Source organism: Phacochoerus africanus, chromosome 7 (genome assembly GCF_016906955.1).
Source record: "Phacochoerus africanus isolate WHEZ1 chromosome 7, ROS_Pafr_v1, whole genome shotgun sequence".
Taxonomy (NCBI): Eukaryota; Metazoa; Chordata; class Mammalia; order Artiodactyla; family Suidae; genus Phacochoerus; species Phacochoerus africanus.
Window position 1 is genome coordinate 71,135,421 of NC_062550.1, and position 53,502 is coordinate 71,188,922.

A 53,502-nucleotide genomic window follows, 5' to 3' on the forward strand; every position below is an offset into this window, starting at 1 on the left:
AATGAGGGTCTCCTTAATGATGTGAGTAATATCTCAGGTCATTATCTTATTTATGGTTTTATATTTAAGCAAGCCTGCTTCTGATGACTTTACTGACCTGTCATTAACTTACAGTCATCTCCCAAAGTTCCCTAGGTTTCCCTCTCTATCCATGGTCCCAGAGAGAGACCAAATCCAATATTTATTTTCACACCGTCACAAATGGGACTTCTACACTACCTGTGTAACTGTTCCACTCTAACCCTATCACAGGGAGGTGAAGGCGATGTACTCTGTTCTCCTGACCAGGTGAGCCACCCACTTGCCACCCAAAGCGGGCAGGTGCCTGGTAGCAACGATCCTAAACTTGGCTTCCAAAATGCTGCCTCTTACCTGGTCTGAGCCCTGCTGTGGTTTTTCCTCCCTTCTAGAGGTAAAATAACCGGTTCACACATACTAAGGTCTGACAGGAGCAGGGACTATGAGACTGAATTTTGGGTCTGCTTGCCCTCCACGCAGCAAAACCAATTTACTAACCCTGTATTGTGGTGAAGCATTTATTGCATTTCCAAGCAAGGAAAACAGCTTGGATCTCAAGCTCAGAAGACCTGAACTCCTTGATGGCATTCAGGGGAGCGTGTTTCGCCTCCCTCCAGCCACACCTGTGGCATATGTAAGTCCCCAGGCCAGGGTTCTAATCTGACGCACAGCTGTGACTTATGCCACAGTGCTGGATCCTTAACCTGCTGCATCACAGCAGGAGTTCCTAGGGGAAGCATTTTTAAAGGCACCAGTGGGATGAGGGCTGCAGGGTGCATGCTTTCTTCTGATTGGTTGGTGGTGAGGTAACAGGGTGATGTTTCTGTACTCTCAGTCATAAACTTTCTGGTTCCCACGAGTCTGGGGTCTAGTCCACGTGCTCAGCTAGTAGTCACCATCCCCAACGTGGGACGGGTGTGGGGGTAGGTGTCTTAGTTCCTGCAGAACAACTCAAGGATAAGTGTCAGATTGTTGTGTACATCACTCGAGGATGCACTAGGACTGATTTATCACTGAACTCTTATTCTCTAGCCACTTTTCTTCCTTTTCTTTGTATTCCCTTCCTTACCTACTTAGTAATTACCTGTGCTTTCCCTTTGGAACTCAGGGAAGGCCTCAGAGAGGAAAAGCCTTTTTCTACAACAAGGATCAAGGGCATCGAGGGTTTTCCTGCCAGGAGGGCCCTGCAGGGTTCCACTTGGTTTCAATCACCCCTTTTCTTTGATATTCTTCAATCCTGAGGAAAACAGGTGCAAGACAGGGAAGGGAATAAAGTTTGGGATAGGGAGGTTAATGATAAACTGGGCAGAGGAACCTGGTTTTTACGGGTGTAGAGTTTCAGGACCAGACTACAGGCTTCCAGAGTCAGCTACAGCACCTGCCCCTCAATTTAAACCAAGCAATTGCAGAGCGGCCCTTTGGGCTCCAACTGCCCCAGGCGCTAACATCCTGCGCCTGACACCGACCACGTGAAGAGACTAGTAAGCAACACAGCCTCCCTGGGGCCCCATGGTCAGCCGCCAGCTGAGCCCGCTGGGCAACCGCACTGGCGCAAAAGGGCGTGGTAAAATGTTTCCCGCGAGCCCTGGAGCGCGCACGCGCAGTGGCTCGGGCGTGCAGCGCAGGTCGGTCTTCCGGGATATGCCCATGAGTGGGCGGCCCACGCCCGTTGCGCAAGCGCAGTGGCCAAAAGGGGGGAGGACCCGCCCCGCTGAGCCGAGAGGCGTGCTGCAGGGCGCTTTCACTCGGTACGTTGAAACCGGCGAACCGGGGTTTCAGGTTCAGTGGCGTCCATACGGACTTCTCGCCCGCCTGGCCTCTGCGGAGGAGTCCTGCCGCCGAGAAGGGTAAGCGCGCTTCCGCGTGAAACTGCTCGGGACAAGGAACGAAATGAGGTGGAAACGTGTGGGGGCGGGGCGGACCGGCGGCGGGAAAACGTCCGCGAGCTGGGGCGGGGCCTACGTGTGATCGACAGGCTGGGCACCAGTGAGCGGGCCAGGGAGGCCGTGGGGGCGGGACCTGGTGGTGAGCGAGGCGGCTGCGGGGCTGGATCGCCGGCAGCTTCGGGGACGTGCTTTCGTCTGCTGTTCTAAGCGTGCTTCTTACCTGTGGGCCCTGCAGCCCTACCGTGTACGCCGTTACCTGTTCTCACGCAGGTGAGAAAACAGGGTCAGAGGTGTGGACTTAAGCACGGATACAACTTGGCATCCCAAATTAGGCAGTTTGACCCCAGAACCTTTCCGCCTCTCAGGGACACTGCTCTCGAGGTGGAGCAGTGTCCGGTGTAGAGGACTGTCATGGATGGAATTGACCATGAAAAGCGGAAAATAAGTCTTAACACAGTGTGAGGGCTCTGAGGACAGAGCTGGAGGAGAGACAGAAGTAAGGTGAGGGTGTGGGGTTGGGGTCAGCCGTCAGCTCTCAGCGCCCTGGGGCTCCGGATTAACCGCAGGAGCACTAGGGCTTTGCTTCTCTTGGGGCCAGGCTGTCTCCCACGTGTGTGGCATTTAAGCACTTTAGGAGCATAACAGTAGGGTGGTACCTGGAACGTAGTGTCTCGTCTGCTCAGGCTGCCTTAGCAAAACGCCATGGACTGGGCAGATTAAACTATAGAAACCTCTCACAGGTCGTCTAGAGGCTGGAAAGTTTAGGCCCACCAGTACTTACAAAGACTAGGACCCAACTGTTAGGACTTCATTTAGTTTTAATTACCTCCTTTATTTAGTGTTAATTACCTCCTGAAAGCTCTGTTTCCAAATACAGTCCCACGTTGGTGATTAGGGCCTTAACATGAATTTTGGGGAGGGGAGACAGGATTCAGTCTGTAGTATTTATTTGTACGCAGCTAAGTAAGTGATCATTGACGAATGGAGAGAATGAACCCTTTGAGAACTAATACATACCCGAGATGCTTTCACATACTTTACCCCATTTAATGAACATGAGATTTGCTGTGGTGTGTGTGCCTTAGCACTGGCTGGGAATTCAAGGAACAGCTTGTGTGGGTGTGCCTGTTCTCCATGCAACCTGCCACAAGAGGTAAGAAAAAGTTACACCAAACATTCTTTTTTTTGTTTGTTTTTTTAGGGCCGCACCCACGGCATATGGAGGTTCCCAGGCTGGGGGTATAATCAGAGCTGTAGCCACCAGCCTACACCACAGCCATGCCAGATCCGAGCTGTGTCTGCAGCCTACACCACAGTTCATGGCAATGCCAGATCCATAACCCACTGAGCCAGGCTAGGGATCGAACCCACAACTTCATGGTTCCTAGTCTGATTCCTTTCTGCTGTGCCACGACGGGAACTCCCAACACCAAGCATTCTTAATAGTTCTTAGTGTATCCATCATTCACAGATTTATCCAAACCCTTCTTTAACTTAGAAGCAGCACAAGCTAAACCCTGAAATAATGAGATCCATAATTACCACCCACAGAGAAGTGAAATAATAATTACTTTTGTTCTGTATTGTTCCCTCTTGTCATTCTAAAGTTTGATAACCAAGTCTTTTCACCCTGCTTCCCCCAGGTGGGAGGATGATCAGCGAAGAGATTTACAGCTCAGAGGGTGGGAGGACTAGCAGATGTGCGTTCAAATCTTGGATTCAGGCACTTGCTGAATGATTGAGGGCAAGTAACTTAACTTCTCTGAGCCTCAGTTTATCTGTAGAGCTAACAAAAATCCTGACCACACAATTGTGAGGTTATATAAAAACAGTTTGAAACCATTGAAGAACCAGCCCTTGGACTAGATACTTATGTCCTAGACATCCGCTTCCCACACTTCTAAAGAACAGAAACCCCATACCCACAGCCCCCACCTCAAGCTGGCTGTTCATTTAACAGCATTTGTTTGTTTGTTTGTTTTTAAATGGTTGCATCTGTGGCACAGGGCAGTTCCTGGGCCAGGGATTGAATTTGAGCTGCAGCTGTGACCTATCCCTATGCCACAGCTGTGGGATACTTTAACCCACAGCACCGGGCTGGGGATTGAAACTGTGCCTTCACAGTGACCTGAGCTGCTGCAGTCAGGTTTTTTTTTTTTTTTTGTCGTCTTTAGGGCCGCACCCGAGGCATATGGAGGTTCCCTGGCTAGGGTTCGAATTGGAGCTACAGCTGCTGGCCTGCGCCATAGCCACAGCAATGCCAGATCCTAGCCACCTCTGCGACCTACACCACAGGTCACGACAACGCCGGATCCTTAATCCACTGAGTGAGGCCAGGGATTGAACCCCTGTCCTCACAGTTACTAGTCGGGTTCGTTAACCACCGAGCCACAACGGGAACTCCTCCCATCAAATTCTTATTGATTGCTCACTCAATGCCAAAGCACCTGTCCTGAGTGCGAGGGACAGAGAAGAGTAGGACAGATCAGGTTCCTCCTATTTTATTTATATTCTAGTGGGGGAGAACAGTAAATAAAAATAAATTCAAATAGCGCCAAAACCTATGAACAAATGAAATACAGGGTATTTCATGGAGTTCCTGTTGTGGCACAGCAGAAACGAATCCTACTAGGAACCATGAGGTTGCGGGTTTGATCCCTGGCGTCACTCAGTGGGTTAAGGATCTGGTGTTGCCGTGAGCTGTGGTGTAGCTTGCAGATGCGGCTCGGATCTGGCGTTACTGTGGCTGTGGTGTAGGCTGGCAGCTGTAGCACCTATTAGACCCCTAGCCTGGGAACCTCCACATGCGGCAGGCAAAAGACAAAGGGAAATACAGGGTATTTCAGAATAATGAGATAAAAGAATGACTTAAAGCAGGGCAGGGTGAGAGTGTACGTGGGATTATATTTATTTATTCTTTTTGGCTGCATCTGTGGCATGTGAAAGTTCTCAGGCCAGATCAAACCCAAGCTGCTGCAGTCACAATGCTGGGTCCTTAGCCCACTGAGCCACAAGAGAACTCCTCTCTTGGGATTTAGAACTAAGAAACCAGAAAAGACTTTGCTTGTCAGTGGGAGCTGAAGCTAGGAGGTGGAGAGGGTTGCAGAGGCTGCGGGCAGGCTGATGGGGTGGGCAGAAGGAAGTGTCAGATTCCACCTGGCGTGGGCCTGAGCAGGAGAATAGGAATCCTCAAATGTTTACTTGATGGTGGGCTCCCTGGAGCTGCCCTAAAACCTGAACCGCTTTGCAAGTCTAGACTTGAAGAAGTCCTGCCCTGTCCGTGGCTTTTGTTCTTGGTTTCCCAGAACACTGTATTCTTAATCTCTCAACATATATCTTTTCATTAACTCTCCCTTGTACTTACTATGCTCCTTGTCTCTTGCAGCCGCAAGAGTTGGACTGAAAGAGAGCCATGTGGACCTGGGCTTGGATCCCTGAGTTTCTTTCTTTCTTTCTTTTTTTTTTTTTTTGTCTTTTTGTCTTCTCTAAGGCCGCACCCATGGCATGTGGAGGTTCCCAGGCTAGGGGTCTAATCAGAGCTGTAGCCGCCGGCCTATACCAGAGCCACAGCAACGCGGGATCTGAGCCGAGTCTGTGACCCACACCACAGCTCATGGCAACTCCGAATCCTTAACCCACTGAGCGAGGCCAGGGATTGAACCCTCAACCTCATGGTTCCTAGTCGGATTTGTTAACCACTGAGCCACGACGGGAACTCCTGAGTTTCTTTTTTTTTTTTTTTAAATAATTTTTTAATTTTCCCACTGTACAGCAAGGGGGTCAGGTTATTCTTACATGTATACATTACAATTACATTTTTTCCCCCACCCTTTGTTCTGTTGCAACATGAGTATCTAGACAAAGTTCTCAATGCTATTCAGCAGGATCTCCTTGTATATCTATTCTAAGTTGTGTCTGATAAGCCCAAGCTCCCGATCCCTCCCACTCCCTCCCCCTCCCATCAGGCAGCCACAAGTCTTTTCTCCAAGTCTATGATTTTCTTTTCTGAGGAGATGTTCATTTGTGCTGGATATTAGATTCCAGTTATAAGTGATATCATATGGTATTTGTCTTTGTCTTTCTGGCTCATTTCACTCAGTATGAGATTCTCTAGTTCCATCCATGTTGCTGCAAATGGCATTATGCCATTCTTTTTTATGGCTGAGTAGCATTCCATTGTGTATATACCACATCTTCTGAATCCAATCCTCTGTCGCTGGACATTTGGGTTGTTTCCATGTCCTGGCTATTGTGAAGAGTGCTGCAATGAACATGTGGGTGCATGTGTCTCTTTTAAGTAGAGTTTTGTCCGGATAGATGCCCAAGAGTGGGATTGTGGGGTCATATGGAAGTTCTATGTATAGATTTCTAAGGTATCTCCAAACTGTTCTCCGTAGTGGCTGTAGCAGTTTCCATTCCCACCAACAGTGCAGGAGGGTTCCCTTTTCTCCACAGCCCCTCCAGCACTTGTTATTTGTGGATTTATTAATGATGGCCATTCTGACTGGTGTGAGGTGGTATCTCATGGTAGTTTTGATTTGCATTTCTCTTATAATTAGGGATGTTGAGCATTTTTTCATGTGTTGGCTGGCCATCTGTATATCTTCCTTGGAGAACAGTCTATTCAGGTCTTTTGCCCATTTTTCCATTGATTGATTGGCTTTTTTGCTGTTGGGTTGTATAAGTTGTTTATATATTCTAGAGATTAAGCCCTTGTCAGTTGCATCATTTGAAACTATTTTCTCCCATTCTGTAAGTTGTCTTTTTGTTTTCTTTTTGGTTGAGTTTCTTTTTTAAGCTGAGTCCTTGAACAGTTATTTCATTTCTGTAAGTGTCAGGATCCAGTGGTTGTATCCTTACAGTGTTGTAGGATATTTGGTCATTAAACAAGATGACTGGAGTTCCTGTCGTGGCTCAGTGGTTAACAAATACGACTAGGAACCATGAGGTTGCAGGTTCTATCCCTGGCCTCGCTCAGTGGGTTAAGGTTCCGGCGTTGCCGTGAGCTGTGGTGTGGGTCGCAGACTCGGCTCGGATCCCGCGTTGCTGTGGCTGTGGTGTAGGCCGGCAGCTACAGCTCCGATTAGACCCCTAGCCTGGGAACCTCCATATGCTGAGGGTGCAGCCCTAGAGAAGACAAAAAACAAAACAAGATGACCAAGGTAGAAAGGGCCTGTGGAGCATGTAACGCAAGTCTGGTACTAAGAGTTTGTGAGGGCCTTTCTTTGTTCCCTTCATGTTTTAGTGGGTTTTCTTTCTTTAAATTTTTTTTCTTTTTCTTTTTTCTCAGGCTGCTCCCGTGACATATAGAGGTTCCCAGGCTAGGGGTCTAATCGGAGCTGTAGCTGCCGGCCTATACCAGAGCCACAGCAACGCGGGATCTGAGCCGAGTCTGTGACCCACACCACAGCTCGTGGCAACACCAGATCCTCAACCCACTGAGCAAGGCCAGGGATCGAACCCGCAACCTCATGGTTCCTAGTCACATTCGTTAACCACTGAGCCACGACGGGAACTCCCTAAATTTTATTACAGTTGATTTACAGTGTTCTGTCAATTTCTACTCTAGTGCAATCAGTGGGTTTTCGATTACATGCGTCCCTCTTGAATTGTCCTAGATTTAAGTCATCCTTCCTATAGTTATCCCTCTGCCTCTTTTGTTGGGTTAACTGCCCCTAAACTGTCGTTGTGTTAACTGTTCTTCCCTGAACTGTCACTGGAAGAACATCATGCAGCTTTCTTCTTCCTAAATGAATTGACACGGTCCCTAGTCTTAATGGAGCAAAGGTGTGAATGGCATTTAGATTTATTCCTATGTGTACTGAGGTGAGATGGGTCTGCTTAAATAGCTTGGAGCAGTGACTTCCAGAGAGAGTGGGGCTAGGATGGAAGATGGTGATGAAAGCAGGAAAGGCTGTGTAGAGGATGTCTCCGAGCGATTAGGGCCAGAGGAGGAGGAGAGAAGTTTTTCTTAGACCTTGGCCTTCGGGGGAAGAGAGGTACTATGGCCTGAGTTCTGGGAAGCCCTTCCAGCTGGGGTTCAGCCTCTGGGAAGAACCCTCCCCGTCGGGGACCACCCAGAAAGCTCTTATCCTAGGCTCTGGTTTGTACTGGAAGTGGAGGCTAGGGTGAACTGGAAGCAGGCTGGGGTGCCTGTCGGTGGGGGTGGGAGTGTTCGCTGCAGAAAAGCTGTGCTCACGACTCCCTGTCTGTTGGACTTGACCTCTCAGGGCTGCGAGGCAGGGGGGAGAGAAGCAGTTAGGCACGGGCGCCCCAGAGGAATCTCCAGGCCGATGGAAGGTGTGCAGGCAGGTGAAACGGCAGGGGTTTCTGTGAGGCCTTCCTGGGTTGAGCTCCCCCACAGCCAGTTTGTGCAAACATTGCTGGATTGGCTGTGCCATCCTGGTGAGGCTTTCTGGAAAGATGCACATGAAGCAGAGAGGTTGGCCCCTGCTTGTGACAAAATGTGCCGCCTGAGGAGAAACTCCGTAACTAGAATCGAGACCCCTCTTAGGAACCATTCTCAATTTCAGGCCAGTACTTCCTGGTCCATTAGAGAGCTAGCAGGTTCTTTTACCCCCGCAGGACCATGGCTGACAAAACCCAGGAGCCTGGTGGCATCCACTTCCCTTTTCCCTTCACACCCTATGCCATCCAGAAGGACTTCATGGCAGCTCTCTACCAGGTGTTGGAGGCTGGCAAGATTGGGATATTTGAGAGTCCAACTGGCACCGTGAGTATGACTGGTTGGGGCCCAAGAAGGGTCTGGGAGGTGGAGGGGACGGTCTGGGACAACCAGCGTGCTCGTCTGCCTGCGGAGGGTGGCATGGTTTGAAGCTGAGCCAAGTAGTTCTCTCTCCATTTGTCTTTCTGAGTGGTAGTCACATCTCTCTTTTGGGTTGTTCAACGCAGCCCCGGGAGCTGAGAAAAGGTAGACTGAAGGCAATTGAGAAGTTGAATGCCAGTGAACACCTTGACCTGGAGCTCGGAAACCTTCCACATTGCTCTGGGTGCATGACTGCTTTGATGCTGATGAACCCAGCCTTTACTCTGGCTTATTCACAAGTCAGACGCACTGGTTCAGTCTCCAGGAACCAGGCCACTGAGTGCCGGAGGGATCCAGCCAGAGCCCCTAAGCCTGCCTTTGGCCTGGGACAAGGGGGCTATTAAAGGTTGGCTGCTGAGGATGTTAGGGTGGTGGGGATGGGTTCCCACTTTTTCTTACACTTTGTTACCTTTGGGAGCAAGGTATTACCTACTGAGTGAGAATGCAGTCCCTGTGTTGATGTTGCTGGAACTTCCCGGAGGACCAGGACCTCATCTCGGCATCCCCTGCATCCAGCAAAGCTTGGCACGCTGGCCCCCTGGAGGCCCTGTGTGTGTGCTGATGAATGAACGAAGTAGACTCATTCTCTCTCATCTGCTGACAGAGTGCATCACCCCTCCTGGGATGACACGGTCTTCCGGGGCAGGCAGAGGGCAGGCGGGCTCTCCTGGTCCCCTTTGTTCCTTTCGATAGAGTGAGTGGGAGATCATCCATCCTGCCCGTTAACGAAATGTGGGTCGAGCAGACACTGTGCAGAGTGAGGCGTTTTAAGTAGGATTCCACCAGCATCCAGCCTTCCACTTATCCCAGTGCCTATGACTTCTTTCCTCCCGACCACTGAAAGACTGCTTAGGATCAGCAGTGGCTTCCTGACAATAGATCACAATATGTCAGACCCTCGTCCAACCACCTGCCACATTCCGCATTGTTAGGCACATCTTTCTCCTCCCTTGAAAGTCATGGAAAACGGTTAAGCAAAGGGTAGTGCATGTCGTTTCTCAAGTTGAATTTATCCAACATGGTTTTTTGGCCAAGTACTCTTCTTTCAATTGTTTCTTAAGAAATATACATGAGGAGCTCCCTGGTGGCTCAGTGGGTTAAGGACATGGCATTGTCGCTGATGTGGTGCAGGTTTGATCCCTGGCCTGGGAACTTCCACATCCCTTGGGGCATGGCCATAAAGAAAGAAAAGAAAAATATATTTGGATGGTGTATGTTGAAATTTAAAGCTTATGCTGCTGTTTCTTGATTTATTGATTTTTGTCATTGGGACCTTCTTGTGATAAGAGGTAGTAAGTAGCTTTCTTACCACATTTCCCTTTCTCCCCTCCCTTCCCTCTCAGTATAGTAATATAGCTTAGTCTTTTTTAGTAATATATTTTAGTCTTTTTTTTTCCTTGAATACTTTTTTGGTTTTTTTAGAGTTAATAGTTGTATTTTAAAGGTTTGTTTAGGTTTTGGTGTTTTTTTTTTTTTTTTGGTCTTTTTGCTATTTCTTTGGGCCGCTCCCGTGGCATGTGGAGGTTCCCAGGCTAGGGGTCGAATCGGAGCTGTAGCCACCGGCCTACACCAGAGCCACAGCAACGCGGGATCCGAGCCACGTCTGCAACCCACACCACAGCTCACGGCAACGCCGGATCGTTAACCCACTGAGCAAGGGCAGGGACCGAACTCGCAACCTCATGGTTCCCAGTCGGATTCGTTAACCACCGCGCCATGACGGGAACTCCTGTCTTCTGTCTTTTTAGGGCCTCACCTGCAGCATTTGGAGGTTCTCAGGCTAGGGACCGAGTCAGAGCTCCAGCTGCCAGCCTCTGCCACAGCAACACAGGATCTGAGCCATATCTGTGACCTACATACACCACAGCTCACAGCAACACTGGATTCTTAACCCACTGAGTGAGGCCAGTGATTGAACCCCTGTCCTCATGGATAGTAGTCGCGTTCATTAACCACTGAGCCACAATGGGAACTCCTGTTTAGTTTTAAATATGCTCAGGCCACTTCCTCTCACACCATTCAGTGGTCTCTCAATATGATATTTCATCATAAAATTATCTGCCTGGGCTGCCATAACAAAATGGCACAGACAGAGTTGCTTATATGATGGGAATTTATTCTCTCACAGTGTAGAGGCAGAATCGAGGTGTGGTGGGGTTGGTTTCTGCTGAGGCTGTGGGGGAGGGTCTATTCCACCCCACCCCGACCCCCCAGATGGCAGACTTCTTCACAACTCTGCACATCATCTGTTCTCCTGGCCTCTGTGTCCAAATTTCTCCTTTTTATTTTAATTAATTATTTATTTTCTTTTTGCCTTTTCTAGGGTCGTTCCTGTGGCATATGGAGGGTCCCAGGCTAGGGGTCTAATCGGAGCTGTAGCTGCTGGCCTACACCACAGCCACAGCAACACAGGATCCGAGCCGAGTCTGCAACCCACACCACAGCTCACGGCAATGCCGGATTCTTAACCCACTGAGGAAGGCCAGGGATCAAACCCGCAACCTCATGGTTCCTAGTCAGATTCGTTAACCACTGCGCCAGGACAGGAACTCCTCTCCGTTTTATAGGGATACCAGTCCTGCTGGATTAGGGCCCCTTCATCGTAACAGAGTACGCCTACGGTGACCTTATTTCCCCGTAAGGTCATGTTCTGAGACACTGGGGGTTAGGGCTTTAACATCTGCATTTGGGGGAGGGGGATACAGTTCAGCCCATAACATGGACCTACAGGGAGGGTTCTAGTCTTTAAATCGGGGTTGGGTTTTCCAGAACAGTTGATGTGCTCTAAAAAGTATCTGAGCACTGGGACTCCTGGGCTGATCAGGTTCTGTCTGCACGTTGGCTGCATCAAGGCTTAGAGCCAAATGCATTCCCTCCCTCAGCGCACCTCCTGGTATGTGTTTTTTTTTTGGCCTTAATTTATTTTCCAGGCTATTTATTCATTTTCTCCCATTCTAATTATGCCAGCTTGTAGCACTTACATGCAACTTGATAAGCCGCTTCCATTCTTTGGGGAAGAGTGAGCCTTATAATTAAGGAATTTCATCTTCATTTCTCCCTTTCCCCATTTTTCCCAGCTGTTCTCTTGCTGGTTCCCTTCCTTCCTTTCCGAGGCTGGTCCGAGAGCACCCTCTGGTATTTGAAGTCAGATCTCCCTTGCAGGCTTTATTAAGATGGGAAAGGTCATTTGGGAAGCATTGTTTCTCGTTCTCTGAGCGTGTTTTCCTTTCTGCAGGGAAAGTCCCTGAGTCTGATTTGTGGGGCCCTCTCCTGGCTCCGCGACTTTGAACAAAAGAAGCGTCAGGAGGAGGCGCGTCTCCTTGAGGCCGAAGCCAGAGCTGCCCCCTTGAGCAATGGGAAGGACTCGCTCCTGCTTCCCCTGGCCTCCCAGGGGACCTTAGGCCCCCAAAAGACCCTGCAGAGCCCGACTGGGTCACTCAGTTTGTGCAGAAGAAAGAAGAGAGGGACCTGGTGGACCGCCTGAAGGTGAGAGCAGGCTATGGGAGGGGGACATCCAGGTGGGGCTTCTTTTTTTTTTTTTTTTTTGGTACCTTTTTAGGGTTGCACCTGTGACATACAGAAGTTGCCAGGCTAGGGTCAAATCCGAGATGCAGCTGTTGGCCTACACCACAGCAGTCTGGGATCTGAGCCTGTCTTCCACCTACACCACAGCTCAACGGTAACGCCAGATCCTTAATCCACTGAGTGAGGTCAGGGATCCAACTCATGTCCTCATCAGTCCTAGTCGGATTTGTTACCGTTGAGCCACAATGGAAATCCCCCCAGGTGGGGCTTCCTGATTGCTTGGGGGGGATTCTGAGGCTGGATGGTGCCTTCCTTGCCATGGCCATGCCTCCTCTCAGCTCTGCCATCAGCCTCCTGGGTCGATGGTGCTCTTCTGTCTTTAAGCTGATGTCAACAGCCTTCTCCAGGTTGGTGTTCCCATCCATCCCCCACCTGGGAAGGAACTGTGCTGTAGCTCGAGGTAGCATGCTTCAGAGACTACCAGTTGGGTTAAGGGCTGCATTTGAGAGCCTGAGGCTAAGGGAGGCAATGCATGCCCTGTAGTGCATAGCAAGGCTGGGCCTAGGGCTCCAGGTCTGTGGGGGTGCTGGGGGAGTTCCTGTCATGGCTCAGTGGTTACCAAATCCAACTAGGAACCATGAGGATGAGGGTTTGATCCCTGGCCTTGCTCAGTGGGGTAAGGATCCGGCGTTGCTGTGAGTTGTGCTGTAGGTCGAAGATGTGGCTTGGATCCTGTGTTGCTATGGCCGTGGTGTAGGCTGACTTCTACAGCTCCGATTCGACCCCTAGCCTGGGAACTTCCATATGCTGAGGGAAGCGGCCCTAGAAAAGGCAAAAAGACAAAAAATAAAAATAAAAAATAAAAGATGCTGCTGGGGCCTGAAGGGACCCTGGGCTGAGACACCCCGGACTCTTGAGAAAGGCCTGGCCTGGGGCTTCCTGTGGGAGTTTGCTTATGGACCCCTCACTTTTTAGGAGGAGCAGGTCAGGAGGAGGAAGCGAGAAGAGCGCCTACAGCAGATCCGCCACAATGCACAGCTCAAGTATGCAGCCAAGCGTATGGTGAGTGTTGTCCCACCAGTGTCACGCCGAGGGGGCCCTCTTGACATCAGGGTGAGTGGCCGGGACCTCCGTCTCCTTCCTGTCCCCCTCTGGCTAAGCTCTCATCACCTGGAAGCTGGGCAGCTTGAGCTGAGATGCTTATCCGGGGCGGTTGAGACCAGGCAATGGTAGGGCCCGTGTTGGTGGCGTGTGTGAGGTCCTTGGCGATGGCTTCAGAGGCTGCCCCCATGAAAGGCATGGGGGCACTGGTACTGAGGTTTCTTTCTCTTCTCCCACCGGTCACAATCCTGCACAGAGACAGGAAGATGAGGAAACCGAGCGTCTCCTCGACCTCAGCAGGGAGATGCTGGCGGCGGGCTCAGAGCCTGAGCAACTGGCCTCAGAGGAGGAGGAGCTGGTCCTCGCCGAGTACGAGAGTGACGAGGAGAAAAGAAAGGCTAGTGGGTAAGAGCGCTGCTCCTCCGCCCACCGTCCTGCACGGGGTTCTGTTTTCACAGGGCACTGACAGGGAGAATGCCAGCCACCTGCCATTTTCCCCCAGCCAGGCTGCTCCTCAGGGCACAGGCAGCGATGGCAGCTGGCCCTGTCTCAGCACAGGCAGGGGTTACTTCCAGACCCTCGGTGGTATTTGCATCTCCACTCTGCACGCAGAACGCCATGGCCCAGCTGTGCCCGGGCCGAGGCCGCCAGCCAGGATTTGAACCCAGTGGTCCACCTCTGAGTCTCAGGCTCTTAATCCCAAACTCAGCCATGTAAGGCTTGTGATGTAAGCCATAGAGCCAGCGTCAGCCCGAGTTTTTCTTCTCACCCAAGGCTTCTGTTGGTCCAGGTTCATAGGGTTCCAGTTTGTCAATTATAAGCTCCTGGGTGAAGTAGAAATGCTGAAGATAATAACTGGGCTGCTCCTAGACCTTGCTGCCCTTGAGAGCCTCCCTTTCCATTCATGCTTTAATTTCACAAATGCCCTTTGAGTGGGCCTTGCTTACTTGGCCTAGATGTGGGTGACTGCAGACCAATCAGGGTGGTGGTTGCTGAAGGCTTGGGTGGTCATGGCAGTTTCTTGCTTTTCTTTTTCCTTTTTTCTTTTTCGGGCTGAATCCACAGCATATGGAAGTTCCCAGGCGAGGGGTCTAATCGAAGCTGCAGCTCCTGGCCTGCACCACAGCCATAGCTGTGTCTGCGACCTACACCACAGCTCACAGCACACTGGATCCTTAACCCACTGAGTAAGACCAGAGATCAAACCTGTGTCCTCATGGATGCTAGTCAGATTTGTTTCCACTGAGCCACGAAGGGAACTCGTGGCAAGTTCTTAAAATAAGACAACAATGAAGTGTTCCCTGTCAATTGATTCTTCCTTTTACAGTTTCTCTTGATAACATTTTACCCAGAGTAGAACTTACTTCAAAATTGAAGTCAATCTGGAGTTCGCATCAGTGGCTCAGTGGTTAATGAATCCGACTAGGAACCATGAGGTTGCGGGTTTGATCCTTGGCCTTGCTCAGTGGGTTAAGGATCTGGCATTGCTGTGGCTGTGGTGTAGGCCGGTAGCTACAGCTCCGATTAGACACCTAGCCTGGGAACCTCCATATGCTGCGGGAGCGGCCCTAGAAAAGGCAAAAAGACAAAACAGACAAACCAAAACAAAACAAAACAAAATTGGAGTCAATCCCCTCAAACCCTGCTGTTGCTTTGTCAACTAAGTTTATGCAACTCCCTAATTCCTTTGTCATTTTAATAATTTTCACAGCATTTTGACCAGGGCGAGATCCTGTCTCAAGGATCCATTTACTTTGCTCATCCCTAAGAAGCAACTCCCATCTGTTCAGGTTTTAATCATGAGAATGCAGCAGTCCTGTCCCATCTTCAGGCTCCACTTCTAATTCTGGTTCTCTTGCTGTTTCCACCACATCTGCAGTTACTTCCTCCAGTGACATTTTGAACCCCTCAAAGTCATCCATGAGTGCTGGAATCAGCTTCTTCTAAACTCTTGTTAAAAATGTTCTTTTTTTATTTTATTTATTTATTTTTTGTCTTTTTGCCATTTCTTGGGCCGCTCCCGCGGCATGTAGAGGTTCCCAGGCTAGGGGTCGAATCGGAGCTGTAGCCACCAGCCTACGCCAGAGCCACAGCAACGGGGGATCCGAGCCACGTCTGCAACCTACACGACAGCTCAGGGCAACGCTGGATCCTTAACCCACTGAGCAAGGCTAGGGCCTGAACCTGCAACCTCATGGTTCCTAGTTGGATTCGTTTACCACTGCGCCATGACGGAAACTCCTTTTTTTATTTTTTTTGTTAATGATTTTTATTTTTTCCATTATAGTTGGTTTACAGTGTTCTGTCAATTTCTACTATACAGCAAAGTGACCCAGTCTCATATATATATGTATATATATATGTACATTTTTCCCTCACATTATCCTCCATCATGTTCTATCATAAGTGACTGATACAGTTCCCAGTGCTATATAGTAGGATCTCAGTGCTTATCCATTCCAAAGGCAATAGCTTTCATCTATTAACCCCAGATTCCCAGTCCATTGCATTCCCTCCTCCTCCTCCTCCTCCTCCTCCTCCTTGGCAACCACAAGTCTGTTCTCACAAGTCCTTGAGTTTCTTTTCTGTGGAAAGGTTCATTTGCTCTGTATATTAGATTCCAGATGTAAGTGATATCACATGGTATTTCTTTCTCTTTCTGACTTCCTTCACTTAGTATGAGAGTCTCTGGTTCCATCCATGTTGCTGCAAATGGCATTATTTCGTTCTTTTTCATGGCTGAGTAGCATTCCTTTTTGTATATATATATATATCACATCTTCTAAATCCATTCATCTGTCAGTGGACATTTGGGTTGTTTCCATGTCTTCACTATTGTGAATAGTGCTACAGTGAACATAGGGGTGCACGTATCTTTTTCAAGAAAAGTTTTGTCTGGATATATGCCCAAGAGTGGGATTGCTAGGTCATATGATAGTTCTATATTTAGTTTTCTGAGGTACCTCCATCCTGTTTTCTGTAGTGGTTGTACCAATTGATAATCCCACCAACAGTGTAGGGGGGGACCCTTTTCTCTACACCCTCTTCAGCATTTGTTATTTGTTGACTTAATGATAGCCATTCTGACAGGTGCGAGGTGTAGTTTTGATTTGCATTTCTCTGATAATTGGTGATGTTGAGCATTTTTTCATGTGCCTGTTGGCCACACGAATGTTCTTAATGGCATCTAGGGTAGTGAGTCCTTTCAAGAAGATTTTCAGTTTAATTTGCCCAGGTCCATTAGAGGAATCACTATCTATGGCAGCTTATGCCTTACAAAATGCATTTCTTAAGAAGAATTGATAGTTCAAATGACTCTGTGATACTTGGACTACAGAATGAATGTTATGTTAGCAGGCATGAAGCAGCATTCATCTCATTGTTCATTTCCATCAGAGCTCTTGGGTGACCAGGTGCCTTGTCATGAGCAGTCATATTTTAAAAGGAATCTTTTTTTCTGAACAATATTTCTTAACAGTTGGCTTAAAGTACTCCTCAAACTGTGTTGTAAGCATATGTGCTATCATCTAAGCTTTGTTGTCCCATATATAGGGCACAGGTAGGGTCGATTTAGCATCATTCTTAAGGGCTCTAGCATTTTCAGATGGTAAATGAGCACTGGCTTCAACTTAGTCACCAGCTGCATTAGCTCCAACAAGAGTCAGCCTGTCCTTTGATGCTTTGAAACCAGGCATTGCCTTCTCCTCTGCAGATATGAAAGTCCTAGATGGCATCTTCTTCCAATAGAAGGCTGTTTCATTTACACTGAAAATCTGTTGTTTAGTGAATTATCTTGCTAGATCTGGACAACTTGCTGCAGCTTCTGCATCAGAACCTGCTGCTTCATCGTGGACTTTTATGTTGTGGAAACACTTTCCTTAAACCTCATGAACCCACCTCTGCTGGCTCCAGACTTTAGTAGCTTCTTCGCCTGTCTCAGCCTTCATAGAATTGAAGAGAGGACCTTTCTCTAGATTCAGCTTTGATTAGGAGAATGTTTGTGGCTGGTTTGACTTCTATCCAGACCACTAAGACTCTCCATATCAACAATAAAGCTGTTTCACATCCTTATTCATGTGTTAACTGGACTAGCACTTTTAATTTCCTCAAAGAACTATTCCTTTGCATTCTCAACTTGGCTAACTGGTGCAAGAGGCCTTGCTTTCAGTCTGTCTTAGCTTTTAACATATTTTTTTTTTTTTTTTGGTCTTTTTGCCATTTCTTGGGCTGCTCTCCCAGCATATGGAGGTTCCCAGGCTAGGGGTCTAATCGGAGCTTTGGCCACCAGCCTACATCACAGCCACAGCAACGAGAGATCCGAGCTGCGTCTGCGACCTACTCCACAGTTCACGGCAACGCCGGATCGTTAACCCACTGAGCAAGGGCAGGGACCGAACCTGCAACCTCATGGTTCCTAGTCAGATTCGTTAACCACTGCGCCACGACAGGAACTCCTTTAACATCTTTTTTGTTTGTTGTTTGTTTGTTTTAGGGCCATACCCATGGCACATGGAATTTCCCAGGCTAGGGGTCCAATTAGAGCTGTAGCTGCTGGCCTACACCACAGCCACAGCAACTTGGGATCTGAGCCGAGTCTGTAGCCTGCAACATAGCTCAGGGCAACGCCAGATCCTTAACCCACTGAGTGAGGCCAGGGATCAAATCCACGTCCGTATGGATGCTAGTTGGGTTCATTTCCACTGAGCCACAGTGGAAACTCTCCGTATGATTTTTAGAGTTGTTTATTTCTGTAAAAAATGTTGAGGGAGTCTTGGTCAGGAATTCCGTTGAATCTATAGATGGCTTTGGGTAGTAGCATTAATTCTTCTGATTCATTAACATGGGATGGCTTTCTGTTTGTTTCTTCAGTTTCTGTTATCAAAATCTTGTTTTCAGTGTACAGATCTTTCCTTCCTAGTTAAATTTATTGCCAAGTATTTTAGTGTTTTTGATGCTATTCGTAAATGAGATTTTCTTTGTCTTTTTCAGATAGTTTGTTGTTAGTGTTTAGAAATATAGCTTACTTTTTGTATGTTGATTTTCGCATCCTGCAACTTTACTGAATTTGTTTATTCTACCAGGTTTTTGGTTGAGTCTTTAGACTTTTCTACATGTAAAATCATGTCAACTGCAAACAGACAGTTTCACTTCTTCCTTTCTGATTTGGAGGACTTTGTTTCTTTTTCTTGCCTGATTGCTCTGGCTAGGATTTCCAGTACTCTCTTGAGTAGGAGTGCTAAGAGTGAGCACCCTTGTTCCTGATCTTAGAGGAAAAGCTTTCAACCTTTCACCACTGAGTGTGATGTTAGCTGTGGGTTTGTCATACACGGCCTTCATTGTGGTTTTGGTTTTGGGGTGGTTTTTTTTGGTGGGGGGCACTTCTGAATTTGGTCAGATGCTTTTTCAGCATCTATTGAGATAATCATATGATTTTTTAAATCTTTCATTCCATTAATGTGACATAGCACATTCATTGATTTGCTTATGTTGAAACATCCTTGCATCTAGAATAAACCCTACTTGATTATAAAATACCCTTTCTTTTTTTGTCTTTTTTTTTTTTTTTTTTTAGGGCTGAGCATGCTATGTATGAAAGTTCCCAGGCTAGGGGTTGAATCTGAGCTGCAGCTGCCGGCCTACAGCACAGCCATAGCAGTGCCAGATCCGGGCCACATCTGTGACTTACACTGCATCTCATGGCAACACCACATTCTTAACCCACTAAATGAAGCCAGGGATTGGACCTGCATCCTCATGGGTACTAGTCTGGTTCTTAACCCACTGAGCCACAACAGGAATTCCCATGAAACATCCTTTCCTTTTTCTTTCTTTCTTTCTTTTTTTTTCTTTTTTCTTTTTTGGCCTTTTAGGGCTGCCCCCATGGCATGTGGAAGTCCTCAGGCTAGGGGTCAAATCAGAGCTATAGCTGCTGGCCTACACCAGAGCTACACCCCATCTGAGCTGCATCTGCGACCTATACCACAGCTCATAGCAACACCAGATCCCCAGCCCACTGAGTGAGGCCAGGTATTGAACCTGCATCCTCATGGATACTAGTTGGATTCATTTCCTCTGTACCATAACAGGAACTCCTGAGATAGCCTTTTAACGTGCTGTTGAATTTGGTTTGCTGGTATTCCGCTGAGAATTTTTGCATCTGTGTTCAGCAGGGATATTGGACTGTAGTTTTCGTTTCCTGTGTTCTTACTGCTTTGGTTTCAGAGTAATGCTGGTCTCATGAGGTGAGTTTGGGAGCATTCTCTCCTCAGTCTTTTGAAAGAGATGGGAAGGACTGGCATTCATTCTCTAAATATTTGGTAGAATTCCCCGGTGAAACCGTCTGGTCCTGGGCTTAGGTTTCTGGGCCTGGATTAACACTTGTGACCCCTGCCCAAGACTGAGATGCCGACTGCTCTGTGCACCCTGCTGGGGGCAGGATCATCAAATGTCCTGTGGCCCTCCCTGTTCCTCCTCTCGCCCACCTTGGGGCTCCTCTTCTGTTCCCTTGGGGCCCTCGGAGGCAAGGCAGAGAACTTGAGTGGAGTTTATGACCATTGGAGGAAAAAGTTGCTCCTTGGGATCCAGGCCAGGGCACTAATCCTCCAGTTTAGCTTCTGTGGCTTCTGATGCCGTCGGTCCAGGAGATGCCAGCCTCTGGGGATACCCCCCCCAACCCCACCCTGCCCCTGGCTCTGCACACAGGGCTGTTCACTTCCTCCCACATCCAGCCCCTTACAGGGTCTTGCCTGCATTGTCCCCACGTGGTGTGCGATGTAAATCCAGGCTTTTGTAGACCAGGAGGCCGACCCTGTCCCTGACACCTCTCTCAGAGCCCCAGGCAATGTTTGCTTCTCCCTTTCAAAATTTTTTGGATTTCTAGGTGAACATAAAAAAGATCTGAGAAGGCTTTTTTTCTGTGCGTGTTTTTTCCTCTCAGAGCAGATGAGGACGAGGATGACCTGGAGGAGGAGCACGTGACTAAGGTGAGGCACCAGGCGTGGCCCTTCTCCTGTGACTGCACCCAGGGCTTTGGCCCCGGAAGGAGGCTCGAGCTTCCAGCTGCGTCTCCAGCGGCTGACGGGCTGGGCACCTGGGAGCCGCCTCTGGGCCAAGGCCCCTCTGCTGAGGGGCAGGGGAGTGGGGACGGGCTCTGCCCTTGGCTCTCGGGGCTCATCCCCTCCTTTGATGGGCATCTGCATGGAGCGCTGTGGGGGAGGGTGTGGTTCTGACTCTGTGCAGGTATCACTGCACCTAAGACTTGGTTTCCTCTGTTGAAAGTGGATCCCCTCGTGTTCCTTTTCTCCGTATTCTAAGCTGGGGTGGGGTGCAGAGACAGCCAGCTTCTGCTACCTGCTCTTTTACCCCTGCCTGCCTGCCGAGCTCTGGGACACCCCCCGACCCCGGCACACCCCAGACCCTCACGTCCTTCCCATGTTCAGAGTCACCAAGGAGGGGATGCCCCCTTCCTTCCAGGGCGTCTAGTTCCTGGCTGAGGTTTGACCGAGGGGAGGGGCACCTGTCCTGTGGCTGAGGGTGGGTGTGGACGCCCTGGTCACTGACCTGAGTGCTGGCTGAGGTCACTGTCCCTGCCGCCCTCTCTGTTGCCCTGGCCCTCCTTGCGGTGCAGAGAATGTTGGGGGCATGACCACCTCTTGTCTGAGCTCCGCTCTCGCGGGCAGATTTACTACTGCAGCCGGACACACTCCCAGCTGGCCCAGTTTGTGCACGAGGTGCAGAGGAGCCCCTTCGGCAAAGACACGCGGCTTGTCTCCCTGGGCTCTCGGCAGGTAAGCACAGGCAGGTGTCAGGGCCCCGTGCCATCCTGCTGCCTTCACCCTGCAGGGGAAAGACATGGGTCTGAGGCTGGCTGAGCAGGGCAGGACCAGGCCTTGTGCCTGGCTGGTCCTTGGAGGGAAACAGGGCTGTGTGGCAGGCCTGGTGGCTTTTCCGGTGTCACTTAGCCAGCCCTGTGTCTCATGCTGTGTTGCAGAACCTTTGTGTCAATGACGATGTGAGGAAGCTGGGCTCCGTGCAGCTCATCAATGACCGCTGCGTGGACATGCAGAGGAGCAGACGTGGTAGCCACCAGCGCTGGGAGCTGGGGGAGGGGCCTCTGGGGCCAATGAGTGGCTTGGGTGGCCTGGGGGAGAGGGAGTGGATGTGGCCTGGGACCCAGGAAAAGATGAGAACAATGGCCGGGCAGACCCTGGCCTCCTTTCCTGAAGAGCCTCGTGCTCAGAAAAAGGCCTTTGTAGTTCTTAATCCAGATCTAGTCAGAAACCCTGGCTGTGAGGCAGTTTAATAGGCTTTTCCAGAGAAGATGGAGTAAAATGCAGGGCTGCTGAGACCAGAGGAAGCCGTTCTCGGAAGGGTTCTAGGCCCCGTCCATGGAAGCGGGTCTGGATAGGACAAACATGCTCCCAGCCCTGGGCAGTCATGCCCTTTTCTGCCTTTGTCCCCCGGCCTGCACCCACCCCACCCAGAGAAGAGCATCGCCGAGGAAGCGAAGCCCAGGAGGAGGAAGCAGGAACAGCGGACTGCTTGCCCCTTCTACAGCCACGAGCGACTGCAGCTCCTCCGGGACGAGGTCCTGGTCGGGGCAAAGGACATTGAGCAGCTGGTGGCCCTGGGAAAGGAGGCTCGGGCCTGTCCTTATTACGGGAGCAGGTTCGCCATTCCCGCAGCGCAGGTGAAGACCCTGGGGTCGGGCCATGGCTCTTGGCTCTGAGTGGGGCCTAGGAGGGAATTCTCACTCCTCTCAATTCTGGAGGCTGTCACCAGCTGTGAATGGACTGCCCACCACACCGCCACTGAGGACCCATCGCCCACTCTCAGTACAAGGATTGGAGGAGGCCCTGGGTCCCTTGGTGGCTCTGGCTGCAGGGACAGTAGGCATTATGGGGGATGGCACACAGGAGCCAGGTAGGGGTGTGCTTTCCTGGTGAAACCACAGCCAGAAGATGCCAGGGCAGAAACGGGAGTGCCATTGGGGAGCTGCAGGATATAAAGTTCTTCCAAGACGCACTTTGAGGCCGCTGCCTGACCCTGTGCACCTGCCTGCAGCACCTGGGCGCACCCTTCTCTAGGCCTGTCGGGCTGCGTGAGCTAATCTGTGGGTAGGACCTAGCTGTTTTCTTGCTACTTCCTTAACTTGAATGGCTCTTGGAAGTACGTGGAGAACGTCATATAATCGAGAAAAGATTTACATAGATTTTAAAAGGTGCCAGGAACTCTGTTTGTCATCATCTCACCTGGCAGTTACGGGCTTGAGGAAACCAAGGCTCAGAGAGGCTGACTGCCGGAGTCCCACAGCTGGGAAGTGGTGTTAAGCGGCGACTCCAGGACCAGAACCCAGGGCTGCTTTCTGGTGCATCAACCTTGGTGCCTCAGGGGCTCGGAGGGGGCACAAAGCAGGGGTTCCAGGCCCCTGCTCCTTCTTGGTTCTGTTGCTCGGCTCTAGTTTTATCTGTTTTGTACCCAGTGTCCAGGTAAACTTTTAGGGCAAGGTTCTAGGAACAGCTTGGTGTGCTGCAGCTCTCTCCGCAGTGTTCCCACACAGGCTCCGCGCAGGAAATAAACCATTCACACCAGGCTGGTGGGGAGAGCTGGGCAGGCGCCCTGTGGGAGGGGTCCCAGTGCCACTCAGGCCACCTCTCGTCCCCCCAGCTGGTGGTGCTGCCCTACCAGATGGTGCTGCACGCGCCCACGCGGCAGGCCACGGGGATCCGGCTGCAGGGCCAGGTGGTGCTCGTCGACGAGGCCCACAACCTGATGGACACCATCACGGGCATGCACAGCGTGGAAGTCAGCGGTTCCCAGGTGGGTTGGCCTGCCTTGCTGGGCAGGGCTGCCGTGGGCAGAGGGCGGACCAGCTCCCCTGCGGGACTCAGGGCTGGGGCCGGCCCAGCAGCGGACACTGGGCTTGCTCTGCAGCAGTCTGTGTCATCCCCCGTCCTGCCCAGGGCAGGGCCGACTAGATCTGTGACCCAGTAGGGGATGAGAAGCAGAACTCCTCACACCTTTGGATGTTGTTGACACTGCCCTGAAGGATGCTCGAGGTTTCTGAAAGCCACGGTGTACTTACTGCCTGTCACGTGCCCGTACCGCGTGCTGACTGCGTCAGGCCAGTGTCCTGTTTTACTTGGAGAACTCAGAGGTCAAGAGAGGTTGCAGCCCCGAGCCCGGGGTCACACAGCTAATGCTGTGTGGCCTGGGAGTTGACTACTGGTTTCCGACCCTCAACCACATACCACATCCCACTTCCTGGACTGACCAGTGCCGGTCGCCCTGGGCCAGGGTGTGACGGTTGCCTTGAACCCTGTCTTAGTAGACAGCGTTCTTTACCAACTCAGGGAAAACCAGCAGGGACACTTCTGACCTGCAAGAGTCTTTGCCTTGCTTTTTCTCTGACCCACGTGGATGCTGCAGCAGGAGCTGCCTGCCTTCTCCTCTTGGCTCCCACCAGCCTCAGACCTTTAAAACTCACACCTTTGTCTGCAGCAGCCCACCCTTCACCCTGCTCCTGTGCCTGGGCTGGCACCTTGCAGATGTGATCTGGACTGGCACTGGCCCAGCCCCAGGCCGCTCGCCCCAGGCTGGCCCGCCCTCACACCTGTGCTCTCTCCTCCCAGCTCTGCCAGGCCCATTCCCAGCTGCTCCAGTACATGGAACGATATGGGTGAGCACTGCCTCCTGGGGGGTGGGGGCTGCTCAGCTTTGTGCCCCGAGGTCAGCCTGTGAGAGGAGGCACCAGGGTGGTGTTTCTGGCCCGGCCGAGTGCAGTGGTGAGCATGTCTTTACCTCCTGGGTCATTGGGCATGCACCCCCCTAGGCTGAGGGTCTCAGGACGCAGCAGTGGCTGTGGAGGCCATGGCCATAGCCAGCCTTTCTTCTGGGAGAGTGTGTAGCTGGTGACCAGGGGAAAGGCAGCAGACAGGAAGGCATGGGCCGTTGGGGTGCTGTTGGGGTGCTCCCACTGATGCCCGTTGGCCTCTCCGCAGGAAGCGCTTGAAGGCCAAGAACCTGATGTACATCAAACAGATCCTGTATCTGCTGGAGAAGTTTGTGGCCGTGCTGGGCGGTGAGGGGCAGCCGCGGGTGCCTGGCAGGACCCCTGGGTTTTCCATGTCTCAGGAATTGTCGTGGTCATTAATTTAGGAAATCTCATTTGTCTGACCTTAGATCTTTTTCTTGGAAGCCTGGTTTATTTTGCCAGGCCCTATTCCTTAGGTGACAACGATAATCTCTTGTCACATAAGTGTGTATGATGTTCCATGTCACGGTGCTGGGCCTCGGGTGCCCCTGGGAGGAAAGCAGCACAGGCATGTGACCCTCCGAGTGAGTGCAGCCCAGGGCAGGGACGTGTCTGGGCCCCATGCCCTTCCCATTGCTGTGCGGCAGCCCTGCTAAGGGTTTTCAGAGCAGCTGAAGTGCAGAAAAGCAGCAGGGCTCCCGTGGGCTCTGTCTCAAGCTGGCGCCCTTCACTTGGTGTCTGCCACGCTGCTGTCATTGTGCTGCCTGGGCATCACCTGCTGGCTCCTGCGTGGAGTGGGGTGGCTCTGTCCCCACGTCCTAGGAGGAGATGCGAAAAGGATGACAGCTTGGACTGTGCGTGCAAACACAAAGACCTTGAGACTGGGACCTTCTGCCTCTCCTGTAAATAGCAAAAGATTCCTTCAGACAGGAATGTTCTTAACTCAATGACTACGGAGCCAGGGTGAGGAGATGGGACCAGAGCGTCCCCTCCCCCGGCCCCATCTGACCTGTTTGGTTCTCTTTTGTAGGGAACGTTAAGCAAAACCCCAATACCCAGAGCCTCTCGCAGGCAGGTAAGAGTGGGTCTGAGCGATTCTGAGCCTCCCTCTGGGACTGAAGGCCGCAGCCTCCGAAGACTCCGGGCCCTTGGCCTTTTTGCCCCTAGGGACGGAGCTGAAGACCATCAACGACTTCCTCTTCCAGAGCCAGATCGACAACATCAACTTGTTCAAGGTAGAGATTTTCATCCGCATGCCGGCCCGTCCGGGTTCCTTGTTCTGATCACCACCTGTGAGGGCAGGACGCTGCTGAGACCACGGAAGGAATAGAAAGTAAATCCCTCTGTGTCCACGCAGCCTAGAGGCCCACACAGTCACTTAGTCCTTAAACTCAGCACCATGTCAGAGGAGAGGCCAGTCTTCAGTCTAGTGTCAAGGGTCGCAGGGTTGGTGAGAAGGGTGCTTTTTGCAGTTGGTAATCAGGTTGCCCGCAGGTGCCTTCTGCCTTCCTCCGTCTTTCCTCCGCACAGTCTCCCAGGCTCGGGGCAGAGCAGGGATGACTTTGTGAGCCTGGCCTTGCCGGCGGGCTGAGGTGGGCAAGGACATGGCCAGGGCGACTCCCTCGGGAGGGGCCGAGTGACTGACAGCCTTAGAGACTCTGGTTTGCTAACAGTTAAGAGCAATGATGGTGGCTAAGGCTGCGGGCAGGTCCTGTGACTCCAAGCAGGAGGTGTGTCATTTGAAAGCGGTGGAAGCCAGCTTCCTGCCTCAGGAAGATGTCTTAGCAGGCCCCGCCATACACAGTGAGCTGGTGGTGCACGGCGGAGCCACCCGGACTCGGGGCCCGCTCCCCTCCATCCCTTGGCTTCCCTTCACGCCAGCTGCCCCCTGGCCTGGTCACCACCATCACCCGTCAGGCGGGCCACAGGCCAAGTAGCCTTCGATTCCTTTCTGCCCTCGTCTCGCATCCATGCGGCTGTCGGCTCTGGAACTGCTCTTGCGTTAAGGGCCCCCTCATTCGCACGGCTGCTGCTGAGAGCAGGCTCTTGGCTCGCCCTCCTTCTGGCCCCTTGACCCCCTAATCTCCCTTGTGTGTCCTTCACAAATTCCAGCCAGGTGAATCTTAATGGAAGGCAGCCTCCGTTGAGAGGTCTTTAGAGGCTCCAAACACCCAAGCCGCACACATCGTGCACACAGGCAAGCTCCTCCACGTGCCTCCCTGCGTGCGCCCCAGCCTGCCCTCCTTTGCTCATAGGATTTTAAAAAACCACCTCTTAATCCTCAAGGTCTAGCTTTGCTGTCACATTGGAGGAAAGCGTGACCATCAACCAGGCACCTTTAGAGGGGAGCCTGTGCGGGGGGATGTGTGTGCGTGTGCGTGCATGTGCTCAGTGGGGCAAAGTGGTAGAGGGGCCTTCAGAAGGAGGCTTCCAGCCCCTGGGATGTGGCAGTAGACCGTGCTCCGGGATTTGGAAGGTGGCTTTTTCCAGATGGGTCAGCTTTCACAGCACCTAAGGCTGGGTTTGGTTTTACAGGTTCAGCGCTACTGTGAAAAGAGCATGATCAGCAGAAAGGTACCTCCCTCTTTTTGGGCCAGGCCTGGGGGTCCAGCAGCCCCTGCCTTTCTCGGTCTCACCCTGTGGGAAACCCCATGCTTGCTGCAGGCCAGCTGGCCTGGGGTGGGCAGTGGCCATCTGACTCCCTCTCACGCTGGCTGCTCTCGTCCATCCCAGCTCTTCAGCTTCACAGAACGGTATGGAGCAGTCCTGGCGTCCCCCAGGGAACAGCCCAGACTGGCTGGCTTCCAGCACTTCCTACAGAGTCTGCAGTCTGGGGTGTCTGAGGGTGAGTTGGAAAGGGGAGCCTGGGCAGGTCTCCTCCTGCGTGGTCTCCCCTGAGGATGGTGGAGCCTCCACTGTCCAGGGACCCAGGCCCTCTTCTTCCCTCTGCCCTGTGCAGCTCCTGCAGCCCCTGTGGAAGAGGAGGAGGCCGGGGTGCTGCGGCCTGCCTCCCCATTGATGCACATCGAGGGCTTCCTTGCAGCTCTCACCACTGCCAACCAGGACGGCAGGGTCATTCTGAGCCGCCAAGGTAACCCTGGAGGGGCCGGCCTGGAGCGGGCTACTGTACCTCCATTGGGCACCTTGCTGGGTTAGGATGAGGAAATGGGTGGAAACTGCCTGTGACCTGCACTGGTGGTGGTGATGGGGAGGAGGGGCACAGAGGGCCAGGTGCTGGCTTGTCTTCAGGCTAGTAGCCCAGTGGAAAAGCTTGGGTGGGAGAAGCCTCGTGGCCGATGGTGAAGATCGGGCTGCAGTTCTATCACCTATGAGTGTGGGACTTGAGTCATTTTGTTCCTAAACCTCAGTTTAGGAAGAAAAGAGAGATGATTTCTAGTTAGGGTTGCCCTGGGGATGAAATGGGTCTAATTTAAGAGAAAGTGGCATCTCTTAGGTCTCCTGCATGGACCCAACTGGAGCCTGTGCCTCAGAGGGATGCAGGTCTTGTTGGGCCTGTACCCGCCCTTCTCCCTACAGCTGTCTTTTTTCTTTTTTCCAGGCAGCCTCAGTCAGAGCAGCCTCAAATTCTTGCTCCTGAATCCAGCCGTGCACTTTGCCCAGGTGGTGAAGGAATGCCGGGCAGTGGTCATCGCGGGGGGCACCATGCAGCCAGTAAGGACACGGCCTCTTCCCCATCCCGTGGGTGCCCCAACCAGAAGGGGGTTGGTTTGAGCAGGCCAAGCAGCGTCCAGCAGGTGGCACAGCTGTACTGCCTCGTGGCCTGGGCTGGGGCCCAGGGGTGGACGGGCACTGCCCTGCTCTGGTGTTTCTGTAGTTGCTTCTCTAGAGAAAGCAGTTCTGGAGTTTCAGACCCAGGATGGAGTGCTTTTCCCTTCCTGTACCCACCACAGACACAACCCCCTCTATCTTTTAGAAATTTAATATACATACTTAGGGAAATGTGGTATTTTCATTGTGAAAAGCAGAGACAAGCAAAAACAGGAAAAAAAATCATAATTCCAGCAGCAAAAGATTCACTTCAGTACATATCATTATAATTTTTGTATGCATAATTTTTACAAACATACGTATTTTAAAAACAAAAATTGTTTCTCTACATGTTGCTGTTACAAAATTCGCTTTTTTCAATTAGCAAAACGTCTTAAACATTTTTCATTGTCAGCAAATAGGCACTTATTCCGCTCAACTCTGGCTGCATTTTATCCCATGATTATGTTAGATATGGCTGCTCTTCTTTCATTAGGTATCTCGGCCACTTGCAGTTCTTCTGTGTTAAATAGAGTGGTGGATACAACCACGTCTGCACGGCGGTTACCTCCTTAGGGTGCATCTTAGAACAGGACTGACTTGGCTGAAAGGCAGAGGCTCTTCAGCCTTCTCAAGCTCTCAGAGGTTCCCAGCCTGAGCTGCCTGTTAGAATCACCCCTGTAGCTGTATTATTTTTCTCTCTTGTGGGCAGACGTGGGTTTTTATTCGCTTGTGTATTAAGATCAATTATAGTCATTTTTTGCTGCTCAGATCATCTCAGACTTGGCCTGTGGGCACCCCTCGTGCTACTCTGGTCCCTCTGACGTGGCCTCAGCCCTGGATGCTTCCCTGCTTTCGGCACAAAAATGTCCCAGGCTCATTTTACGCTTTTTGCCCTAGACTTGGAACCTTGCGTTTCAGCAAGGGCCGTGGTTTCTTCAAATGGGGACTGGAATTTAGAGACCAACAGCTGGGAGTGGGGGTGTTCAGAGTGCTCCTGGATTATCACTGTTCTCAGCCATTTTGATGGATAGACCTAGGAACTAGAAATCCTGAGTCCACAGTGACATTTCTGTATCAAAACCAGTCATTTTATCTGACCTAACATGGTATCTCTTTTAATCTGCTGTTTGGTTCCTTATTATGTTAACATAATTAACATATTATTTGCTCTATCCTACAATATACATAAGAGGTTCAAAATTATATGAATATTCTACCAGTAAACTAATCGAATACATTTACATGCATTTGTTCTTGCCCTTAGAGTATAAATACCCCACTAAAAATGTGTGGGCCCTGGGGATATAAAGTCACTTGTGGTTACTGTCTGAGTTTGATAGGTAGCTAAGCTTTCTTTGTTTCAGTTTTCAGCTTTACAGTTTTCCTTTTTCCTTTCTTGATTGTATTTTTAAAAATATGTCAACACCCATAAACTATATACAAGACCTATGTAGCATAATCAGTGTTGACTTGTCAGCATGTTCTTTTTTTTTGTTTTTTGCTTTTTAGGGCCGCACCTGCGGCATATGGACGTTCCCAGGCGAGGGGTCGAATCAGAGCTACAGCTGCCAGCCACAGCCACAGCAGCGCTGGATCCAAGCTACGTCTGTGACCTACACCACAGCTCACACCAACGCCAGATCCCTAACCCACTGACCGAGGCCAGGGATTGAACCCTCATCCTCATGGATACTAGGTGGGTTCTTTACTGCTGAGCCACAACAGGAACTCCTTACCAGCATGTTCTGGGGATCCTTAGCTCACAAGGTGGTCTTTGGGCTGCATGGTTCTCTCTTGGGTGGAGGGAGCTTCTTTAGTCTGTCCCTTTCTGAAATGTAGACCATTACAAATAACTTCACAAGAACTGTCCTCGTGCATGTGATACTTGGTTTGTGAAGCTGTTACTTTAGGGGAGACACCTAGATAGGGGATTGTGGGTTAAAAAGTAAAAATGTCTAGTTTTGCTAAATTAAACATTGTCAAATTCCCCAGCCACAGGAGTTGTGCTGTTCTGTATCCCACCAGCAGTGTGGGAATGCCTGTTTCTCCACAGAGTAGTCAGCCTTTGGGACTTGTGCCAGTTTGATGGGTGAAAAACCTGGTGCTCTTAAGAGTAAAAATACGATGCATATGTCTTTGCATAGAGCTTCTTATTCAGTAGTTTGCTGGGGCCTAACCATGTATATGTATTTTTTGTTTTTCCCTTTTTGTCTTTTTAGGGCCCCACCTGTGGATATGGAGGTTCCCAGGCTAGGGGTCGAATCAGAGCTATAGTCGCTAACCTAGGCCAGAGCCACAGCAATGCAGGATCTGAGCTGCGTCTGCGACCTATACCACAGCTCAGGGCAACACCCGATCCTTAACCTACTGAGTGAGGCCAGGGATTGAACTGGCGTCCCCGTGGATGCTAGTCGGGTTCGTTAACCACCGAGCCACGACGGGAACTCCCTATGTGTATTTTTTTAACTCTAAATGGTGATTTTGTTGCCCAGCCAGGGTTGAGAATCACTGTGCCAAATTGCCGAATTTGCTGTTCCCGCAAGTGGTTTAAGTGAGGCTGCTGATGCTGGGCATCATTGATTTTCTCTGCTTTTAGCTAATCTTACCAGCCTTTCCTTTCACCTCTTTCTGCTCTTGTGTGTTTGCTGCCTCCTAGCCCAGACCTCCATCTCCCCCTCCCTGTGGGGGCCCCCATGCCTGGGCCTTGAGGAGGTGACAGAGCTGGCCTTGTGGTCTGCAGGTGTCTGACTTCCGGGAGCAGCTGCTGGCGTGTGCCGGGGTGGAAGCTGAGCGCGTGGTGGAGTTCTCCTGTGGTGAGGATCCATGCCGTCAGGTGGCGGCCTCCTGCCATAGTCCAGCCATATGCTGAGGCCTTGGGTCGGGCGCTCCATCCTCTGCCAGCTCTCTTGCGAGCTCGCTGTCTCCAGGTTCTCATGCTGTTTTCTCTGTCTGTATGGAGAGGCCCGAGCATCGCCCAGTTGGTTCTCTGGAAACGGGGCAGAGGGTGGGTGCTGTGCACAGTTGTTCCTAGTCTAGAAGCCAAGGTTGGGGGTACTCTTTCTGCACAATGCCTGGCGGGACAGTCCAGACTCCAGGTCAGCCTCACTGGGTCTTGCCAGGTCACGTGATCCCTCCAGACAACATCCTGCCCCTCGTCATCTGCAGCGGGCCTGCCAACCAGCAGCTGGAATTCACATACCAGAAGAGGGAGCTGCCGCAGATGGTCAGTACCAGCCTGCCTGCCGTAGCCTTGGGGGCAAGAGAGAGACTTTGGGCTGGGGGCCCTCTGGCCAGTCCTGGGTATACAGGCCTGGGGTCTCCCATTGCAGCTGGCACAGGATGAATAGTATCCAGATGTTTACCAAGGAAGGTCTGAGCCACCGTACCCCTTGCCCCTTCTGCTAAGTACGTTTCTTCAGGGCGAAGCTCGCAAGCGAGCCCATCACTCCTTGTGCTCCTCTCGCTGTTTGATTCCTTTGGCCCCGGCCAGGCAGGGATGCAGGTGTGGGGGCACAGCTCCAGCAGCATGCCTGGGGTTTTCAGTGCCGGATTTGTCCTTGGTGATGCTTGGTCCCCAGCTGCCCGCTGGGATGCTGGGGGTTGGAAAAGGGCAGACTTGGTGGTATGCTAGCTGTGGGTTTCAGCTCTGGTGTGCCAGCATGGTGGCATGCCTGCCAGTCAGACCACCAGTCCCCAGGAGCGTCAGTTGGGTGTGGGAGGGAGGGTGGCATACTGTACCCAGGGGAGCCATCTGGCCGTGGTCCTTCTGACTGCAGTCACCGTGGGGTCTGTACTTGGTTTGAGCGGGGCTTTGGGTGGGGTGTCAGGAGGGCTCCCTGAAGGCTCCTTGCCCCTCCCCCTAGATGGATGAGACGGGACGCATCCTCTGTAACCTGTGCAACGTGGTCCCAGGCGGGGTGGTCTGTTTCTTCCCTTCCTACGAATACCAGCGCCAGGTCCATACCCACTGGGACAGGAGCGGCCTGCTGGCCCGCCTGGCTGTCAGGAAGAAGGTGGGTGACCCTCAGCTGGACTTCCCACTTGTGAGGGTGATGGCGCTGAGTCCCTCCTGGGGTTTCCTGTGTCCGTGGAACCAGATGGTCAGGCCGCTTGTGCTGGGGGCCGCTGGCTCCTTACCCGACTCCGATCCCTGATAACAACCCAGAGGGTTTCCCCACAGCCTGTGGGCTTCTCCAGGCCCTAGTGTAGAAAACGTTAAAGCCAAGAGCAGATCCAAGACCCAGGCATTCTGCACCCCTTTTCTGGGAGACATCACCTGTCTACCTTCAGATATTTCAGGAGCCCAAGAGAGCAAATCAGGTGGAGCAGGTGCTGAAGGAGTATTCCAGGTGCATCAAGGTGAGTGTGCACCTTGGGCCTTGGGTAGCACTGGGGGAGGGTGGGAGGGCAGCTGACGTCTTCAGATGGGCATCCGCACTTTGGCTCTGCAGCACTGTGGCCAGGCCGAGGGCATGGTGACAGGGGCCCTGCTGCTCTCCGTAGTTGGAGGGAAGATGAGTGAAGGCATCAACTTCTCAGACAGCCTTGGCCGGTAAGTGGGGGGGCTTCACGTCTCCTGAGGCTCTGACCCCCACTCCACTTGCTCCAGGTAGCTGTAGTCTCGTGTCTTCTGAGTCTGTGCCAGGGCTGACCCCCGTATGGGGGCATCGATGGGACAACTCTGGGTTTGACCCTTTGGGGCCAGGGGGAAAGCAAGGCAGACCCCAGCTTTACCAGGACTTGAATCTGTGGTCCAGTCAGGATGTCTCAGCCTAAAAAACCCTCTCGAGGTAGCAGGGAACAGGGGACACTGCCGTGAGGGTGAGGCCTTGAGAATCACTCCCGGTGCCAGGGCTCACACGCACCTCCACCCCAGGTGTGTGGTCATGGTGGGCATGCCCTACCCCAACATCAGGTCTGCAGAGCTGCAGGAGAAGATGGCTTACCTGGATCAGACCCTCGTGAGTACCTCCGGCACCCTGGGGCACAAGGAGAGAGGGTGTCTCACGGCTGTGACGTCCCCGCTGCCCCAGAGGGATGCGATGCATCTCCATGCCCCCCACCTGTTCTCTCAGCTGCTGGCATTGTACCCCCGAGGCCCCTGGTCTCGCTCCAAAGCCTGGTGTCACTGTCGCAGAGCACACTAGGCAGGAGGCAAGAAACAGCTGTGACAGGTCATCTCTGCCCTCCCAGCCCAGAGCCCCAGGCCAGGCCGCCCCCGGGAAGGCGCTGGTGGAGAACCTGTGCATGAAGGCCGTCAACCAGTCCATAGGTGAGCCTGGGCTGCCCCTGGCTGGCAGGTGTGTACTTGGGTGGAGGGCCAGAGAGCGAGGTGACAGAAGAAGGGATTCTGCCTGCCGTCTCCCCGCCTGAGGGCCGAGCAGAGGGCAGGGACACAGTAGAGAGGTCCTGAAGGGGGGGCAGGTGCACCTGGGAGCCCCAGCCTGTTCCCACCCAGGCAGGGCCATCAGGCACCAAAAGGATTTTGCCAGCATTGTGCTCCTGGACCAGCGCTACGCCCGCCCACCCATCCTGGCAAAGCTGCCCGCCTGGATCCGGGACCGCGTGGAGGTCAAAGCCACCTTTGGCCCTGCCTTTGCAGCTCTGCGAAAGGTAGTCCTGTCTTTGTGTTCCCTGAGAAGCTCACCAACCCTCTTCCCTACCTCCTCCCACCCCAAGACCTGGTGTCTCCGTCTCTCCCCAGTTTCATCGTGAGAAGTGTGGCTCTTCCTGATAGCTGGCCGCACCACCGCCTGCTGGCCAGGCCCCTCCTTACCCACCTGCGTGAAGTGTCTGCGGAGCTCCTTCCTGAGGAGGAGAGCATGGTACCCTTGGATCAGTGGGCTGCCAGGATCCAGGAGTAGGTGGAAAAGCCAACAGAAACTGAGGCCGGTCCTGAAGCAGCAGTGGGCTCGGCCCTTCCTGGGCAGCTCCCCACACCATGCCTGGTCAGCCTTTGTGGGGCTGTGGGGGCTGCAGCACCTCTGCTCTTGCTCGTTTCTTGTCTCCACATTCTTAGAGGTGACAGGGAGCCAGCCCTTCCTACCTCTCCCTTTCTCACTAGAATGAGCTATTCTAGAGCTTCTACTCTTTCCTGGAAATAAGTGTTCCCCACTCTGCCCCCTGGTGTCCTGGGGCTCTCCTGCCCCTCTCAGCTTGCCTTGCCCCAGGTGGGCAGGAACTGCCTGCTTTGCCTCCCCCCTGCAGCACTGTCCTAACCTGCCCTCACCCCAGCAGCAGCTTCCAGGCACCTCCAGGCCCTCCGAGCCGGTGGCACCTCTCTGCCGCCTGAGCCGACTCCAAGACACCTCGTCCCCTGACATCAGCGAGTCTGCCCAGGGCCATTAGGCTCTCAGTGGGACTATTTTTAGAGACCCTGTGTCTGTCACTGAGACATTTCTTCCTGTGTGGAAGTCTCCTTCCGTCCGGCTGTACTGCTGACTGCACCTCCTCTCCTGCCCCCCCGCCTGAGACCAGGGGCAGCAGGACAGGCCCCGTTGGGAGGGACACCTGCATTCTGCAAACACAGAATAATTAGTTCCTTAATTAAAAGTGTACTGTTGGTTCGTGTTCAGTTGTTGCATCACACTTCTTTATTGATTCTTGTACTCTTTTTCCCTCAGAGTCTCTGTCCCGAGATGCCCCCCTCTCCCCACCAGGAGCCTGCTGGGCTCTTCTGCACATGGGCACAGCAGGGCGGGGGGGAGCCCCTAGGATTCCCAGTCGTCCTCGTCCTCCTCTCCTGGGGGCTGTGGGGGTGGCAGAGGTGGGATGGAGTCTGACATCCGGGCAAAGGCTCCTCCTGGCCCCTCGCTGGCCCCTGGCCCAGGTCCTTTTCCAGAGATACCTGGGAGGGCAAAGGTCAGGTCAGGGGTGAGGGGCTGGATGGGCACTGGGCCATCTTGGCCTTATAGACTTGAAGACAGAAAAAGACATAGCCTCAGCCGGGGCGGCCAGCGTCCTGCCTCCTACCTTTGCGCCTCATGGCCAGCTTGCTGAAGAGATCGGACATCAGGTCCCCGCCTTGGCTGGTGGCTCTCGCTGCAACGGGAAAGCCCCGGGGGGAGATGAAGGGACCAAGGCTGGGCTGAACCTGGTCCTGTGCAACCCCTTAGGACTCACTTTGTCTTCTGTGCTTTTAGCACACCCAGCCCAGTCCCTAAAAAGCCACCAAGTCACCATAGCTCACAACCAGCCCCTCCATGCCCACCAGGTCACCACGGCTGGTCGAGCTTTGGTCAGTGCTAATAAGAAAAGTGCACCTTGAAGCAGCACAGCCACAGTCCCTATGAGGCAGGCACAGATGAGTGGCCCCACGGGGAGGTGAGGAATCTGGCTCAGAGATGAAAGGCAATCGGCTTGGCATCACAGTGCAAACCTCAGAAGCAGAACTGGGACTCAAAGTCAGGACTGTGGACTCCCAGGGTGCTGCTGCTTTGGGCCCAGGTGTGACATTTATGTCAGTGCTGGGGAGTCACAGTTGACGTAATCCGGGGCCTCAAGAGGCTTGGAGAAGCAGGACTGAGCCAGGTCCCTGACCATTTCCTTGGACAACTGGCAGAGTGCAAGAAGTTTCCGGTACTTTGAGCCGGTCAAGGCTCTGGCCCCAACAGGCTTAAGAGGAAAATTCCACTAGGCAGGGTCCGAAACCAAAAGGAGCCCGAGCCCAGGCTGTTAGGGATGGCCACCGGGCTGCCTGCAATGCCCTGAGGACAGCAGGGCGGTGGGCAGAGAGCACCCCACTGGCGCCTGTGGGGTGAGTGCCCTGCAGTGGGTCTGACCCTACCTTGCTCCTGCTCCTTCTGCTTCTTCTTCTCCAGCTTGCGCTCCTTGACACTGCGGAGCTTGGCCTTGCCGATGCCCCCAGCCTGGCGGATGGACTCTAGCAGAGTGGCCCGGCCACTGGAGGGATCAACCACTTCCTTGGGCGCTCCCTGGATGGGGACTAGGGGTGGGAAGGGCACGGGGAAGAAAGGCTGCTCAGGCAGGGCCGCTGGGGGCCAGCCCAGCCTAAGGTTCTGCCATCCAGAGGCAACCGTGGGCCGTGGGCTACTCGGGACGGAGTAGCTGGTAAAGCGGCGCTCAGGGGGGAGACCGCGCAGGGCCTGGGTGCTGACCGCATCCGCCTGTGCGCATGCGCGGAGCCTGGCCCGTCCAGGCTGCACACGTGGACCCTGGTGATACGGATGCACTGAGGCTGAACTTGACTCACAAGCTAACAAAGGGTTTTTGTGCCACTTCTGGGTGGAGCTAGACCGGGAAATACAATTTTCTAGTAACCAACCCCCTTCTCTGGTTTAAGTGGGACTGCGACGCCCCACCCCTGCCCAGGGCCCGCTTGCCCAGGCTCCCTGTACCCTGGAGGTTAGAATTCCGGGGCTCCAGAGGCAAAGTTTGAAAGCGCTCTTTTATGAACCCAGTGGAACAAGATTTTGAAATTAGAACTATTCTGCAAATCTAGAATGTATGACCACTTAACCAACCTACAGAAAACCTGTCAGGGATCCAGAATTTAGAGATGCCCTCTCAGAAAGGCAACCCTCTCCCCACCCTGCACATCCTGGCACTGCTCTTACCTGAAGGAGACCCGCTACCGTTGTCATCCTCCCTGGCGGTCTGTCCTGGAGGAGCCGTGGGCGGGGGAGGGGGCGGGGGAGCACTGACCAGCACTGCCGGGGCTGGGGGGGGCGGCGGCGGTGGTGGGGGTGGGGGTGCCGTCAGCACCCCATCTTCTAGGTCTGGGACAGAGTGTCAAAAGGTGTGAGGAGCCTTGGCAAGAAAGTGGCCAAGCAGGGGGCTCCCACCCAAGTCCATTCCCAGCTCTCAGCTCACCTGGCTTGAAAGGCTCGGCCACCTCCGTGTGGAAGGTGGGCAGCTCTGGAATGGTGCCAGGGGCTGATGGGGCGATGCCGGGGCCTAGGTCTGCGCTGTACATGAGATCATCGGCCACACCCGGCAGGTCAGGCAGGTAGGATGGCACGTCGATCTCAGGCACTTGGCCCAGGTCGGGCACGTAGAAGTAGTTCTCTGGCATCTGTGGGACAGACGGGCTGTTGGGGGCTGTGGGGAAGGGGGCTGCAGTTTGGTCCTGGGCAGGGGCCTCACACATGCCCAGCCAGGCAGGGTAAGGGGCTCATCAGACCCCTGGCCTAGACGGCGCTGGCAGGGTGACGCCTCCGCCCCCCCGGCCGACCCAAGAAGCGTCGACTCTTCACCTGCTGCTCCAGCTGCTCTCTCTTGCTGATGGACAAAGGGGCATCGAACAGCTTCTCCTCCGTCTCTGCCCCCAGCATCACATGTGTCTTTGTGACAGCACCAGCCAGGGGATCCAGGAAGACGTACTTCTTGTACCTACAGAGGTGGGGTGGAAGGCACCTGTTCTCAGCCCATGGTCCTCATCACCTTTCTGGCTCCATCAAGACTGCAATGAGCTGGTACTGGCGTCTCCCAGGCCTTACAAGGCAAACCCAACTGGTCAGGGGCCTCCTGGCTCCCTGGCTTCCACCGCACCCGACATCAGTGCCCTCACTACTCCAGGCCAGCCTCTGCCCACCCCTCCGCAGCCCCCACCCCCGCCGTACAAGTTCTCGGTGGTGTTGAAGAGCAGTAAGGAGCTGACGGAGCTGATGTTGCTGGGTAGGCCCCCCAGCCCCTCCTCGGCCTCATCCTCAGGCTCCGGCTTGGTGCTCACACACACGGGGAAGTACTTCAGCTTCTCCTGGGGGGTGGGGGTGGGTTTCAGTGACCGGCCAAAGGGACCTCTGCCCACTGCAGTCAGAATCCTCTTGGGGGACAGAACCCTGTGATGGGCCTCAGTTCCTCCCCAACATCCAGGCACCCCCATAAAACCTGCAGGGCCCGCTCATCCAGGGGGCGGTGCTTGCTCTGGATCCTGTGGCGGGGGCGCCTCTGCAGGCCAGGGTCCTGGGCACCCATGAAGATGGAACCGTACTCCCGCAGGCGCTCTGGAGCTGGGTACTTGGCACTGGAGAACACCTGTGGACACGGGAAGCTGGACATTAGTTCTTTGGGGGGTCCAGGTTAGGCATGGGGGGACTCTGGGCAGGAGAAAGGCTTGAGGTGTAGCTGGAGTGCACTTAAGACCTGGCAACTCCGGAGGCCTAGGGAGGAGGTAGGGAGTGGGATTTCTGGGACTGCCCACCAGCCACTGGGGCTACCTTAATGGCCTTCTTGCTGCCCTTGATCTTCTCAATCTTGGCCTGGGCTAAGGAGACCCTCTCCCCAATGGCCTGCAGCTGACGCCGGCTGAGCTCCACTCGCTGGGAGATCCTGCCGTGGAAGAGATCGAAGGGGCTGGAGGCTGCTCCCCGAGGCCCAGGGCCTCTTGCGCCCCTCCAGCGGCTGACGGCCGGCCTGCGCAGCCAGGGGCTCGGGCAAGGACTCTTAAAGCCCAGCGACACCTGCTTCTCAGGGCCGGCTTGGAACTGCCCGGGGACCAGCACCATCCAAACTGAAGGCCCTGGGAAGGTTTTCTTCTATTGTATTAAGTTGCTTGGAGGCTGGGCAGGAATGGGCCACCACCCTAGCCCCATGCTGGCACCTGCATGTGCCATCTGAAGGGACGTGGCCCCTGCCTGCTGGAGTTTTCAGTCTCAGGAAGAGGTGAGCAGAGGCAGAACTGTCATGACTCACATGGAGGAAACCAGGGCTCTGTGAGGCAAGTGACAGGCAGGGCTGGGCCTTGATTCAAGTGCTAAGCCGTACACGCGGGACTGTCCCCCACACAATCACTGGCGCTGGGAAAATCAGGTCCTCACCGCCGGCTGCATGTTGAGGTCGGCTGCCCACGGGCTGCCCATGCCTCCTCTCCAAATCGGTGGGTTCCAGCAACATGGTGCCCTGCTGTTCCCTGAATAGCCGATGCAGTCTTGTCCTGAGGCCTCTGCCGTCCTCCCAGACACCCACACGGTGGTCCTTGACTTCACTGACCCCTCCTCACCAAAGCCTGGCCAAGCACGGAATCTAAAATTGCACCTGCCACTGTCCAGCTGACTCCACTGTCGCACAGAGCCACCACACACCTTGCTCTCTGGCCTGTGTGCCCCTAGGCTGGGGTCTGCTCTCTCTGTATTCCCAGCGCCTGGCAGCTGGCACCTGCAGGGCTCACTCTGCAGTTACTGAACTGCTAACACCCCACACCCCAAAGGTGAGCGCACACGAGTCTATGTTGCGCCCTGAGTTATTCAGCAACACACAGTCCTCCTCGTGCAGGGTCCCTCTGGCTCGCACTGCTGGGGTGCCCTCTGGCCGGGTGCTCCCCACCTCCAGGAACACCAGCCCTGCCCGTGGCCACCGCGTTCCATGTACAGAGCGGTCACAGCTCCTCAGGTACAGGGCAGGAGTGAGGACGCAACGGGGGAAGAGAAACGAGGCAGAGCTGAAGGCTCAGTTCCTGGGGAACGGCGGGAGGGCACCGCGGGTGGCAGGCAGGTGGCCCGCGGTCTCCGGGGTCAGAGACCACATGGCCAGTGAACTCCAAGATTTCCTTAAAGGTTTGAACAGTCAAGACTCTGGGTCGACCTTCTCAAACCACCCCGACCAACTGTATAAGGTTTTGGCTCCCAGCAAACCCACCAGATCAGCCAATTTCACAACCCAGAGGTCTCCACCCCCTGATGAAGTTTCCTTTATTACTCCTGGCTCCTCGTGTGTGGGGGCTCAGGGACACAGGGGCTTCAAGCAGGCACCCAAACCAGCTGTTTGCCTTGACAGGCTAGTCTGAGTGGGGCAGCAACACAGAAAGAGGAGAAGAGACAGAGTTTCCTTCCAGGAGAGATGCAGAACCAGAGAGCTGTACAAGCCCTGTGTTTCCAGTGGGGAAAACGGTCTCCCCCCCCCCCCGCCCCCCCCCGTGAATGGGTTCTTGAGCACAAACCGCTTCCTCCATGCCCGGCTCAGCCCCATGCTACCCAGTGCTGAAGCAACCTCATGGTTATGTAACTGCTCCCCCTGAAGTTGGCATGGGGGTGGGGTGGGGGGGCATCAGAACTGGAGATGGACAAAGCCGGCTCCAGGGCCTCCACCTGATTCCTCAAAAGCAACAGACATCGAGCTTAAGAGCCAACCCTGGGCAAATTTTGGGTATGGCTTATTAAATAGAGGGTCCTGAGGACTCAGAAATGGAAGAGGCAGATCCCCCGGGGCTAGCATTGTTCTAAATTCTTGTCTGACAGAGTTATTAGACTGGGGTCCCATGGGAAAACCTTGCACACAGTGCAGCTGGAGTCAGCAAGGATTCTGATGGCCTCTCACAAAATCCCATGGACAAGATGGGGCTGTGGGGGCTGGAGGGGCATATTTAGGAAAATCAGAGCCAGATGAACAACAGCACCCAAAGATGCCGTGGAAGAGTGGACTGATCTCAGCCTGGCACGAAGGTCCTGGCAGGCCCTGTACAGCTCGCTGATGCTGGGGTATCCAACAGTGAGGGCCAAAAATCATCAGCACGATGGAATCAAGGCTCACGTGGGGAGTTCCCGCCGTGGTGCAGCAGTTTATGAATCCGACCAGCATCCATGAGGATGCTGGTTCGAGCCCTGGCCTCGCTCAGTGGATTAGGGATCTGGCGTTACCATGAGCTGTAGTGTAGGCCACAGACACGGCTCAGATCCAGCACTGCTGTGGCTGTGGTGTAGGCTGGCAGCTGTAGCTCTGCTGATTTGACCCCTAGCCTGGGAACATCCATATGCTGTGGGTGCGGCCCTAAAAAGCGGAAAAAAAAAAAAAAAAAAAAGACTCACACGATCTTGAAAGGTCAGGAGGACAGAAAACACAAAACTGATAAGGAATGAATGTGAAGCCCAGCATTCAGGTTTAAAAAGTCAAGTGCGGAGTTCCCATCATGGCGCAGTGGTTAACGAATCCGACTAGGAACCATGAGGTTGCGGGTTCGGTCCCTGCCCTTGCTCAGCGGGTTAACGATCCAGCGTTGCTGTGAGCTGTGGTGTAGGTTGCAGACACGGCTCAGATCCAGCGTTGCTATGGCTCTGGTGTAGGCCGGTGGCTACAGCTCCAATTCAACCCCTAGCCTGGGAACCTCCATATGCCGTGGGAGCGGCCCAAAGAAATAGGAAAAAGACCAAAAAAAAAAAAAAAAAAGTCAAGTGCGCAAACACAGAGGATGGAGGGTTAGCGGCAGCTCAGGGGAAAAAAGAGCCAGAGGCTTCGGTTACCTGTAAGCTCCGTCTGAGCTAAAAGCATGTAAAGCAGCTTGGAGAGGCAATGAAATCTCAGAGCACAGCGCTGCCTGTCCCTCTCTCACCTTCTTCCAATAACAGGGACTGTCCACGCTCTTGCAGGTGCTACAGACACAGAGCTCCGGATTAAGGAGCTCATCTATGCCAGACACCACCTCAGCCACGGCTGTGCCCACGTTTTAAGAGGACTCTGAATTCCCTTCTGGGCTGTCTGATCCCCACTGCATTTCTGGGATTCAGCACCTGGGACAGTGCCTGATATGAACAGACACTGGCTGGATAAAAAGTGACAAGTTAATGAACGTCCAGAGGAGGGTGGCGAGAACCATGGTGAGTGAGAAACTCCCATCAGACAAGATAATTGGAGGATGTTCTCACTGAAGATGAGGTGACTTCGAGAATATGCTAATTCCCTTCAAATATCAAGAAGATCACAAGTGCTGTCAGGTGGAAAAGTGATTACTCTGTCACCCCAGAGAGGGAGCTGTGTTAGAGCCAGTGGGAGGAGTTACAGGAGGCAGGACTCAGTTCTGCATAAGAATTTTTTTTTTTGTCTTTTGTCTTTTGTTGTTGTTGTTGCTATTTCTTGGGCCGCTCCCGCGGCATATGGAGGTTCCCAGGCTAGGGGTTGAATCAGAGCTGTAGCCACCGGCCCAAGCCAGAGCCACAGCAACTCGGGATCCGAGCCGTGTCTGCAACCTACACCACAGCTCATGGCAACGCCGGATCGTTAACCCACTGAGCAAGGGCAGGGACCGAACTCGCAACCTCATGGTTCCTAGTCGGATTCGTTAACCACTGCGCCACGACGGGAACTCCAGAATTTTCTAGTAAATAGATGCACCGCTGTGCAAAGCAACCAGATTCCAGCTGGATGCCCCGCCAGGGGTGCTCCAGGGGAGATTGCTGTGTGGGACAGGCGAACGCAAGACATGATTTCCAGAGCTCTTTTCTTACCCAAGAGTCTGTAAGGCTAAGTAATGGCCTGCTTGTTGACAAAGTCCCCAAGTCGCCTAATCTCAGACCAAGGATGAGAAAGAGGTTTCACTTTGTGTGTCATTACTAAGACTGGCAGTGATGGTTTAGAGGGTGGTTTAGGAAGGCGTGCTGGGCCGGGTTGGGGCTGGGACCAAGAGCCATGACTGATTTGCAAAGTCCACCACGAGGTGGGGATGGTGGCAAGGGGGCGTGGTGTTTGCTGTTCCTGATCTAGACCCCCTGGCTTGGAGGCTGGCTTCAAGGCAGTTCAGTTTCCAGGCTCATCACTGGCGTCACGTCTGTACCACCTGTCACTGGGACACCGGCATGGAGGGACCTGGCTCAGTCAGTCTGCTCAGAGCTGGGACAGAGGAGCATCAGCACACACCTGCCTCCATCAGGGAGGTAAATAACTACAATGTCCCACAGGCCTGGGGACAGTGGCAGTGTGGCCTTGGGCAAGTCACTTAACTAGACTACATCTTATCTTCTTCAGCCAAAAATAAGAATAGTAACTTCTACCCTGCGGGATTGCTGTAAAGGTCAAAATGAGTGACTATGTCTCATGACCTGTGTGTCGACACATCTCAAGAACCTGGTCAACACTTGCCTTTACCACCCAGACTGGGAGGGTGAGGGGCTCCAGGCAGTGCTAAGCAGACAGAGAAGAAAGTTCCAAAGGAAAGAGACTCTGCAAGGAAGCACCACGGAGGGGGGAGTGCAGAGGGCTCCTGGCTGGGGCCTGGAATGTGAGGCCGCCAAGGTCAAGGAGGGGCCTAGGGGACACACTCCCCCTGGCAAGGGAGGGGGAGGATGGCCAGGGCAGCGCCTGGGTCCCTGTCCAAGGCTGACCCCCATTACCTCTGGGAAGATGTCTGATGATGCCAGGTAGGCTCATGGACCCTGCGGGACTGCCCCGACTCCAAGCATCAGGCCCACCAGCCGCTGGGGTGTGGGGGAGGGACCCCCCTCCCTCCTCCCTCCCCCGCCCTAACGGCTGCCTCTCTGCCCTCAGCCCAACCTGAACCGCTCTTGCTCCCCTGTTATCCTCTTCACTCCTGGGGTAATTAAGAATGATCTGCTAATTATGCAGGCAGCTGATTGAGGTCCCCTAACCTCAGAGGCACCAGGTGCCAATCAGCAGGGAGAAGGGGGGAGAAGGGGGAGAAGGGAGGAAGGGCCGATGGGGAGAAAGAGTGGGGAGGAGGAGGAAAGGAAGAAGGGAGGAAGGGAAAGGCTTTGTCGAGGCGGAGTGGTCCGGCGGGGGCTGCCGAGAAGGGCAAGTGACAGCAGCCCCGTCCTCTGCCCGCTCCTCCTGCAGCCCCCCTGCCCATCGTCTAAGTCGTGTGGGCAGATCTCCTGGACTGGCCCTTCCCAGGGGGACACAGCCGGTGAGGGCAGGAGCTCTAAGCAGGAGGAAGGGCCAGGGAGGGGCTGCGGGGAGCGGCTCCAGGCGCCTGCAAGGTGCCCGTCACTCTCTCGGGCTCTGCAGGCTGCGCTGCGGCAGGGCAGGAGGAAGGAAGCGCTCAGAATGCTAATCGCCCAGGAGCTCACCTGCTGCAGAACCGGGCAGAGGCTAAGGGGGGCGAGGGGCCAGGCCTGGGGCAGGGGAGGTGGCGACAGAGAGTGTCTCCCCTCTGCCGGTGGCAGAGCACGTTCAAGGGGAGGGATTCCAAGCTGGGGTCACGTCCCCACCACAGAAGCCCATAACAACAGAAAAACGCCGAGCCTGAGCTGTGGACGGCTGCAGGAGGGGGGCACACCCTGCTCCTCCCTTCCCTTCATCCTCATTCCCAATCTGTCACCATGCCCTGTCATTACTCCCTTTGAAATGTCCCTTATCTGCCCTCCCTGCTGCAGCTCCCTAGGCCGAAGCCTCTTCCCCTCAGCACCGCTCCCCTCCTCGACGGCTCCCTGATGAACCTTCCCCAAACTCTTCTGTCCCAGCACCTCCCGCTCAGGAACCCATCAAGGATCTCGAAACCCCGGGTTCAAGCTCAAGGCAATGTCCAGCTGGGAGAAGCTCCATGGGCCCTACTCCCCTCCCCCACGTCCTCCAGCCCACTCCGTCCTCCCAAGGGCAGAGACACACACAGGGAGGGCTGACTTTCACCCCATCCTGCAGTGAAGGAGCTGCCCGAGAAGGGCAGGCGTACCCTGTGCTGGCAGGACTCAGGCCCCACAGCCCAGGTGGGCCACCCTCCAGTCAGGCCTCAGGCCCTTGGCACCCATTCCTAGGCCCCAGGGGAGGGCTGTGGGCCAGCGTTCCTCACCCCCAATCAGAACCTGTGCTGCGTGTGGCCCTGTTGGTGCCCGTCCGTCAGGAGGTCTCCCCTGACCGGGGAGCAGGCTGGTGCTCTTCCTCTCCAGCATCTGCCTCCTCCTCATTCAAGTAATAGCCCGTTTCCTTTGGGGACACCACTAAGGGGTGCCTGTAGGGCCTCCCACAGGCTCAGCCCCGCACTTCAAATGAGGCTAAACCCAGGGCCAAAGGGCAACCTTGGCAGGTGACCAAGGTCTGAGCCAGCAGTGTGTCACCCAGCGCCCCCTGGCTCCAGGCCAGTGGGAGGGCGGGACTTCCGAGGAGACGCCGCTGAGGAGGGAAGCACTTCTTCCTGTTGGACCTGGACCTGGGCCTGAGCACGAGCTCTGGGCCTCCTGGTTACCTTGCAAGAGAAAGGCCTGTCTGGAGAAGGGACCAACCCAGAGCAGCAAGCAGGGACAGGATGAAAGCAAAACCAGGTCCTGACGACGTCATGTAGCCTGCAGCTCCAGAGCCTATGAGATGGGTGGTTACTTTTGCTTAAATAGGTTTAGGGCTTCTGACTAATAAATATGCTGCCAGTTCTTCCTCACTTCTCTCTCCTCTAGATCCCTTGGAGCCCACGCAGTTCATGCTGTGTGATTCCCAATCAGCCCAGACTGCCGCTTTCCCAACCTAGGCCATGGCGTACCTGAGGACAGGAACCAGGCACTACACACCAGGAGGACCCCTTGGCCTGAATGCTGGGCACGTTGTGGGGGGATCAATGGGCCGTGGGAGAGGGGGGAAGCCGGCTGTGAGAGGAGCCTGCTACATCCCTGGGCGAGGCCTCACCCATGTTCAACTTACTTGCCACTCCCACCTGGGAGATGGCCTTCCTGCCCTCTGCTCGCCACACCCAGGGGCAGGGGGGACATGAAAATGTCTATAGGTGCCAAACACCAGGAAGGGAACGGAAAGCGTGCTACATGGCCGATGCTCCCCCTACCAAAAGGGAGGCAGACAGACATGGAGCGAGTCTTCATTCTGGTGAGGAAACACAGATGTTTCTTTTTCTCTCTCTCTCTCTTTTTTTTTTTTTGATCTTTTGTCTTTTTAGGGCCACACCCGCGGCATATGGAGATTCCCAGGCTAGGGGCTGAATCAGAGCTGTAGCTGCTGGCCTACACCACAGCAGCGCAGGATCCCAGCTGCGTCTGTGACCTACACCACAGCTCAGAGCAATGTCGGATCCTGTGCGAGGCCAGGGATTGAACCCTCATCCTCATGGATAATAGTCGGGTTCATTAACCACTGTGTCACTACAGGAACCCCAAGGAGACACAAACACGTCTGATGGATTGTTTCTGGCAGGGGGCGGCCATAATCTGGGACTAATGGCTCTTCAAGGCCTGTGTCCTCTTGCCTCGTGTTCCCTGGGCATAATTAGCACAAAAATGAGCACAAAGCGGGCATCTAACACTTTCTGTTACCGATGATCGCAGGTTAAGGGAGGCCGGCACAGGCAGCACGTGAGCAGAGATGACATCACCGGACGATAAGACGGAACATCACTGAACGCCTATTACAGACCCGGCACCTCAACTCCTTCCTTCGCATGTTTCAACTCATTTAACCTTAACAACAGTCCTCAGGGGAAGGTACCACCATTATCGCCACTTCATCGACGGGAACCCTGAGGCTTAGACAGGTAAGCAACTTGCCCAAGGTTGCAGAGCAAGCAAATGGGGAAGCCAGACTGGAGCCCAGGAAGCCTGCTCCAGAGTCAACCCCCTTAACCACGGCTGGCACCGCCCTGTCACAGTTACATCCTGATGGGCCTGGGGCACAGGGGCATCAGCGGGCAGCTCAGAGGCAGAGGAGGCAAGAGCATGGATGTCTGGTCTGTGTCCAACTGGAGACAACGATCCCATTTCCTGTCCCCCCCCCCCCCGCCCCCCGGTGGAGTTCCAGCGGGTGGAGGAGGAGACGGTGCTGCAGCGATGGAGGTTCCTGGTCTGGGGTCCAAGCAGGGGAGGCTGCGGGAGACCTGGCCAGGAGAGGGACTGACTCAGGCAATCAAACACTCCAGCCTGGGGGAGGCATGATGTGGGTGCCCGGGAAGCAGAAGGTCTAAGCCCATCTCAGCTCATGGTCAGAGAAAGGTAAGGACCCACATACACAACAAACCGGAGACTTTTGCAAGCAGCAGCAAACACCATGCACTCAGGTTCAACAAACATTGGGGGAAAAACCACAATAGCCTGAGGGCTGTGCTAGATCAGCACGGGCGGAACAAACAGCCACCGCACCCTGCACGAAATCGTTGCTGACCTCTGAGGCCACCTCGCCAGCCTCATGAAGTCTCGTGCTCCAGCCACCCTGGCTTCCACTCAGGCCCCCACCTCGGAGCTGGAACGCATGCCCTTCTTCCTTTCTGGAATGTTCTTCCTCCCATCCTACCCACTCATGATGACTCCCACTCACCGTTCAGGTTTTGCCGTAAATGTTTTTCCTCACAGATGCCTGACCTGACCGGGCAGATCGCGTCGGGCCTCCTGTCAGCACAGAGACAGTGGTAATTCTAGAGCCCTTCAGCCCCAGGCCCCAGGGTGACCCCTGGCTCTGCCACTCAGGTAAGTCTCCTGGCCTTTCTGATTCAGTTTCCTTATCTACGACAAATGGAAACAACCACAGGCCCTCTTCCCAAAACTGCTGGGAAGGCTGGATGAGTGGCACATGGTTAATGTCCTGCAAATATTAGTTGCTGTAAAAATAGCAAAAGTAAGTCTTATCACAACTACAATTAACTCATCCGCAATGGATCCAGGAGAGCCTGTCTCTGCTGCTGGAGTGTATCTTCCAGTCAGGCAGGGAGGCTGCCTTATTCGTTGCTGTAACTGAAGAGAGTAGCACACCCAAAGCAATAGAAATAAAAACAAAGATAAACCAATGGGACCTAATCAAACTGACAAGCTTGTGCACAGCAAAGGAAACCATAAAAAAACCAAAAAGACCACCTACGGAATGGGAGAAAATAGTCTCAAACAAGGCAACAGACAAGGGCTTAATCTCCAAAATACACAAACAACCCATACAACTCAACGGCAAAAAACAAACAACCCAATTGAAAAAAGGGCGGAAGACCTAAATAGACATTTCTCCAAAGACATATGGATGGCCAACAGGCACATGAAAAAAGGCTCAACATCACTAATTAGTAGAGAAATGCAAATCAAAACTACACTGAGGTCCCACCTCACACCTGTCAGAATGGCCATCATTAACAAGCCCACAAATAACAAATGCTGGAGGGGGTGTGGAGAAAAGGGAACCCTCCTACACAGTTGGTGGGAATGTCAGTTGGTACAACCACCATGGAAAACAGTATGTTCAGGAAACTAAACACAGAACTACCATATGATCCAGCAATCCCACTCCTGGGCATATATGCAGACAAAGCTTTCACTGAAAAAGATACATGCACCCCTATGTTCACTGCAGCACTATTCACAATAGCCAAGACATGAAATCAACCTAAATGTCTAATGACAGATGAAGGGGTTAAGAAGTGGCACATACACACAATGGAACACTACTCAGCCATAAAAAAGAACAAAATAATGCCATTTGCAGCAACATGGATGGAACTAGAGTCTCATACTAAGTGAAGTAAGTCAGAAGGAGAAAGACAAATACCATATCACTTATATCTGGAATCTAATACACAGCACAATTGAACCTACCTAAAGAAAAGAAACAAACTCATGGACATGGAGAACAGACCTGTGGTTGCAGAGAGGGAAAGAGAGCAACCGGGAGGGACTGACTGGGAGTCTGGGGTTAGTAGATGCAAACGACTGCATTTGGAGTGAATAAGCAATGAGATTTTGCTGTATAGCACAGGGAACTATATCTAGTCACTTGTGATGGTACATGATGGAGAATAATGTGAAAAAAAGAATGTATATATATGTATAACTGGGTCACTTTGCTGTACAGCAGAAATTGATAGAACATTGTAAATCAAGTATAATAAAAATTTTTTAAAAATACAAAGTTAAGTCAAAAAAAGAGAGAGTAGCACACAAGAGGTGTTGGAGAAACTTTTGCTGACTGTAGGGATAAGTGAAGGAACGGAGCCCCCCAGTGGGAGGAAGAGCCTGAGGTGGGAGACCTGTGGATCCCCAGGGAACCCACAGGTTCTTCAGGACAGTATATAGTGAGCTCTTAGGACAAAAAGTTCTAAGCTAGGCACCCAGCTGGGCCCCTTGGACGCATGGAGGCCAGCTGGGTCCCCCTCGGAACTAAGAATCACCAAAAGGGGCGCATTCCTGGGACTGGAGGCATGACGGCCCAGCGTGGGGGCAGCCCTGGTCAGGTAAGGGTGGTAGCAGCACTCACCTGCTAAAGATGTCTCCGGAGACCTTCTGGAGGTACTGGAGGGCATCTGCCACCTGCTGGATGGCCTCCTCTCGCCGCAGGTCTGGCTGTATGAGGGGGACTGTGTAGGTCTGACCGGCCAATGAATGCTGGGTCCCCGTGGGGGTCATGGTGCCTGGGGGTGGAAACCGAGCATTAGGACTGCCCCACATTCACCCCCATCCGCCCACCACAGAGCAAGGTGCCAGGGGAAGAGCACACAGCCCCCCACCCAACGGTCTGCACAGGTTCAGTCTGGTGAGAGGCTGAGAGCTCAGGGGAGCAGGTGTTCTGTTGGGTGAATGAGGGGGTGAAACTGGTCAAGACCGGAGACTGATGAGAGGCACTCAGAGGTGTGACACTGAGGGGCTGCCAGGAGGTGCTTGGTACCTGGCTAGGTACCCTTCCCTCCCTCCTCTCCCTTCAACCTCCCAGGCCTGGATGAACAAAAAAGTAACCCTGGCTGCAGAGAGAAGAGAGCGATGGATTTGGGGTGGGGGGCGGGGGGGACTGTTTCCTAACTTCCTGCATCAACTGTCAGATGCTCCCCGGGTCTGGAAGAGCACAGAAAACCTGGACTCCTGGGTTCTTCTCACTCTGGCCCGAGAACCTGCTCCTGAGATAGGACAGGCAGTGGCTGGAGAATCCAGGCATGGGGATGTCGGGGCTCTGCTCTCCCAGGCCAGAGCTAAGGGGGGCCAGGAGGAAGGAGGGGCAGGTGGGGGCGGGGGACAGGAAGGAAAAACATTCCTTCCAACTGCAAGAAGAGGGCAGAGTCAGTCTATTTATACCGGGTTTAATTAACTCCGCTCCCTGGTGCCACCAAAGCAGCAATCACACTGCAGCCGGCACTGATTTGATTGGCAAGAGAGGAAACCGGCAGAATATTAAGGCACCAAACCCCTATAAATAGGCCTAATCACAGCCCCTCAGTAGAAGACTGGGAGGAAGACATTAATCAGGCCTGGCACTCTGCCCCAGACCCCTTCTAGGTGCCATGTTGGGGCCCCTGGTTGCAACAGAGGTGTGGGTGGGGCTGGGTAAGTGTGGCAGGGAGAGTTTAGGAGACTTCATTTGAGCTTCAAGTGCTGTGGGGCATGAGGTAAGCTGCTTGCCTTCTCTGACTAATTCTTTCCGTTTCTCATCCTACAGACTGAGAACAGCACTGCCCTCTGAGAAGTGGATATTTCAAAGTCTCCCACCAACACCCTCAGCAAGCGAGAGCTTCCTCCTTTGCTCCCTCTGTTGGCGTCCCCCACCCTTCCTTCTACCCAGCTTCTCTCCTACTCTTCCCAGGCCAGCACTTTCCCTGATCTGAGATGGTTTTCCTCCAGCAGTTAGCTCCTCAGCTCCCCAGACCTGAACCTGCTAGAAGCCTCATCAGGGCCCAGGCAGGGGTAACTCCTTATCAATGACCAAAGTGGAACCAGCTGATCCCAAACTGTCTGAGGATCCTAACCCTCTGGGAACCCTCTGGGAACTCACACTCCTTTAAAAAATCCCCACCCCACCCCCTTGCATTTATACTGATTCACATCTTACAGATGGGGAAACTGAGGTACAGAGCTTAACATAGTTTCCCCATCTGTAAGACAGAGTAAAAGGCAGAAGGTACTTTCTCTGCACATCTTGACACACATTCCTCATGGTTAGTCACCACACCCCGTGTGTGTACACACACACACACACACAAACACACTCATGGTGGTAGCACAAATCTCCTACCCAAAGAAGCAGCAGGTCTGCTAAGAAACCGAGTACAAGTAATTAGTTGTTCATTCATTCTGTCTGCTAACAAGTGCTGATCAGCTATTAGGTGCCAGCCAAGATCACAACAAAGATGAACAAAGATGATTAGGATGCCATACTAGCTGTGAAGACAGCCTGGAAAACAATTAAACAGCAGGTGATAAGTGCTCTAATCCAGCACTAGGGAACACTGAGGAATAAATCTCTCCTGGGGTCAGAGGAGTCAGGAAAAGCTCTCAGCAGAAGCTGTACCCTCCCGACCAGGCCCAGGGAGAGCACCCCAGGTGGAAAGGACTGTTCAACAAAGATGCGCAGGGGAAGGGCAAGTGGTTTGGGCAGTGAGGGTGAAACCATCCTTGGGCAAGTAGCAGGAAAAGAAAGAGAGGCCAGACTGTGAAAAACACTGAGTACCACAGCAAGGAGTCTGGACTTGAGCCTGCAGACCAAGAATGAAATCCTTAGATACCGTCATCCGATACAGCAGCCACTAGCTCCATGGGCTAGTCAGCACTTGAAATGGGCTAGTCAGAACCAAGATGTAGTTTAAGTGTAAAATATACACTGAATTTCAGGCTTAGTAGCAAAAAAAAAAAAAAAAAAGAAAAAAAATCTCATTAAAATTTAAATATTGATTATCTGCTGAAATGACATTTTAAATATAGTGGGCTAAATGTAATGTATTACTTAATTTCACCATTTCCTTTTAAAGTCACATATGCGACTCATACCTTAGGGAATCTGGTGGCTCCCTAAAAACTAAGACCTATGGCTTCTCCCAGGGAAGTGAACATACAGTATACCCCTGTCTCACAATGCTGTTTATAACTGTGGAAGTGCTCAGGACCCCTCCCTGACACCTGGCTTGGCTGCAGGCAATCGGGACCCAAGCAGGTGTGGAGTCAACCAGGGGCCCGGAGCGCTGGCCGCAAAGAGAGGGTCTAAGCATCCAGTGCAGAGAGCCGGGGTGGAGGTGGGCAGGCCCGAAGGACCGGGCCAGGACCCAGGAAGTGTACGCTGGAGCCGGATCCTTCCTGAGAACCGACAGGGGATCCCCGGGAAGCGCGGGCGGGCGGAGGATTGGCCCCCAGGGCCCGGGTGCGGAGGGCACGGACCCGCCTACGGAGGCCCAGGCCGGCCCCTCCGGGCGGGCAACCAGCCAGCGGCCGAGGCGGAAGTCACCGGGCCCGGGCTCGCCGTTCAGCTCGCGGCTCGACCTGAGCCTCCCAGAGCCGCTCCTGCTCCTGCCTCCTCGGGTCCCCTCCGCGTCCCGTCCCCGCCCCCGCCCAGCGCGCCCCGGCCAGGCCCGTGCCCTCACCTGCGCACCGCCCGCCGGGCCCCGGCGCCTCCCGCTCCGCCTCCCCGACGCTCCCGGCCCAGAGTTCTGGCCCCGCCTAGAGACGCCAGTTCCGCCCGCTTCGCGCCGCCGCTCTTGGCCTGGAGCCACCAGCCGGCGCCTGGCTCCCTAAGGCCAGACACTCCGCCCGCCCAGCAGCTCCGCCTGACTGCCCGCCGGGTGCGACCCCCGCGCAGCCCTGCCCCTGCGCAGCCCCGCCCCGCCCCGCGCGGCCCCGCCCCCGCTCTGCCCCCGCCCCCTTTCCTGGGCGACCCGCTTGACTGACTCGTTCAGCCCAGATTTTCAGGTCTTGGCCTCCGCGGGCGGAGCTCCCGCCCAGAGCCCGCCCAGTTCCAGCCCTCGTGTATAAACTACAAGCAGGCCGCAGGAAGACAAATGGGGTACACTTATGTGTGTACTTATGCGAGGTGCCCTGAACCATCAGATCCGAACAGAACCAGAACGATGGGGAGAGTTATTGTTTAACGGATAGAGTTGGTGACAGTCTCTCCTTGACCACACTTTAATCAGACTCTTCCGAGTCCTCTTCTCAACTAGACCTGCCCTTGAGTCGCCCAGTTTTGTGAGACTCCTGTTACTCACTTTAGCCAGAGTCACCCCCCTCAACAGCCTCTCTAGCAGACCAACCTGGTGTCTGACCAAATTCCCTACGCCCCCACCGCTGTCCCTAGGTGATGTCCCATCCCTGACCTGCCCGCTTGCAGCAAGAATCCTAGCTAAGAATTACCCTACCCTCTTAATAATCCCCCCCACCTCCTTGGCTAGAAGTTTCCACTTGTCCATGCTGTATTTGGACTTGACCCCGATTCTATACTGACCTTTCCCCCCCCTGTTGCAAAGTCCTGAGTAAAATCTGCTTTTACTGCTTTATTACTGTGAGACTCTGGTTTTCTTTAACATGTCAGTTTGGGATGATGAAAAAATTCTGGAGATTGGTAGTGGTGATGATTGCACCACGATGTATGTAATGCCACTTAAAAATGGTTAAAGAAGTTCCTGTTGTGGCACAGTGGAAAGAATCCGACTAGTAATCATGAGTTTGCAAGTTCGATCCCTGGCCTCGCTCAGTAGGTTAAGGATCTGGTGTTGCCATGAGCTGTGGTGTAGGGCACAGACTGGGCTTGGACCCTGCGTTGCTGTGGCTGTGGCTCCGATTCAACCCCTAGCCTGGGAACTTCCACATGCTGCAGGTGCGGCCCTAAAAAAAAAGTTTAAAAAGGCAAATTTTATGTTAAAATTTTGTTTCTACAAGAAAAAATAGCTAGACTTTTAAAAAAAGAGACATTTAAAAGTTAAATATATAAAGGAAGTGTCAGTCCAGAGATCCTGTAGTAGTAGCTCCTGAGCCCATTGGCTTGTCTCAAAATTCTTGGCTCCTCTCTTTCAGGGTTGCCAGATAAAAATACAGCAAGCCAGGGGTTCCTATTGTGGTGCACAGAAACAAACCTGGCTAGTATCCATGAGGACTCAGGTTCAATCCCTGGCTTTGCTCAGTGGGTCAAGGATCCAGCGTTGCTGTGAGCTGTGGCATAGGTCTCAGATGAGGCTTGGATCTGGATTGGCTGTGGCTGTGGTGCAGGCCAGCAGCTACAGCTCCTATTCGACCCCTAGCCTGGGAACATCCATATGTCATGGGTGCTTAAGTAGGTGTTTATGTTTC

The 53,502-nt window shown here is 53.4% G+C and overlaps 3 protein-coding genes across 4 annotated transcripts; 2 read left to right on the forward strand and 1 right to left on the reverse strand.

Annotated features, from left to right (window-relative positions):
* Positions 1-1,710: 1,710 nt before the first annotated feature.
* Positions 1,711-34,454, forward strand: DDX11 (DEAD/H-box helicase 11). Its single transcript, XM_047787836.1, is given in 28 exon segments — positions 1,711-1,865; positions 8,490-8,637; positions 11,966-12,131; positions 12,134-12,216; positions 13,231-13,317; positions 13,613-13,761; positions 20,294-20,339; positions 21,036-21,143; positions 21,347-21,434; positions 21,840-22,045; positions 23,023-23,175; positions 23,988-24,034; positions 24,357-24,436; positions 25,140-25,184; positions 25,277-25,344; positions 26,645-26,683; positions 26,843-26,954; positions 27,069-27,200; positions 27,669-27,781; positions 30,621-30,693; positions 31,000-31,103; positions 31,744-31,893; positions 32,171-32,239; positions 32,332-32,432; positions 32,757-32,841; positions 33,074-33,152; positions 33,339-33,493; positions 33,585-34,454. Coding segments are annotated over 27 exon segments (2,712 nt in total). The 5' UTR covers positions 1,711-1,865; positions 8,490-8,493; the 3' UTR covers positions 33,615-34,454.
* WASHC1 (WASH complex subunit 1) lies at positions 34,451-51,942 on the reverse strand. Of its 2 annotated transcripts, none has more exons than XM_047787837.1 (11): positions 51,804-51,942; positions 48,722-48,875; positions 38,059-38,170; positions 37,730-37,876; positions 37,462-37,598; positions 37,096-37,231; positions 36,713-36,914; positions 36,457-36,618; positions 35,667-35,825; positions 34,853-34,921; positions 34,451-34,727 (listed from the first exon to the last, which is right to left on the reverse strand). In XM_047787837.1, exons 2-11 carry the CDS (start codon positions 48,868-48,870, stop codon positions 34,591-34,593), a joined length of 1,410 nt encoding a protein of 469 aa, XP_047643793.1. In that variant the 5' UTR covers positions 48,871-48,875; positions 51,804-51,942; the 3' UTR covers positions 34,451-34,590. The 2 variants fall into 2 exon arrangements, with proteins under 2 accessions (XP_047643793.1, XP_047643794.1); XM_047787838.1 differs by lacking the exon at positions 51,804-51,942 and adding an exon at positions 50,900-50,946.
* On the forward strand, positions 49,737-52,531 carry LOC125130428 (formin-like protein 3). The gene is made up of 3 exons (XM_047785770.1): positions 49,737-49,779; positions 51,361-52,001; positions 52,514-52,531. The coding sequence occupies exons 1-3, from the start codon at positions 49,737-49,739 to the stop codon at positions 52,529-52,531; spliced, it is 702 nt and encodes a 233-aa protein (XP_047641726.1).
* Positions 52,532-53,502: the final 971 nt, after the last annotated feature.

What these genes read in the sequence shown, in the direction of transcription:
- LOC125130428 (XM_047785770.1), top strand. Translation starts at nt 49,737, where the DNA reads ATGTTGGGGCCCCTGGTTGCAACAGAGGTGTGGGTGGGGCTGG. An exon ending in AGAGGTGTGGGTGGGGCTGG is followed by an intron (nt 49,780 to 51,360) that starts GTAAGTGTGGCA and finishes GCTTGGCTGCAG; the next exon opens with GCAATCGGGACCCAAGCAGG.
- WASHC1 (XM_047787837.1), bottom strand. Translation starts at nt 48,870, where the DNA reads ATGACCCCCACGGGGACCCAGCATTCATTGGCCGGTCAGACCTACACA. An exon ending in TGGATGAGCGGGCCCTGCAG is followed by an intron (nt 37,599 to 37,729) that starts GTTTTATGGGGG and finishes CCCACCCCCCAG; the next exon opens with GAGAAGCTGAAGTACTTCCC. An exon ending in CGGTAGCGGGTCTCCTTCAG is followed by an intron (nt 35,826 to 36,456) that starts GTAAGAGCAGTG and finishes TCCCACCCCTAG; the next exon opens with TCCCCATCCAGGGAGCGCCC.